This window comes from Budorcas taxicolor, chromosome 10 (genome assembly GCF_023091745.1).
Source record: "Budorcas taxicolor isolate Tak-1 chromosome 10, Takin1.1, whole genome shotgun sequence".
NCBI lineage: Eukaryota > Metazoa > Chordata > Mammalia > Artiodactyla > Bovidae > Budorcas > Budorcas taxicolor.
Window position 1 is genome coordinate 42,957,041 of NC_068919.1, and position 72,089 is coordinate 43,029,129.

The 72,089-nt window shown below is 39.3% G+C and overlaps 1 protein-coding gene across 1 annotated transcript; it reads left to right on the top strand.

Moving 5' to 3' along the window:
* The first annotated feature begins 9,140 nt into the window (after window positions 1–9,140).
* FRMD6 (FERM domain containing 6) lies at window positions 9,141–45,305 on the top strand. Its single transcript, XM_052647042.1, has 13 exons — window positions 9,141–9,239; window positions 15,194–15,284; window positions 19,139–19,218; window positions 20,191–20,267; window positions 22,644–22,830; window positions 26,101–26,256; window positions 30,130–30,195; window positions 31,084–31,152; window positions 33,748–33,922; window positions 38,051–38,386; window positions 39,114–39,245; window positions 43,412–43,503; window positions 44,892–45,305. Exons 1-13 carry the CDS (start codon window positions 9,141–9,143, stop codon window positions 45,174–45,176), a joined length of 1,845 nt encoding a protein of 614 aa, XP_052503002.1. The 3' UTR covers window positions 45,177–45,305.
* Window positions 45,306–72,089: the final 26,784 nt, after the last annotated feature.

Genomic DNA, 72,089 nt, shown 5'->3' on the forward strand with positions numbered 1-72,089 from the left:
TCCTTGCCCAAGGTCATATAGCTCATATTGTAGATTCTAGATAGGATTTAGGTTTGACTGATTGGTCTATCTCCTTAATCAGTATTCTGCCCATATTGTCTCTAAACATTTGAGGCTCAGTCATATGGGAGGAGAAGGCAATGGCACCCCACTCCAGTACTCTTGCCTGGAGAATCCCATGGATGGAGGAGCCTGGTAGGCTGCAGTCCATAGGGTCGCTAAGAGTTGGGCATGGCTGAGTGACTTCTCTGTCACTTTTTACTTTCATGCATTGGAGAAGGAAATGGCAACCCACTCCACTGTTCTTGCCTGGAGAATCCCAGGGATGGGGGAGCCTGGTGGGCTGCCGTCTATGGGGTCGCACAGAGTCGGACACAACTGAAGTGACTTAGCAGCAGCAGCAGCATTTATCTGCCAAAACAGTGGTGGGAAAGAGACAGCATCAGAGTATCTGATATTCTTTCTAGAGGGTTTGGCTCTGGATAGTTGATAAATATCAGCTACTTTCTTTTTTAGATAAAGCAGTAATTGCAAAAGAGGGCATGAAGTAGAAAATGTTCAGTTTACTTACTCTTCAAATTAAGTGAGGAAAAGAACTCTGTGATTCCAGAATGACTCTTAGAAGCAAATGACCTTACTTAAGAAGTCCTCATAATACAGAGTGTACAGACAAATTGATAATCAGGTATCATTTATTTCCAGGTCAGTTTTTATATTTCTAGGTACTGGGATTAAACTATAGGACTTTCCAACAACAAGTACCTGGTAATAACTTCTACTTACATGAGAAGTTTGGCAATACACTGCATTAAAACTTGGAAGTTTCAAGAAGGCTAAATTTCAAAACTGTTATGAAGCTAGTGGCTGCTGAAAAATTTAACTTTAAGGTTAAAGCCAGATTTCTAAGCTTGAAACTAAGTTGCTGACATTTAGTTGGCAAATGTATGTTTGGTAGGAGTTTGATTCCCTGGTGGCTCAACTGGCAAAGAACTGCCTGCAACGCGGGAGATCTGGGTTTGATCCCTGGGTTGGGAAGATCCCCTGAAGTAGGGAATGGCAGCCCACTCCAGTATTCTTGCCTGGGAAATCCCATGGACAGAGGAACCTGGTGGGCTACAGTCCATGGGGTCACAAAAGAGTCAGACATGACTGACTAACATTTTTCTTTCACTGCTTAAAAATTAACTGGATGGTAAGAACAGCCTGTTGTGACTCTATAAGGAAACTTGTTCTCAACGATTGGTTCTCAGCAATGGGTAATTTTGCCCCCAAGTTGATATTTGGCAATGTCCGGTGATATTTTGGGTTGTCACTACTGGGAGTTGAGGGGGATTCTCCCTGTATCTAGTGGGCAGAGATCAGAGATGAACATTGAACATCCTGCAGTGCACAGGACAGCCCCTGACGACACAGAGTATTTGGCCCCATAATGTCAATAGTGCCAAGGTTAAGAACCCCTGCTGTATAATCTTCCTTGTCCAAGGACATGTGTGCAGTAAACCAGTCAAGCCACTTTTAATTAGTGTATACTTATGTACCTGCCATTGAAAATTAAACATACACACACACACACACACACTCACACTCTCACAGACTAGTGATCCTGCTCTAAGAAGATCTGAATAGAGGAGCTAGACCAAAAAATAGTAAGAACAACTACAAGCTTCTGAGTTATCCACTACTGAGGCAGAACTTTGAGCATGAGCTAGTCAGAGGGCCAGCTCAGATTCAAGAGAAGAGGGAAATAGATCCTATCTACCTCTTCACTGGAAGCACGGCAAAGAGCTCTCGGTTTTCTTCAATGTACCATGAATACTTAACATCAGCATTTAGCTCAGTGGTAGAGAATCTACCTGCTGATACAGAAGAGGCAGGTTTAATCCCTGAGTCGGGAAGATCCCCTGAAGAAGGAAACGGCAACCCATTCCAGTATTCTTGCCTAGGAAATCCCATGGACAGAGGAGCCTACAGGGCTATAGTCCATGGGGCAGAAAAGAGTCAAACATGACTTAGCAACTAAGTCAACACGACAAGTATGTAGTCAATGTTAGCTATAGTTTTTACTGTTATTTTACCTTTTCTGAAGCGTCAGTGAGCCTTGGCACTTATTGTCCCCTCTATTTGGAAAAAATTTCCCTGGGTTGGATGGCGGGAAGAAGGGAGAGAGGGAAGGAAGGAAGAAAAGAAAGAAGGAAAGAAGAAAGGAAATAAATTATATCGCTCTCTTAATTCTTAAATCTGCTCAAATATCAGAAATGCTTCCCCTGAGTACCCTGTATGAAATAGCATCCACATGACCACAGTATCTTCATCAGCTCTCTCACCTACTCTGAATTTATTTTCCTTCACAGTGCATGTCACTATCTACATTATATATTGTCTGTCTCCATTAGAGTTGAATATTTGTTCTATTCATTGCTGTGTATTCAGCACTTACAACAACACCTGGCACATAGTAGCTGTATATGCTGAATGAATGAATGAATAAATGAACAACAACAACAAAGCCATTTTGATATCACTTTTAGGAGAACATTGAGTAAAAGACTATGTACTTTTTATTCCAAAGTGATGTTAGCCACAGTATTCATACACCTAATGCTGTCATCTGTTATGTCTTCCCGGAAGTGTCCATCTGAGTCTGTGTGCTCATGGGAAGGAGGGACATAATATCATCATCCTAAGCGTCCTGGCCCTGTTATATCCCTAACTTGATGGTGAATTCGTGGGAGTAGGGGGCACATCTTCCATTGTTTGTGTGTTCTGCTTTATGCCAAGTAAATACCACAATGCTGTGTATATAATTTGAGTTTCATGAATATGTAGTGATTAAATTAAAAGACAGGGCTGTCTGCCACCCAGCTTTTCAAGATACTATTTGCCTTATTTTTGTTAGGTAATAAAGATGCCTTTTTGACTGTTGAAATATGCCTACTAACCATGCTGACATTATAGTCATTTTCTTATCAAATTACCACCTAACTTTTTTTAGGGTGACAGTCTCAGAATTAAGGATCTTCCTTTGACTTCATTCAAAGTGAGACTATACCTGTTGTATGAGGAGGAAATTTCTGGTGACCTAGGGTTTTTTAAATAAACTTTTTAACTTTAGAATGCTTTTAGATATACGGGACAGTGCATTTTAGATATATGGGACAGTGTTCCTCTGTACCCATGGTACCCACTTTCCCTGTTGTTAACCTCTGGTAAGACTATGAGATCTTCATCACAACTGACAAACCAACTGATACATTATATTGAAGTAAAGTCCATACTTTTATTCCAAGGTGACACAGTTTTAAAGGCTATATCCAGTAGTTTCCTAAAACTGAAAATCAGTTTTGAATGTGCATACCACGTGTGAGCTTCCTGATTCTTGAAAAGAAATGAAGTAACTTTGTAATTAATGGGCTTATCAGGAAGTAAGAAGCTTAAAATAATGTGGGTTTAAAGTTTGAGTAGGGAAATTAACAAGTAATTTGAAACTTGGGTATTCATAAAGATGTCAGGAGAAATATTAACAACCTGAGATATGCAGATGACACCACTCTCATGGCAGAAAGTGAAAAGCAACTAAAGAGCCTCTTGATGAGGGTGAAAGAGGAGAGTGAAAAAGCTGGTTTAAAACTCAGCATTCAAAAAACAGAGATCATGGCATCCAGTCCCATCACTTCATGGCAAATAGAAGGGGAGAAAGTGGACGCAGTGACAGATTCTCTTTTCTTGGGTTCAAAAATCACTGTGGACAGTGTTTATGCAATGAAATTAGAAGACGCTTGCTTCTTGGAAAGAAAGCTGGGACAAACCTAAATAGCATATTAAAAAGCAAAGACATCACTTTGCTAACAAAGGTCTGTGTAGTCAAAGCTATGTTCTTTCCAAAAGTCATGTATGGTTGTGAGAGTTGGACCACAGAAAAGGCTGAGCACCGAAGAACTGATGCTTTCGAATTGTAGTGCTGGAGAAGACTCTTGAGAGGCCCTTGGACTGCAGGGAGATCAAATCAGTCAGTCCTAAAGGAGATCCACCCTAATTATTCATTGGAAGTACTGATGCTAAAGCTGAAGCTCCAACACTTTGGCCACCTGATATGACGAGCCAACTCATTGGAAAAGACCCTGATGCTGGGAAAGACTGAAGGCAAAATGAGAAAAGGGTGGCAGAAGATGAGATGGTTAGATAGCATCACTGACTTAACAGACATGAACTTAAGCAAACTCCTGGAGATAGTAGAGACATGGAGGCCTGATGTTCTGCAGTCCTTGGGGTCACAGAGTCAGACATGACTTAACGACTGAACAACAAAGATGGCAGGAGGGGGTTTGATCACCGTGTTAGCTGTTCTTTTGTTGTTTGGGAAATATGGGGTTATAACATGGTTTGCTCTTCATAGATAATCTATCCTTAGATTACTGAACACAAGGGCTGCCCTGGAGTAGGAAATGTGCCCCCCTGGGACGGCTTTGGGACTTAGGATGCAGAATAAGCAGCCAATGGCTCAAAGGCTAAATTCTATGGTTAAAATTGGTATACATTTAGTCTTAAGTCTTTCCCCTAGGACTGTCTAACTTTAAATTTTATACTAAAGCATATTAGAGATATGGGAATTTTGCTATTTCAGTGGAACCTTTTAATCAGCTTTAATGCAGGCTTGGGTAAAGTAAATCTTAATACTGTCTCTCTTTCAAGGCTTTGCTAGTTTGCTATCCTCAAAGCAGAAAAGCAGCAATGAAGCAGCACTGCTTCTTAACTCTGCTTTTATTAAATTTTCTTTATAATCCTCTTCTAGTCCTTTTTTATACTGTACTATTGAACCATAAGCAAACTAGTAAATAAAAATTGTACTCATGGAATTTTAAAATTGTTTTAATGAAGCTCTGGAAGCATCCCCATTTCAGAAGATATTTTTCCCTAGTTTGTTTTTTAAATTCTAGAAAGTAGGTCAGTAGAAATAAACCCCCTTTAATTGGTTTAATTAGAAATGGAAAATTATATGAGTAGCTCAATTTGAAGTGTAGATTTAAATAATTTTACTGGGATTAATATCACTTAATGATTTGAATTTAAATAAGTTGCATTTAATCATAGCTTGTAATTTCTTGAAAAGATTTTAATATCAGAAAAAGTGAAAGTCACTCAGTCGTGTCCGACTCTTTGTGACCCCATGGACTATACAGTCCATGGAATTCTCCACAAAATACTGGAGTCGGTAGACTTTCCCTTCTCCAGGGGATCTTCCCAACCCAGGGATCGAACCCTGGTCTACCACCTTGCAGGCCGCTTCTTAACCAGCTGAGCTGTAAGAGAAGCCCGAGAATACTAAAATGGGTAACCTATCCCTTCTCCAGCGGATTTTCCCAACCCAGAGATTGAACCAGGGTCTCCTACATTGCAGGTGGATTCTTGCCCAACTGATCTATCAGGGCAACTCATATTAAATATCTCATATTTAATATCAGAGAGGAGGCCTAAGTGTTGGAATATATCTATGCATAGCGAAAAATGTTTGCCATGAAATATAATATTTGACTATGAAATTATTTTAGAACTGTATTTCTCAGATAGTATGCCTGAGAATATTATTCTCAGTTCAGTTGCTCAGTTGTGTCTAACTCTTCACAACCCCATGGACTGCAGCACGCCAGGCTTCCCTGTCCATCACCAACTCCCAGAGCTTATTCAAACTCATGTCCATCAAGTCAGTGATGCCATCCAACCATCTCGTCCTCTGTCATCCCCTTCCTTCCTGCCTTCAATGTTTCCCAGCATCAGGGTCTTTTCAAATGAGTCAGTTCTTCACATCAGGTGGCCAGAGTATCGGAGTTTCAGCTTCAGCATCAGTCCTTCCAATGAATATTCAGGACTGATTTCCTTTAGGATTGACTGGTTTGATCTCCTTGCAGTCCAAGGGACTCTCAAGAGTCTTCTCCAACCACAGTTCAAAAGCATCAATTCTTCATCGCTCAGCTTTCTTTATAGTCCAACTCTCCAACTCTCACATCCATACATGACTACTGGAAAAACCATAGCTTTGACTAGACGGACCTTTGTCGACAAAGTAATGTCTCTGCTTTTTAGTATGCCATCTAGGTTGGCCATAACTTTTCTTCCAAGGAGCAACCGTCTTTTAATTTCATGGCTGCAGTCACTGTCTGCAGTGATTTTGGAGTCCCCCAAAAATTAGAGTCTCTCACTGTTTGCATTGTTTCCCCATCTATTTGCCATGAAGTGATGGGAGCTGATGCCATAGTCTTAGTTTTCTGAACATTAATTTTAAGCCAACCTCTTTATTCTCCTCTTTCACTTTCATCAAGAGGCTCTTTAGTTCTTCTTCACTTTCTGCCATAAGTTTGGTGTCATCTGCATATCTGAGGTTATTGATATTTCTCCCAGCAATCTTAATTCCAGCTTGTGCTTCATCCAGTCCAATGTTTCTCATGATGTACTCTGCATATAAGTTAAATAAGCAAGGTGACAATATACATCCTTGACATACTCCTTTCCCAATTTGGAACCAGTTTGTTCTTCCATGTCCGGTTCTAACTGTTACTTCTTGACCTGCATACAGATTTGTCAGGAGTCAGGTAAGGTGGCCTGGTATTCCCATCTCTTTCAGAATTTTCCACAGTTTGTTGTGATCCATTCAGTCAAAGGCTTTAGCTTAGTCAGGGAAGCAGAAGTAGATGTTTTCTGGAATTCCCTTGCTTTTTCTGTGATCCAACAGATGTTGGCAATTTGATCTCTGGTTCCTCTGCCTTTTGTAAATCCAGCTTGAATATCTGGAAGTTCACAGTTCAAATACTGTTGAAGCCTGGCTTGGAGAATTTTGAGCATTACTTTGCTAGTGTGTGAGATGAGTGCGATTGTGCGGTAGTTTGAACATTCTTTGCCCTGCCCTTCTTTGGAATTGAAATGAAAACGGACCTTTTCCAGTCCTGTGGCCACTGCTGAGTTTTCCAAATTTGCTGACATACTGAATGCAGGACTTTAATGCATCATCTTTTAAGACTGAAATAGCTCAGCTGGAATTCGATCACCTCCACTGGCCACGTTTGTAGTAATGCTTCCTAAGGCCCACTTGAGTTCACACTCCAGGATATCTGGCTCTAGTGAATGATCACACCATCATAGTTATCTGGGTCATTTATACCTTTTTTTGTATAGTTCTTCTGTATATTTTTGCCACCTCTTCTTAATATTTTCTGCTTCTATTAGGTCCATAATGCTGTTGTCCTTTATTGTGCCCATCTTTGCATGAAATGTTCCCTTGGTATCTCTAATTTTCTTGAAGAGATCTCTAGTCTTTCCCATTCTATTATTTTCCTCTGTTTCTTTGCATGGTTCACTTATGGCTTTCTTTGCTTTAGAATTGTTTAAAGTGTGCATTCTACAGCTGAATGGTTGGATTTGAAGTGCAGTTAGTTTGTGTTCGTAGAACACATAGGCTAACCATTCTAGCCGTCCCATACGGGAGAGAACTGTAGCACTGACCTCTGGTGACCCTGTAGGGTGATGTACTGGCTACAGCCTAATGTGAAACAATTGCCATTATGCTTTAAGAAATGTAGAATACTCCTAAGAGGCTTTTGGTCTCCTTCCGAAGGAAATACTGTATATGTTTTTACTTAGGTTTGAGTAGCTCCCTGATGGATGGTATTTTATTTATACTTTAAAAAAATAAATACTAGTTTACATTTACTTACGGTGCCATCTAAGAGTATATTCTCTCCTGTCTTCCTGCTGATAACAGATGGACATTGCACCTTAAACAAATAAGCCAAGATTCTGCCTCATTTATGGTTTGATTTGTATGAGCAGTGATAATAGCTCTTCTATTAAAACTATATGGTTATGCTTTCTGCCTGATAAAATTAATCCATATTCCTGGAAATTCCTACATATCCTACAAATGTAGCTGTAAAGGAACAATATAAATGATTACTACTGGTTTGACAGGCAAGTTGCCTTAACATACCTTGGTTGAATAGTGTTGTATTAGGAATAATATATGAAACACTAGACACATTCATTAAAAGTAGAAAATATCCACCAATGTTTTAAAATTATTCTTAAAGTCTTGCCAATGCAGTGAGACATGAGACAGAAATAAAAATTGTGGTTATTGAAAATTGGTGATTAAGTCTTTATAACTTGCAAGCAAAATTGTTTACACTGAATATCTGAGAGAATTTTAAAAGTAAAATTACATGGTTTAATAAACCGGTTAGATATGAGAAGTATCCAAAATCCACCATATAAAATAAATACAAATATTTATTATATACTATCATGTTATTTCTATGTGTTAACTGGTTGGTGAAATAACTGCATTGTCAGGTTAGAGAATGAGAAGAGAGGGCAGCATCATAAAAACTCAGGGAGAAAAAGGTTGTAAGGAGGACTTAATAGCCTCAGTAAGTGTTGTACATACTGAGGTCAATCAAAGTGAATGCTATGGTTTCTCCTCATGGTCTTGAGATCACTGGCTTCCTGTGGCAAAGCCATGTTGGTTAGAAGAAGGAAATGGAAGCCAGACCACAGTGGTTGAAGAAGGAATATAGTGTAAGATCCAAGAAATTTCTTTGAGTTTGATTGTAATGGAAGAAAAAAAGGAGAGGGATTGAGAATTGTGTTGTTATTGCTGCTTTGTCATTTTGTTCATTTATTCCAGAACCCTTCCATATGAGACTGGAAATTTCTCAAAGGCAGGCTCTGCTTTTGAAAGCCTTGCAGTACACAGTACCACCTTGAATGTAGAGACACTCATTGGCTTTATGTTAAATTCATGACTGTGAATGTAACTTTTAAAACACTTGGTAGTGGGCAAAGTACAGAGTACGTGCCCATGTGTTCTCAGTGATTAGACGAGGCCGGCCTCACTGTGAGACGCGCTGTGCCCTGTCCTGCTGCAGCTCCTCTCCCCATCTGTCTATTCACCAATCTTGCCATCTTCATTCACAACCTCCTTCCTTTTGGACTTTCTTTTCTTCACAGCTATGAAACCTACGTAGTCGAATATCACGATGCTTCTCCTGTAGGGAGTGTGATGAGGAGCAGAGTTTGGCTTTGGAGTGCTCGGAACCAGAGGAATTGCCGAGGACTCGGAGCCCAGCCCTGACCACTAGAGAGCCCACAACACAATGAACAAACTGAACTTCCATAACAACAGAGTCATGCAGGACCGCCGGAGTGTGTGTATTTTCCTTCCTAATGATGAATCTCTGAACATCATCATAAATGTGAGTAGATCCTACTTTAGAAATGTTTAAATGATGATGTTCCCACCAGTGGCCACATTCAAATTATGACTTGGCTAATGATGAGATCCTCGCAGAATGAGACTGTTAATAATGCTGGAGAATTGGGGTATTAAGGCTGTCTACACAGGTGTAAATTTGAATGATAGCTTAAGTTCAGCTGTCTTTAGCATTCTCTTGTCTGGTAAAATTAGAGAATATCTGTTACTATATTATATATAGAAAAATAAACACTTTGCTTTTTAAAAAAACTTTTATTGAAATATTTTTATGGCTATCTGAGTTTGCGTTTTAAATGCTTTTGAGTTGTCACCTACACGCATGAAATGGTAATACATAATTGCTGACTTTTTAACATGCATCTTGATCATTGTTTTGATGGTAGGCTGCAGCCTAAGTCTAGCCAATTTCAAGAATAGGCTGTGTATTTGCCCACTAAACTTGCTTATGGTTGATCAGCTGGAGTTAACTCTCTTAGTTAACCTGGACATTGAGGAATATAATACTTTTTCTCTTTTGTTTTTACTTTTAAAGTCGAGTATAATTTACTTACAGCAGAGTATAGGAATATCAAGTGTGCAGCTCTGACTTTTCCCCAGTGTGTACATCCAAGTAACCATCATTCAGCTTGAGATACAGTAGATTTCTAGTGCCTCAGAAAGATCTTTTGTGATCCCTCCTAATCAATAATCTCTACCAAAAGGTAATCTTTATTTCCACTTCTATCACATAGGGTAATTTTTTTATTTCTGAATTTCATGCAGCTAAAATTATGTGGTGTGCTCACTTTTATATCTGCCTATATTTTATATACTCAATATTTGGCCTGTGAAAGTTATCCAGGCTATTGCATGTGACAGTAATTCTTTTTTTCATTATTATATTTCATTGTATGAGTATGCCTAATTTCTTCTCCAGCTATTATTGATGGGTATTAGGTTATTTTAAGTTTTGGAGGTATTACAAATAAAACAGTCATGAACATTTTATGTATATACACATACGTATATGGGCTTCCCAGGTGGCTCAGTGGTAAAAGAATCAGCCTGCCAGTGTAGGAGACATGGGTTCAACCCGTGGGTCGGGAAGAAACCCTGGAGGAGGAAATGGCAACCCACTCCAGTATTCTTGCCTGGAGAATCCCATGGACGGGGGAGCCTCACGGGCTACTGTCCATGGAGTTGTAAGAGTCGAATGTGAGTTAGCGACTGAGCACACACACATGTATATACATGTCTGGACTTACACCTGGAAATGGACTGTGACTCATGATGTATGCATATGTTGAGCTTTGGTAGAGACTGCTGCACAGGCATGACTGATCACAGTCATGCTTAGCATTTGTCAACCCCTCCCTGTTGTCAGCTTTCATGTTCTTTCTTTGTATTCTGTTGGAATTAAGGGGAAAATTTCCTTAGTTCATCCCTTGAGTTAATTCTTCTTGCTACTGTATTTTTAACCCAATTGCCATATGAAAAGAATATTTCTAAATGTTATACTGAAGCTATATGACATTTAAATAGCTCCATTAAAAATTTAGAGGAAAAGATTCTGCTTATCATAATTATTTTGGTTTCATTCTGTCAGTCACCAGAGTTCCTTGATTTACTAATGTAGCCTTGTTTTTGCTTAAAGGAATTGTCTGAGTATCAAACCTGCCTATTGAGTGAATTTTATCAGTCTCTTAGGCAGAATTTCTATTGATTTAGCTCTTTTATACTCAGATTACCCAAAGTTGTTTTGGATGTGTGAAGTGATAAACTGTTATTATTCCAGCATTTGGTTTTTAAAACCTAGTTAAAATTGGCAACATTATCTCTCTTCTTCAGTATGGGCACTGTCAGAATATATTAAAAGATAATTTACATGTATACATGAATATGTTGTTTAAGTTCTTTGAACAGTTATATAGAGAAGGTATCAACTAAAATTTTTAAATATACATAAACATATAGTATAAGCACTTAAGAAACTTCTCTCAGTTCCATTTCTGCCTTTTCACCTGGTCAAATATGTCTAAATGTGTTCATATGTGTGCACACACATACAGTATATGGAACAAAATCTTACTGACCTCAGGTAAGCTAGAAGGAAGACTAATCTTATTTCATGAGGAATACTAGGAGCTGGCTATAATTTCCTAAGAAATTAATTTATACTGAAATCTCAGTTGAGGAAGATAGTTATGGAGAACAGACTGACAGGCAATCCGTTTGTTCCTATAGATCAGTATTTTACAACTTGATGTCTAAAAAATTATCTGGAGAGCTTGGTAAATACTCAGACTATTGGACTCCACTCCTTGGAGGTGCTGATCTAATAAGTCTAGGGTGGGACACAGGGATCTATGCTGAAATCCCTACTTCACATCTGCAACCTTGGGCAAAGTAGTTCTTGGCTTTGGTTTCCTCTTCTATAAAGTGGAAAGAGTCTGCTGTCCTCACAGGGACGTTGTGAGGATATAGAGACATAAGATGCTACATGCTTACGGCCGTGCGTGGCCTCAGTGAGTGGGCACTTAATAGAGTAGCACCTGTTCTCATTTCTTTGAGCTGTGTATGCTCGTTCTGTTAATGAAACTCAACTTCTGAACACCACGTAGACCTGTTCTTATTCCAGGGTACATGGAAAGCCCTGCCATGTCGACTCCTCATTAGCAAGCAAACTGCTGGACCAAAGGAGGGAGGAGGAGGAACTGGGTTAAGTAGCTTGGGGTCCCCTCACTGCTACAAAGCCAACCAGGGCTGCCAGAGGCCTGTCATTTTCTACAAAGTGTCATTTTTGTCTTCAGAAAATAGCAATGATGTTGGTAGAGTTGTGGTAGAACAGATTAACTATAAGAAAAACTTTCATTAATGGTCTCCTTTTTAAAAATCATTTCTAAACACTTCTTTTAAATGAAGAAAATTTATTCCCTGAGAAGTGTAATTGATAGAATATTGCCTTTCTGCATGGGGTAAATGTAGTTTTGATCATTTTTTATTTTCCATGAGTTGAAAAAATAGGGATTGTTCTAAATTATTTTAATCATCAGATAAATATTAAATACGGAAACTTGGAAATTTTTGGAAATAAAGTTATGTTAGTGTAGGAGTCACAAAATTTTTAAGTGATATAAACTGTGGCTAAGAGATATCTCTTCACTGAGACGTGAGTGAACAATTCTTTTTCTGTAGTATATTTTAGACCTTCTTGCTCAACAAGCCATTGACATTGAGAATTAGATGCTGTTTCTATTAAAAAGTTGCATACAAAGTATATTTTTAGATAATGCTTTCATTCTTATCCCTAATGCCTCATAGTCTATGGCACCTTTTAAAGTTCCTATTGCTCCTGAAGATTAAAGAACTTGAAAATTTTTAGTCAACTAAAACATAGCCTTCAAGACTCATAATATGCAAATGCAAAAAATTCAAAATTGTTTTCACAGTAGGTAAGACTTAAGAGCCACAGCCTTACTTACTTGCAGTTTTTAAATAGGAACATTGTCTTTCCTTGATAGTTGTTAAAGAGCTTTATTATGCTCCAGATACTTGATTTAAAACTAGTGGAACAATAATAATTATATAGGATGTATGGATGTATGGAGATTATTTGAACAACAGTTATACAGAGGTACAACATAGTTTATTTTGTATACAGCGTATGGTTTGGAATTTTTCTTTTAACTTTTTAATCATATTTTATCCAAAGTACTTTGTATATGACATTTTAAAATACAGTCAAAGCTAAAGATTAAAGTCCTAGACTTCTTTAAGTCTCAAATTTCTAGTATATAGTTCAGTTTTATTTAACCTTAAATACTTTTCCCATTACTTTATCATTTTCTTTGTTTAAGCTTATTTATAAAGTGTAGTTTCAGTAATACAGAACTCAAATCCAAAGTCTTTTTAGTGAATGAAGGTGACACTGATTTCCTGTTGGCAAATGTATCCCCTCAGTGGTGTTGGTGGACTGTGTATTGACACAAATTCTTGAGTGGCACAGTAGTAAATGATCTGCTCAATGGGCCAGAGTACTGTAGTCTGTAGTCATGGACCAGAAGGAAGGTAAGAAACCCACAGGAAATCAGGTCCTTGGCTTTCATTCATCAGACATTTATTGAATGCCTGCTGTATATTCTGAGTATAAAATAAGACATTGTCCCGGCTTCACGGAATTCCTGTTGCTTCTAAACAGCTGAAGCGGTGCTATTTGGCCTTACATAAATCCTTTTTGCACTTTCTAGTGGATAAGGCAGAGAAGGCAATGGCACCCCACTCCAGTACTCTTGCCTGGAAAATCCCGTGGATGGGGGAGCCTGGTAGGCTGCAGTCCATGGGTCCCTGAGAGTTGGACACAACTCAGTGACTTCACTTTCACTTTTCACTTTCATGCGTTAGAGAAGGAAATGGCAACCCACTCCCCTGTTCTTGCCTGGAGAATCCCAGGGACGGGGGAGCCTGGTGGACTGCTGTCTATTGAGTTGCACAGAGTCGGACACGACTGAAGCACCTTAGCAGCAGCAGCGGCAGTGGATAAGGCGCTTTAGATTGCCTGTGTTCTCAGTCTCTTAGTGTGTCTGACTCTTTGCAGTCCCATGGGCTGCAGCCTACTAGGCTGTTCTGTCCATGGGATTACCCGGGCAAGAACACTGGAGTGGGTTGCCATGCCCTCCCCCAGGGGATCGTCCCAACCCAGGGATTGAACTGCGCCTCCTGCATTGCAGGCAGTTTCTTTACTGCTGAGCCACTGTGAATTCACTATTCACATTAATAGTGAATGGGGAAAAGAGCCATAAACCTGTCTTTCTTACTCCAGTTGACATTGTCCCATTCTGAATTGTTTGACTTTCAGTTATTAAGAGATCTCAACATGTTTTATTTTCTGAATCTAAGTTATATATTAAAGTATGATAAAAAATCATTAATTCAAAGTTAACTAATTTAAGATTTGTAATCATTAAAACTGTAACTGGCATGATTATTGAAGAAAGAAGTTGCAAGTTACTGGTACAAATATGAGGGGAAATGTCACACATAATATAATGAACTGTTAGGTTGCACATATTTTAATAATATTTACATACAAAAATATTATAATACACAACTGAGCAAAGTTCTGAGTTACTCTCTCTGTTAATACTAACTATATGACTTCAGGCTCTCTGGGTTTTCTTTTATATGTCTGTCAAATGAAGAAATTGACCTATATGGTCTCAATGTCAATCCCAACACCGATAAGCTTTAGTGATTCTGAGTTCAACAAGGCAGACTCATTACAATTATGTGTCCCCCAAAATACTTCATTCAGTATTTGAAAAGTCAATAAAACTGTGTCTTTTAAAGACTGTTTTATCTTTCAGCATGTGACTTTTCAGAATAACTTAACCTTAACTCCATGTTCCAAATTAAGATGATTTTATTATTATAACTAGGACTCAGAAAAGAACCTGGTTTAGTACTTAAAAAATATGTCAATGAAAGTGATTGATTAAAGTAAATAAAAGCTAGGTATTCACTCATTGTGTGGTATATGAGCATTTTGTTTAAACCACCATGACGAAAACGTTCCTTGTAAAAATACTTGCCAAATTAGTAATTTTGATAATTAATAATTTCGATCATTTGATTAGATTATTTTGGTTTCCTTCTGAAATACATATTTATCGTGCACCATGGCTACAGAGTAAGGCCTTGTCCATGTGTCCTAGGATTTGTGAGTCTTGTACAAGATTGCACTGGTACTTTATCACCATGTTGTAGAAATTTCTATTGTGATCATCGTTACTGAAACAGCTGTCGTGATTTCCATAAACCAACTGTTGTTTTGCTAGTGTCAGCTTGTCCCTTCGGCATATATTTAGGATGCATTACATTGCCTGGTTGTGGCTCACTGTTTGGACTTGGCTGAATTATTAAGTTGTGTTTGTTTTATTTTTGTCTTTTTTCCCATAGGTCAAAATTCTGTGTCACCAGTTACTGGTCCAGGTGTGTGACCTACTCAGGCTAAAGGACTGTCACCTCTTTGGACTCAGTGTTATACAAAGTAAGTCTCAGGCCCATCTCTGATGGAGTTAGCCAACTGTCCCTAAGGAAATGGCATTTTATAGCTGTAATTAATTGAGCGTATTGTTATGTAATTGTGATTGTCAAAGTACTTGTAATCATGGCTTTTAATCTAGTATTCATATTTTAAACTCAACTGTTGTGTATTTCTTCTATGATTTAGAATTTTAGGTCTTGAATTTATTATCATTTGAACTCAAAAACTGGTTCCTCTTTACAAGTCTAGATTTTGTGCATTTGCTATTTTATGTTTTAATGAACCCAACTTGATTTTTGTTTCTTTGCACTATAGGAAATTACCTTGGTTATTTTTGTAATTTAATTTGTTTTGTAATTTTTGACATTAAAAGACATGTAGACATAATAAACCTGACTTTTCTCTATTCCAATTCTCTTACTGTTGAAGATATAGTATAACAAAATGATCTATTAATTTACTCTTATTTTCTTTTTTTCCTTCCTTTATCCCTTCTCTTTTTTTTCCAGTCAAAACATATAACTTGGAGATATGGGATCGGTTTCTTCTGTATACTTTACATGGAGAAGATTTTCAAGTAAAGGGCTCCATATAAGTTTTCTATGCCAGTGACACCTTAGTTAGAGTTAAGTTCCCAGAGTTTAAGTGTAGCCATTCCTTAAAACTTTTTTCTTTCAAATCATACTTTAAAATTTCTCTAATTTAGTCTTCTAGATGCCACAAAACCTTTCAGATCTTTGCTCAGTTTTTCAGGGAAACCTTTTTTGTGAAATGTAGCTGTATTTTGTGTTTGGATATGAATTATTTTCCACTACTGAAATTGATTTCAATTTAAAGGTTTATGATATCTTGATAATCTGGTTAGTACCATAAAATGCTCAGATCTCCCAAATTGGAAAGTGTATTATGATGAGCTAATCAATAAGTTCAGCTCCAAAATGTGAGCTGTTTTCATTTATCTAAAAAAACCACTCTGAAGAGGCCAGAGACCATGGAACAGGGAACACATCAAGAAGAAAGAAACCATCCGTATGTCTTTTTTGGAGAAATGTCTGTTTAGTTCTTTGGCCCATTTTTTGATTGGGTCATTTATTTTTCTGGAATTGAGCTGCAGGAGTTGCTTGTATATTTTTGAGATTAGTTCTTTGTCAGTTGCTTCATTTACAAAACCACAATGAGGTACCACTTCACACCAGTCAGAATGGCTGCTATCCAAAAGTCTACAAGCAATAAGTGCTGGAGAGGGTGTGGAGAAAAGGGAACCCTCTTACACTGCTGGTGGGAATGCATACTAGTACAGCCACTATGGAGAACAGTGTGGAGATTCCTTAAAAAACTGGAAATAGAACTGCCTTATGACCCAGCAATCCCACTGCTGGGCATACACACCGAGGAAGCCAGAATTGAAAGAGACACGTGTACCCCAATGTTCATTGCAGCACTGTTTGTAATAGCCAGGACATGGAAGCAACCTAGATGTCCATCAGCAGATGAATGGATAAGAAAGCTGTGGTACATAGACACAATGGAGTATTACTCAGCCACTAAAAAGAATACATTTGAATCAGTTCTAATGAGGTGGATGAAACTGGAGCCTATTATACAGAGTAAAGTAAGCCAGAAAGAAAAACACCAATACAGTATACTAACGCATATATATGGAATTTAGAAAGATAGTAATGATACCCCCTTATGCAAGACAGCAAAAGAGACACAGATGTAAAGAACAGTCTGTTGGACTCTGTGGGAGAGGGCGAGGGTGGGATGATTTGGGAGAATGGCATTGAAACATGTATCATATCATATAGGAAACAAATCCCCAGTCTAGGTTCGATGCAGGATACAGGATGCTTGGGGCTGGTGCACTGGGATGACCCAGAGGGATGGTATAGGGAGGGAGGTGGGAGGGGGTTCAGGATGGGGAACACATGTACACACGTGGCAGATTCATGTTGATGTATGGCAAAATCAATACAATATTGTAAAGTAATTAACCTCCAATTAAAATAAATAAATTTATATTTAAAGAAAAGAAGAAAGGAACCAACCATTTGCTCTTCAGTTTCTTCCTGTGATAGTGGAAGCAGTAAAAACACAAATGCTCAGCTCCATATTCATATTAGTACACACCTCAGTCATTCTGTCAAGGAAGAGCCTGGGGGAAATAAGATGCCCTACAGAGTTAATTCTTCTTACTTCAACTACAGGCAGACTGTTGATCTTTGCTGTTCAGCAAGTCAGTCTCATAAAATCAGTTTCCTTGGTTTTCAAAATAAGAGTTTTTGAGATGTGTTTTTTAGAAGAGAGATTGCAGGACGGTCCAAGAACTTTGGAACAGGCATCAGATGACCTGGTTCTGATTCAGGTTCTACCACTAGCTAGCTATGTGGCTTTAGACATGTCCCTTGCCTTCTCTCCATTTCAGTTTTCTCTCATGTCAAATAGAAATCACTGCTTCACCTGCTTTGCAGGACTGATGTGTGCTTGAGAAAGTATACAGCTCTGGTCAAACTGCCAGATGGAGAAACATAGTGGTAGTTTAAAAAACTATGCTTGTGCCATTATGGCGAGCAGTCTCAGTTGTATTCATTATGTTGCTTCTTCAGACAGGAACGCAAGGCAAAAACAAATCAGTTTCAACAGGAAGGTTGTCTGATCTTGTCCATTTCATGTTTAATTGGTAACATAGTAGAAATGGGAGATGATTTTAGTTCATGTGATAAATGGATTTTAGTGGCATTTTCTTATCTCTCGGACTTCTTTGCCCCTTTCATCCACACTTCGTTGACTTATTATGACATTCATTGACAAAGAGTGGCTTTACCCTTCCTATTCTAGTCAAACGTTTGACTTGTTCTGTCAAACTCCAATATTCAGTCATGAGTGACAGTGTGGGCGTGTGTTATTCTTGGAGTAGTCAAAAAGAGACACTTTTCTTCCACAACAAGTACATTTTTATGCAGGACTTTCCATGAGCATGACCCCAGGGTGATGGTGAAGGAGTTTAAAAAAAAAAATTTTGAAAACTTTGTACAAGATAGGAATACTTTTCATATGAAATCTCTCTCTTTAAAAGAGTCCATTTGGGAAATCTGAAAATTTTTACACTTTTTACCAGCTAGTTTTCACGTTTAGATCATTTTTACATGAGTTACTTAGCAGTCTTATTTTCTGCTCATCTTAAGAACATCATTCCCTTGAAGAAATATTTTGGCATCCATTCTTTTTTTACATAAGATTATTTTTTTCTTCCCACAAGATCAACCCCAAAAGCAGAGCAAGTAACGCTTTATCATTTTGTCATTCTGTGTTTTATGTGGATAGCACAGAGAAGGAATAGTATTAGAGACTTCTCTTCACAAAACACATGGGTCAAGCTCCTCACTTGGAAACAAATCGGTTATCATCAGTTTTTTTTAGTTTCTTACATAGCAATTAAGATGCTGTTTCTGCCCTTTTTTATTACTTTGCACTTATGAGATGGCTCCTCTGTGAACCAAACAAAAGCATGTTTTTCTAAGACTGAGTAATACCACAGTGTTGGAGGTTAAACTATAAGTTATAATGACCATGGGAACTAAGTAAAAGCAAGAATAGAAATCTAATATTTCTTCTAAATGTTAACATTTTCAATGATACATGTTCTGTATTGCAAAAGCAAAATAATAATGTCATTAATAGCTATCTCACAGAACCTTATATCTTTTTATGTTTTCAGTTTTCTTGGTGATATGTGTGTTTAGAGTACATTCAGAAAGCCTGAGGCTTTTTTTGAAAAACCCATTTCTTTGTATATTCTTTTCTTTAAAAAAAATCTATCCTTTATCACCTGGTCTCCTTTTTTTTTTAATGTGCAGATAATGAACACGTGTATATGGAGTTGTCACAAAAGCTTTATAAGTATTGTCCAAAAGAATGGAAGAAAGAGGCCAGCAAGGTACGACAATACGAAGTCACTTGGGTGAGATTACATTTATCAGCAAAATTATTTTGATTTTTTAAAAAGGTTTATTTTAGCTGTTATACATTAGGAAAACATCTTAACACTTTATATAGTAAAGATTTGGAAAGGGATATGAATTATAAGTTCTAAAATATCACATTAGTGAAGGATTAATAGCTTATAGCATGTAGCAAAAGATTTTTAACATCTGCTAAAATAATATTAGACAACAACTTTTCCATAACCTTGGGATAATGTTTTGAAATGAAAATCATGGGGAAAGTATTTGTTCCTCTTCTTTAGCCACATTAGTTGTCAAAACTGTCTAGAAATTATTAGTCATTTTAAAATCTGCTTTTACTATCTTTGAACTGATATTTTATTACTTTATTGAACCCTTGCCTTGCATTTGCATAGGAGAGCGTTCACTAGGAACTTACCTAGTGTTCTCAAGATCACCCTCACAAAACAGTAATAATCCCCAGTGTGTAATCCTTGATCCTCCGATTTGTATTTAAGAATTCTTGGAGTAAACTGAAGGCTACTTCAAAGCCAACTACAAAGTAAGGAACATGAATGTCTAAATAAACAAACAGCATGTTAGAATTTGGTATGTGGAATGTCAGAGGAACAGGAGAACATTGTAATGAGGAGCAAATGGTCACCACAGGGGACAGAGCTGGGAGAGGAGCTGGATCTCAGCTAGAACTTTCCTCTGGCATTTATTTTTATCTTCCCTTATGTTGTCACTGGTATTACAGTGAATGAGTATCAGATAGTGATGATGCTTTATAACTTCCTGTTTCTGCATGGACAACTTTATACCTACTGGACGCCCCTACTCATTAGAAGTAAATCAAACCTTTCCGTGTCTAAAAGGTGTCTTAAAAATGATATTTGTTGTTTTTGAAACCCACTTTTGAAGTAACTAAAAACAGCCTGATTTTTACATGTGTCTTTGTTTAGGGAATTGATCAGTTTGGACCTCCTATGATCATCCACTTCCGTGTGCAGTATTATGTGGAAAATGGCCGATTGATCAGGTATGAGGACAACGAGCAATTCCAAACCTTTCATTTTCCACAGTACTCATCTTCTAACGTATCAAATAAAGTACTTGTGTTTATTGTTGTTCTCCACCTGCTAGAATATAAAAGAGAAGGAGATTTTCTTTTTTAATTAATTTACTTGGCTGCACAGGGTCTTAGCTGCAGCACACAAGCTCTGAGTTTCAGCTTGTGGGATCTTAGTTCCCTGACTAGGGATCAAACCTGGACCTGCTGCATTGGGAGCACAGAGTCTTAACCACTGGACCATCAGGGAAGTCCCAAGAACAGGGTTTTTTTTAAAAAAAACACTTTTGCACACACATGTATCTTCAGTCCCTAAAACAGAGGTGACAGTAGACACTCAATACATACTTGTTGATGAACGAGTGGTAATGTTAGACTATCAGTGAAGCTGTTAACAGTATCACAGCTCACATTGTCTCTACTCCACATTTTCCATAACAGATCAGTCACTGAAAAGGTACTTCCTTTAAGGAAGAACTAGCACTTTTGTGAAAAGAGGAGAGGTTGGTTAATGCATTGTATTCTTTTCTGGTGGTGGGGTGAGAAAAGGGACAGCAGCGAGAACTCTGTCCTATAAAAATGCATGGGTGTTTATATCGCCTGGTTTTCTTTTCACCTTTGGGGTCTTGCTTCTGTTCTTGGCAGTATCTTTAAAGCTAAGATTACACCCAGTGGAGCTATCCTGTGAGAATCTTAGATGCAGTTCAGCAAGGGCAGGTAACATTCCTTTTCTGGAGGTGGGTGCCTGAATACTACTCTGCACATGATACAGACCCAGAAGTCACCAGTTCAGAAGCTCAGATTAACATTTTTATGCAAGGATTCAGTGCTGGAAGACTTTCAGAGGTGATTTTGTCACCTGGTAGAAATTAATAGAAATGTGAACTCTGTGTTTCACTTACTTATTTTTAAATTTTGAGAAACCCCATGTAAAAGGGACAAAGATACATTTAACTAATGAGTTGAATCTGAGATTTGCTCTTAATATTTATATTATTGCCACATGCAAATTAAAAAGTAAAAAATATGAGCCCATAAAGGATGTTTTTAAAGGCAGAGAAACCTTTTTAGTTATTCTCAGTTTGTATAAAATCTTTACTCAGTGTACTTAATTGGAATGGAATGTGCTGGAAAGAAGAAAAATATAGTATTGAGCCACTAATTAGCCCCCTGGGACTAATGAATGTTTCATTAACCCCTATACTTCTGCCCTTTTCTCCAGTGATGAGCTAGTCCAAACGCTGTGTACTCAGCATTATACAAAGAAGTGCTCTAAAAAGTACTTTGTCCCAAGGGGAAAAAATTACATAAATGCTTTATTTTTAAATTCTTTATTCTTAAACATGATCTTGGTTAAAATAAACCCGTATGTTTTTATTATCATCAACTAATGAGCTATGAATCTCAGGTAAACATTCAACCTAAAATAATAGGGAGGCAAATACTCATTAAATATATAACACAAACACACACATTTTTTTTCCCCTTGCATTTTTACTTTGATCACAGAGGTGTCCTGTTTGCCTGTGACATTTTTTGGAGCTTGGCTATGTTTTTACCCAGTCAGCACTCTTTCGTGTATTTAATGGGGACTATATTTATTTCTGACCTCAACAGATTGTAATGAGTGCACTATTACTGTTTCCGTTTGTGAGGACTATCATGATTTTGTGGCATGTACCTATAAAAGCACACCCATAAAGTAACATCTGCTTAATTTTTTTTAAAAAAAAGGATTTTAAGAGAGTTTTCAGTTCATTCATTTTTAGAGAGACAAAAACTATAGTCAAGCAAATTTTTTCTAGTAGAGCATATAAATAGAAATATTTTTTAAAGGGCCTAATGTATTTGTAATTTGCTCAAATGAAAAACAAAACGAAAAAGGACGCATGACATTAAAACCAGGATTGTCCCCAGATTTGTCCTTATTTATGTATGTGCAACATCATGGTAGCAGAGTTATTTTAATACAGACAACGAATGCCTAGATTTCTCTTCTAATACTTGTTCAACGTAGTAGTTATTTACCACATTGGAGTGGCGTGATTCAGATCTTGTTTCCATCCTCTGAATGAATCGAATGCCGCAGGCCTCAGGAAATGTTGCTTTTGCAGTCTGGGTCCTCTGGCCTGAGGTCCTGTCTCCGGAGGCCTGAGGGAAGCAGCGATCAGGCAGCAATCAGGCATTGACACAGCCTCCCCCTCTTCAGCAAGTGAGGCGGGGGAGCAGGAGGGGGCAGAGCAGAAGAGCTCCCGTCCCCAGATGGGCAGCAGGATTTGCGCTCTGTTTATATGCATTTAGATTGTTCCGTCAAAATGTGAGTTCCGCTTTCTTTTATTTTCCTAGTGACAGAGCAGCAAGATACTATTATTACTGGCACCTGAGAAAACAAGTTCTTCATTCGCAGTGTGTGCTCCGAGAGGAGGCCTACTTCCTGCTGGCAGCCTTTGCACTGCAGGCTGATCTTGGGAACTTCAAAAGGAATAAGCACTATGGAAAATACTTTGAGCCCGAGGCTTACTTCCCATCTTGGGTAGGCACTGTTTTCAGATCTAAAGCATTTTCTCTAGCACATTTCTAGTTCATTGTTCTAGTTCGATAGAGACATATCGACCCCTAAAATGTCTACCCTCTATGTTAGATACATTGTGAGGCGCAATGGCAATGACAAAGAAACCAGTAGCGACCAGAAATAGTCAAGCTACTCATGCAGCTTCAAGAACTGGGAAGCTAGGTGTTTGATGGCCCACACACCCTCCATGACACCCGGGTACACTTTCCACACTTGAGAGCGTGGCACACACAGTCTCTCCACCAACTCGACCTGTACATAGGTAATGAGGAAGAGGATGGCTGTCCATCCTAAAGATGCTGGAACTGGGAATTTGTCAGCCTTCTTTTGAGATTTACTCAGCCTTGACTTTCTTATTTACTCTCAATTCAAGCAGCATTTTTCCCCTCAGAAGGAGAAAAACACTATTCTTTAAAAAGTGACGTCATTCACAACTTTTCCTGTGCTGAGAAAACAAATATAAGTGAACAGCTAGTGTTGACCACCATCTCCTTCACCATCAAAAGAGGAGCCACCCCCTTCCTTCAGCAAGAAAATGTAGGTTATTTGAGCACTGACTGTCTCAGCCACCCTTCCTCCACCGTACTCTGCTGACATCACTTCCCGTTCTTCCTCCAGGTCTCTGCTGAGGCATCTCTCTCTTCTATATCTTCAGCCTCTACTCGAACTAACTCCTCTTAAGTTAGAACATACTTCAGTTCACACCTTCCTATCTTCAGGGGAGGAAGGAGGGAGGGAAAGAAGAGCTACCAATCTCTCCTTCCCTTCTCAGTAAAGCTTCTTGAAAAAGTGATGTAAATTTGATATTTTAGCATCTTTACTTCGACACGTACTCCTCAAGCATCATCTCTCTGCCGTCTTTCCTCACCAGCCCCTCCACTCATGGCATTGTCCTTAAGGCCACCAGTGACCTGTAAGTTGCCAAGTCCAGTGGACACTTTTCACATCTTTTCCTGGGTTTCTCTGCTGTGATTGACACTTAGTCACTCCTATCCCAGGAGATCTCCAAATTGATGCTTTTTACAACCACTTATGTGCTGGCACCTCCCGAATCTTTTCTCTCCCTTATGTCTGTAGGTCAGATGTTTACCCATAGGCACCTCAAATTCGCAGTGCCCCAGGTCAGATGATCTGCTTCCACCTCAGTTCTGTGTGCTCCTAGCTCCATGTTCACAACCTCAGCCAGTGGCCCTGGTCACCTAGAAACTTAAGACTCATTCAGGCTCTTCCTTAACACTCTTCTTTTACCTTGCCCCATCTGATCAGGAGAACATCCTCTAATACAAACCCTTGATTCCCCATCCCTCAACTTAGGAAATAAAATTCTCTTGTATTTTTGTTGCTGTTAACTTCCTAAACATTACTGCATCCCCACCCCAACCCAGATCATGATTCCTCCCATTTCCCAGGTGCCAGCTCTCGTCAGCACTCACCAGTGGACACTTGTCGCTGCTCCAGGCTTTACTTCACAGCTTGCAGAGAAGTCAATTTTGCTTCTGATTTAAACCTTCACCTGCAGAGTGAAACCCTGAGTGCCAAACATGACCTAGGAACTTCTCAGCTCATGGTCCCTGCCAGATTTTGCACCTTCCTCCCTGGCTGTCCTGCACCTCGTGTGTTGTGCTCCGGCAGCACTCAGCACTATTGTGTCTCCACAACTCCTGTCTTTGTGCACTTTGGGCCTTTCTGCCTGCAGCTTCTTTAGCTAGTGAGGCACCCTCCCTGTTTTACCTGGCTACTCCTGCTCATCGGCCCAGATGTGTTCTCTGGATGGACTATCTAGGTGCCTAGGGCCCTTCCTCTGGGCTCAATAAGACCCTGAACAAAAGTATTTTATTTTCAAATATTCTGCTTATCTCTTGCACCCAGTAATCTGAGTGTTTCTTAAGATATCCTAAAGAACAGGTGTAAACCTTTTCTGTTTCTTCGGCATTTCACATCGTGGTACTCAATACAAGCTTTTTTTCATGGACTGACTGTGTTTCAGTTGTTGAAGAAAAACCACAGAGGGCATCAAGCTATTACATAGCAGTGCCTGTGGGACCAAAAGTAGCCAGTATTTCCATTCTCTAGTTATTGTCAGGTTCTCATGGACTCTTGGTCTTTAAGGCAGAGCTTCCCAATTAGTGTGCCATGGCGCCCAGGGTGCCGAGAGACCAGCTTCCTTGACCCTTGTGATCACCAGAACCACCTATTATATATACTTCACTGCCCTTTTAAATACTATTTTCTATGGGTTCTTTGACCTGAAAAAGGTTGGTAAGTACTGATTTAAATGATCTTCATGTAAAAAGAATCTAGAAAGAAAAAATCTTTAACGAGTTATCAGCAAAACTTGATTATTGGGCAATAATTCATCATGTTTAATTCTCCTTAAAATATTCATAGGAAGAAAAATATGTCAATAACTATATAAAAACTGATAAAACTAAAAATTCTCTAATTTTTAAATTCTGATCATTTTGAGCACTAAAAATACTTTTTGTTCACTTTGCATACTTCTTTCCATCTCTTATAATCTTCATGAAATCAGCTAAGACTTATAACTTATCAACACCTTTTTTTTGAGCCTGTAGCTACTGGACCCTATATTTTTGAAATCTGAAAGCTTAGGCTACTGCCTGATGAAAGCTGAAGTTGCAGTAAATTGAAATGAATATTTGAGTGAAATTGTTTTCTCCTAAGCATTTGAGTAGAGTGTTCATATCAGCCTCTTATGCAGAAACCAGAAATGTTTCTAAGAATTCCTTGCAGTCCTCTGCCTTCTTTGGATTAACATTGAGAGCCTCCCACTTTGTGGCTGTAATTTTAGGAGAGTTAAGTAGGATCCAGAACCTGAAGATGTGCTAACAGTAGCTGTATTTCATAGTACCAATAATTCTGCAAGTATAAACAATGATGTGGACAAAATTGTGCAAGTTTGCATGGTTTTTCTTTGTTAGTGATTTTAAAGCCAAGAGAACATATTTTTCCCATTTCTTATGATTTTTCTTCTTAGATATGAAGTACTGCAGCTAAACTGGCTCTGTACCTTCTACTATTAGCTTGTTCAGCCTAGTAACGTCACAGATGGTCAAAAGAGAATCAGTGTGAGAATTTCCTAGTGGAAATCAGCCAGTTTCAAGGGCCTATTTTCGGTTCTCGGCCTTTCATCATTTGTGGGGTGAGGGTCGTGTTATACTTGAATCCTTCCAACAAATGTTGCATTGCGCTCCCCTTGTATCCCAACAGGTTGTTTCCAAGAGAGGGAAGGACTACATCCTGAAGCACATTCCAAACATGCACAAAGATCAGTTTGCACTGACAGCTTCTGAGGCTCATCTTAAATATATCAAAGAGGCTGTCCGACTGGATGACGTCGCTGTTCACTACTACAGACTGTATAAGGTACAAAACTGCAGTAAGTCTGCAGCTGTATCTTCTTGATCGGGAGACGTTTTTTTTTTTTTTAAGTTTTGGTTGTTTTTAAAAGAACTTTTATTTGAACTGCTGTTTGTCGTCATAAGTCAGTCTTGGAGTCAGTGATGTTTTTCTCTGGGCCTGGAAGCAGGAGTGAGTCTTTTTCATGGTTCTGATATTGAGATGACAAGTGGCTGTAATTGTGCTTTTGATTTTTCAGTGATTATGAAATAGTTATTCTCCTCCTTCCCAAATCTGCATTTCTGCCTTGGGGAGTAATGTTTACTACTTCTTTGAACAGTGATTATTTAATAAGTGAAGCCACACCTGCATTGTATCCATTAGTAATAAGAGCACCACCACAGCAGCTAATGTTTATTGAGTTTTGTATTTATGGGAACACTTCATATCTATCCTTTCTTAAAAAATACTCATAACTCTATAAAATAGGACTGTAATCTTCATTTTATAATCAGGGATACATACCAAAGATCACAAAACTAGTAAACGGCAGGAGTCAACCCATGTCTGTTTACAAGAACCTTTGTGCCTGAATCACTGACTTCCTTGCTTCTCTTACTCTGGTTTGTTCCTTCTTTTGTCCTGTGTCCTCGTGTTCTGTGTTCTTGTGTCTCTAGCCTCATTTTTCCATTCTGAGTCAGAGGTCACACATCCAAATAATAACTGGGGCGGGTCTCGCAGAGAATCACTGGCAAAACTGTTCACCACATTCTGTCTTCTCTCCCTCTTCTCAGCCACACTCCTCTCACTTTTCCACAAGTATCACTTCCATGGTAAGAACCCCTAGGTTCCCACCTGAGTATCCAAAGGCATGTTTATTCTCCTACCAAACAGGATGAGGTGGTTCAGAGTGTGGTCTCTTGTATCCAGCTTGCTGGGATTAAATCCCAGCTTCAGCCCTTACTGGGTAACCTTAGGCATGTTACTGTGCTTTGGTTTCCCCACAGATAAATGGAGATGGTAACAAACCCAATAAATTCTGAGGTTTATTAAAGACTAAAGGAATTAGTGGGTGAAAAGTGCACACATTAAGTATGATGTTAAACGTGTTTCTGTTACCACCATCTTTGTTATTGTTAGGTTTGTTATCTCTGCTACACCCTTGTGGTAAGATAAGCATAATTAGGCCATTAGAAACTGGACCATAGATCAGTTATATTGCTGGGTAATTTTCTTGGCTGGTTCAAAACACTTAAAAAGAGAGCAAAGGATGTTATTTTTTCCCCTTTCATGCCAAAGAGATGCTTTGTTAATGCCCTGTCATCTTTGAAAGGCAAAGACTTCCACAAGATCTCCTCAGTTAAATTCCTAAAAGACTGAGTTCTTGTTTTTCTTTTAAGAGAGTTCATTGTGACACCTCAACTTATAAGAGAAAATGAAAATTAAATGACAGTTTTGACAATAAGTTTATATTTTAAAGTGTATCAGAAGTATGAATGATACATTGGAGAGAGTATGGCTTTAGAATCAGATCATCAGTTAGAAATGCTCCGCTGGCACTCACTCTTGCTGGGATCCTGGGGGACTGTCGCTGCAGTACTGGGCATCTCTTCAGTGGAAATTATCTTATACATGTCACAGGTCAGGAAGGATTCAACAAGACGATGAATCTGAAATGGCCAGATGGCCTACCTGGCACATTAGTGAGTGCTCAGTAAATATTGGTTGCTTTCTGTTTGCTAGGAAAGCTTTGATATTTTAAAGAATCCTATTAAGAATCCTTTAGTAGATAAAGTAGATAGCTCTAATGTATCTTTCATGTAAAAATTAATTTCTCAAGCTGCTCAAAGTGTGCTACTTTTACATGGCATAAAAATCACTCTGGCCTCCTTAAAACAAGATAATGCTAATGAATGACTGAGGTGGAAAAATAGATATTTTTTTCCTTATGGAGAGAATTTTCATTATTTAAAGAAATTAAGTGACTGCCATTAAAAGTGCTTCATTTCAGACCTGTTTATAAAATGGAGACAGGAGATAGGAAATTTAAAACAACAACAACAAACTTCTGTCCCTCTTGCCCAGTGATACATACCTCATACACACACAACCAGCATTTTTATGAACACAGTCTTATTTCTGGAAGCAATCAGAACAGCCTTGAAAGGGATATTGGCCTAAATTCATAGAGATGAATTGGTTTCTCCTGTTAAACCTATACTGTATGTGCCTTTCTTGATGTAAAGAATATTAGTGGCGGGAAAAAAACCAGCCCCAGTAGTGAATATAGGCTCTATCTACTATGCCAGCTGAGGATACATTTTCTAAAAATACTTCTTTCCATGCTCATGCAAAAACTGGCACTGAACATAATAAAGAGCTGTACATACTCATTTTTTTAATTGAGAAATCTCATACTGAAAATAGTGACTTAGCAATTTTATTTTCTATTTTGAACTTTACATCATACAACCACTTGTTACAGATGAGTGCTTAAAAAATGTGGCTAAGTACAGTATTTTTCCCTTATACTTGTTGTGGTGTATTTTTTTTTTTCCAGTTTATGGTTTAGCTGGTTGAATGTATATCATATTGGCAGGTGATAATTGAACTTCTTAAAAATAAGTGCTTTTTCCAAACTAACATAATGTAAAGCTTTATAGCTTTCAACTGTCTTCATGAGAGAGCATTAACTATTCACTTCAGTTCAGTTCAGTCCGACTCTGCGACCCCATGAACTGCAGCACTCCAGGCCTCCCTGTCCATCACCAACTCCTGGAGCTTACTCAAACTCATGTCCATTGAGTCACTGATGCCATCCAACCATCTTATCCTCTGTCGTCCCCTTCTCCTCCTGCCTTCAATCTTTCCTAGCATTAGAGTCTTTTCCAGTGAGTCAGTTCTGTGCATCAGGTGGCCAAAGTTTTGGACCTTCAGCTTCAGCATCAGTCCTTCCAATGAATATTCAGGACTGATCTCCTTTAGGATGGACTGGTTGGATCTCCTTGCAGTCCAATGACTCTCAAGAGTCTTCTCCAACACCACAGTTCAAAAGCATCAATTCTTCAGCACTCAGCTTTCTTTATAGTCCAACTCCCACATCTGTACATGACTACTGGAAAAACCATAGCTTTGACTAGATGGACCTTTGTTGGCAAAGTAATGTCTCTGTGCTTTAGTATGCTGTCTAAGTAGGGAAGCCCATTAACTATTCAGGCTTGCCTCTAACTTTTGTTTCCGAGTTGGGAGATTTAACCAGTTTTAAATACACAAAATCTACTGCACCTCAGAATATAACTAAGACATTATATTCAAGATTCTAACATCTGAGAAAAGATGTTAGATAGAAGGTTAAAAGGGGCTTCCCAGGCAGCGCTAGTGATAAAGAACCCACCTGCCAATGTGGGAGATATAAGAGACACTGGCTCAATCCCTGGGTAGGCAAAATCCTCTGGAGAAGGGCATGGCAACCCACTATGGTGTTCTTGCCTGGAGAATCCTGGGCTACAGTCCATAGGGTCACAAAGAGTCAGATATGACTGAAGTGACTTAGCATAGCATAGAAGGTTTAAAAAAAATTGATGTAAAAGTAGCAAATAGTCTTACCAGAGTTCTCAGTAACACACGAATTTAAAATATTGTCAGATATGAAAGTGTTTACAATATAGTAAAAACATTAAAACTCTGAAGTCTCAAAGACTTAAAAAGTAGAAAATATCATTATTGATTTAATATGTACCCATGATTTTCTTGTATCTTACAGGTAAAGGGGGATGCAGAAAGGCAAAGCTATTTTAAGTAAAAAGCTTTCTAATACTGAAATTTATCTTTCATTCTTTGGTGCTGAATTATTTCTTACAGAAGAAAGATACACTTTTTCATATAATTTTATTCCTACAGGATAAAAGGGAAATTGAAGCTTCTCTGACCCTTGGATTGACCATGCGGGGAATACAGATTTTTCAGGTTAGTTAATGGGGAATAGGTGTCAAATGGTATCCACTATGTCTTAACTCTGACAGTGTGCCTGCCTGGTCTGTGCTATGATACTGTTCACTGGTCCTATTTCCAGCCATTGATTGGTTACTACTTCTTATTTGTCCAGCACAGACGTGGATAATGTGGGATAGACAAAGTGAAACAGTCTGATCCTTGACATCAGTAAGTTCTCTAGAACAGAAAATAGCAAACCAAAGATTGGCCCACATTTATCACTCATAGATCATTAATATCCAGACATTTTTCTTTGTATGTCATTAATTTTTAGCATTCTTTTTTTTATCATCTGGTGCATCTGTAACTATGGAAAGAAAAATGACTTTGTGATAAAGTATCTGACCCAGACGTTTTAATTTCCGTTACAATTTTCCGATAAAACTCATCTGTTGAATAAGCAGTTCCTGTCATCCTTCTGCAGGTGGGATGGTGTTATCATCCCACCATCAACAGGGGAAAGAGGAGGTCTGTGAGACCTGGGAGAACATGAGGGTGCCTTATCTTTGGTATAGGCAAAATGCCCAGTTATGAAAGTCTGAGTGCCTTATCTCATCTCTCGAATGCCTGAGTCTTCTGGACTTTTTATTTAAATTTAGAGATGGGCCAAAAGGGAAAAGATAACCTTGAAAGGCAACGTAGTCACTGAGGAACCCAAAGTGGCAGAATTGTATCATTTATCTCTTAATTACTGTCTGCATGTCTCTAAAGAGAGTTGGGGACCTCTTTCAGATTTTAATTACTGTATTTTAGTTTTCTGGGAAAGAAGTTAGAGCTATTTTAGAGTATCTGTCAGTTTCCTCGGTAACTCTATGTGCATAACTTATACGAATTATAAGTAACTCATCATTCTTTCCACAGAATTTAGACGAAGAGAAACAATTACTTTATGATTTCCCTTGGACCAATGTTGGAAAGTTGGTGTTTGTGGTAAGTTTAAAATAACTGACTAAAATACTCATCTGTTTGTTTTTGTGGACTTTTGTTTTTTAAACAAAATATTGTTTCAGGCACAAAACTTGATGTGTTCTCAAAATTGAAGATGAAAATAGTTAGCTTTCTTAGATTCTTACACATGTGGTGTAATTATAATCCTTGCCACTTTTCAGTAGTGAACCTGAAATCACAGAGTCTTACAGAGAAAGAAATCACCAATTTTAATTTGTGTGTCTGGTCCCTACCACTCTACCCTAGTTGCAGAAAAAAATGTGATGGGAAAAGTTCAAGATGAATTCATCAAACAGAATTATTTTTTAAAATGTACAGCAGAGGGATTAGAAAACAGAAAGCTGTAATCAGAGGGTAAATTGTTCTTAGCTTGGGGGTTGGCCCGTTCTTTTGGAAGTTAACTTCTCTTGAATAGAGAATAAAGAGTGATATAAAAAGATGTTTCTATTAATATCTGTCTGTTGCAAATCATCATTATAAGGAAAGGGCTACAACTCTTAACAGGAAAAGTACTTTTGTTTTTAGATTATTGAGAACAATACACTTTCTTTTGTCAGAGCAAATTCTTGTTTTTCCCAGCTGTTTCACTCTTTTGCCAGCTGTATCCATTTTGGGGAAGAGTTCAAAGAATTACAGTTAATTATATGTCTTTCTAGTGGTCATTAAAATTCATAATTTTGCTTTGTTCCTAAATTACTGGAAGAAATACACAGAGAGAGGAGGAAGATAAGGATTAAGACACATGCTTCTTTCCAGCAGGAAGATGGCCTACATAAATAAAGAGCTGTATTGCCAGATTGCATTTGGGCACTGATCCCACACTGCCCTGTGAGTTAAAAGACCTGTTTCTGACTTTAATTCAGATTGGGCACAGTTCAATCTGATTTCACTTTACTCATACATTAAATGGGGCCTGACCTGCCTCCTCCTCACTGGCTATTTCTCCTTCGAGCTTTTTGTGAAAGGAGTGGAGCTATTTGTAAATGAGAAAATTATTAACCCTCTTGCCCCCTTCATGTCTCCAATTAAGTAATAATAAAATATATTTATAGAAATTGAATTTTTAAGGGTCCTGCACCAAGTGGTTCCTGAATCTAGTTGTGCATCACCTTCATCTGAGGAGCTTATTCAGATTTCTGGGCCTCACCCAAGAGATTTTTGATTCAGCAAGTCTGGGGCAGAGACTAGGAATCTGTTTTGGCAAACTTCCCAGATGATTCTTCTTTCAGCCAGCCCAGCCCTGCCTAGTTGTATGACTCTGGGCATATCACTTAACATTTCTGTGCCTTGGTTTCTTCCTTACAAAATGGGGATAATGGACCACCCCCTTGGGCTTCCTTAGTGGCTTAGACGGTAAAGAATCTGCCTACAGTGCAGGAGACCTGGGTGCTATCCCTGGGTCAGGAAGATCCCCTAGAGAAGGGAATGGGTACCCACTTCACTGTTCTTGTCTGGAGAATTCCGTGGACAGAGGAGCCTGGTGGGCTGCAGTCAGTGGGGTTGCAAAGAGTCGGACATGACTGAGTGACGAACACTTTCACTGGCCGTAGACTTGTGAGGACTGAGTAAGTTAATACATGTTTAGTGCTCATGAAGTGTAAGTTACAAGCATTCTATCATAGCATTGAGATCCGGTGGTGGTTCCTTTTAAAATGGAAAGTCAAGGGGTAAGAAATTCCATCCATGTCTGAATTGCTTTGTGCTGACTTTCAGTGTGTAGTAAAATACACCTCCTTCTTTGCTTTACCTTTCGTCTCCAGCTGGGAATCACTGTGTCTGGAAGACTTCTTTCTGTAGTCCTGCTATCCTATTCATTGTCAAAAAAGTTAAAGGAATTTATAATATTGTGTAACTGGAAGGAACTTTGCCACACCCTCTCCCTCAATTAAGAACTTCAGGTTAATGATCCCAAACCTGGTGAATGAGGTTCCTCCACTGACAGAGAGATACTTACGTACCACTTGCATATCTTATTTCTCCTTCCTGTCTCATCCCTCCAGCTATCCATCTGGCTTCCAGTTCCCTCTTTTATCTGACTGAAGAGTTTCTCATTTTGTATTTCCACCCCATAGTTTATCATAGGCTGTAGTTACTTGATGTATTTATTCATCATCTCTACCCCAGAATGTCGCAACAGGAGGGTAGGGACTTGGTCATATGACTGTTGTTTTCTCAGCATAGAAAAGTGTTTGCCGTCTTGTCAGCGCCCAACAAATATTTGAATGCATTACTCTTCTAGGGCTTGTGGTCTTGTTTACTGAGTTAGGGTGCTGGGATTACATTTGAGAATGCTTTCATGATGGGCCCTTCTCTTCTCCATTGCGTAAATAGCCTGGCCAGCCAGAGAAACCACAGATGGAACCAGAAGACCCTGGCTTGGCACTTCCCTGAATTTTTGGTAATCCTCTATCCTGTGACATTTTTGAAAGGGAAGACAGTAATGTACTCCTCAGGGAACTTTGGATGGAGCCTTAAGCATCTATTTCTGAGTCTGTAGTTTTCCTTACTTACCAGGAAAGAAAATGGACCTTGACACATCAGAGACTTGTCTTCCTGACTTGTTCTTTCCCTCCACAGGGTAAGAAGTTTGAGATTCTCCCAGATGGCTTGCCTTCTGCCAGGAAGCTCATCTACTACACGGGGTGCCCCATGCGCTCCAGACACCTTCTGCAGCTCCTGAGCAACAGTCATCGCCTCTACATGAACCTGCAGCCCGTTCTGCGCCACATCCGGAAGCTGGAGGAAAACGAAGGTATCGCAAGATCTTGGGTGGGAAGCAGGTGGTACTTTCGGCACCCATGGCCCCTTACTCTACAGCTGCCAAGAACTGGGGCTTTAGTCTCCTGAAGAGTGGGACCTGGGGACCCCCAGCCTCTCCAGGTTCCCAGCAGCATTGCTTTTTCCATCTCGGCAGTCCTGGAAAGCCCACCCACAGCCTGGTCAGCATATCTGAGATTATCCCTGCTATTTAACTGTCCTAGCAAACAGTCTCTTTAAAGTTTCCCTGCACTCAACTTGAAAGTCTAGAAAGCCACTACGTGGAAGCACAGGCTAAGGTTTATCTGCTTACCAGCTTCTATCTGCATCTCAGGGTTTTGTTTATATACTGGTCCACCTTGGGGCTGTTATGTACAGCTCTCTGAAATTCCTTGCAGTGTGATTATTCCTTCTGTTAGAGTGACAGTAAAGGTGGACCACAGAATATCTCTAGCCTCTGTTGACAGCTAGGAAGCCCCTTGTCTGGCTCAGCAAGAAAGACCAACAAAGGAGAGAAAATTTTACAATTGAGGATCTTGTTAGCCTGTCCTACTGGGGAGCAGGGGCTGTTTGCTGAGACACAGAACAGAGCAGTGCATTTGGGGCTTTAGAGTTCTGAGCCATGAGAAGGGCAAGTCTTGGTGAGGAGAGGAAGATGAGGTAGAGGCTTCTAACAATAGACTTCAACTTCACAGTATTAACCTGATGGTTCGCTCTTTATCTCCTGTGGTTACTCTGTACAGCACACTCCAGTTTCACACCCAAAAATGCTACTTTGCATATTTGGTCTTTCAGTGTCTTCAATTTTTTTGAAAACTCATGTTATAGTAATTGTTGGTAATTTTATTGGATTTGATTTGTGGTATTTGCATGAATTAGGATTTAGATGCATATTAACTTAGGTCCATGTCGGAAACACATTTTGACCTCTCAGACCACACTTTTCCTATAGAAACAAGACAAGTACCTGTCCTCTCTTAACAAACAAAAGTCCTTATAGAGGTTTAAACACAATCTGATGGATGTTTCTCAAAAGCTGCCTCTCAGTTTAAATGAGGCCCAGTTTGGAGATGCCATTGTAATTTAAGTAGCAATTAGAACATGAATCATTTTCCACTGTCTGCCACCAAACTGCATTTGTCTTTGGAGAGAATTAGTCTCACTGTCTAGTGTATTGGCTTCCCCTGCTGCCAGACTGCCAGTTCTTCCCCATGATGACTCATCAGTATAACAAATGTATGTATCTGTCTGACGCTGACATGAAGGTTAGGAATTTAAATGGGCAGAAGCACCAGGAAAGCTTGTGAGAATAGGTGACTTAGGTGCAGAGCCCATCATTTGCCAAGTTGGCTTCATTCCTGAATGGCCAACTCGCAACTTTAGGAAATTCATTTATTCCAGCAGCTCTCTGCCCACAGCATTTTAGTAAATTCTTATTTAGGTGACTGTAATGTGAGCCCCTTGTACCCTGAAAGAATTAATGAACCTCCTCTATAGGTTCTAAAGAAAAATTACAAAGAATGTTAAGTTCTTAAGAGGGGAGGGCTTTGTTATCAAGTGTAGTACCAAGTGCATGTGAGGGCAGATTGGATCTTTGATGTGGGTATGTGTAGATACATTTTGCAGATATGGCTTTTTTTTTTAATTCCACATCTTTACATTCTTCTGCTTAGAAATCCCTGCAGATCTGAAGAAAACCTGAAACTAAGTTCTTTTGGATTAACGTTGGCCTGAATTCAGTTATTTCACCCACACTTAAGGACTGCAACATTCAAAAAAAAAAAAAAGCTATTAACATTAGCCAAAATCACAGCATGAAAAGAATCTTTATTTTTTTTAATTAGATTTCGTCTAGTGTCACCTTGTCTGAAACACTATTTTTGCATTTTATAATAAAAATGATCACAAGAATCCTATTGTTTTAAAAGAGATGGATACAAAAACGCTTTCTGTCATTAAAATCTTCAACTCAGTTTTACTCAATAGCTAGGGCTTATTCTCAGGTTTTATGTCAAGAGAGTGCATTGACTTGCATTATGGTCCAAAATAACACGAGAAGTTTGGTGTTCTGTGGGCTTTTACAACAGATGATTTGCATTGTTGACACCAGTGATTGCTAGAGGGTGAGCGGTTGCATTTTGTATTTCTTAGAATAAATTTCAAAATTATTTCAACGTTTCCCTCATTTTGTAACTGATTGGTGTGAAACTTCTTAAATGTTTGCAGAAGGTCCAAGAGATGAAAAGCACAATGACAGGAGTAGAAGCCAGCACGTGGAACACCAAGGCTGTGCTGACATGTTGACAGGAAGTAATTCAGGCTAGGCTCTTATTAGCTAGAGGACAAGTTGGCAAAGTACTTGTTTTCTAGTGAGTATGTGTGTGAGTATAGAATAACTAGTTGACTCCAAATCTGTCAGAAATTTGGGAGTAAAAGGACTATTTTTAAAGATATAGAAAAGTTTTTTTTAATAGAGCCACTGTTATCAGTTGTCTTAGGGCTTAAGACTTTTTTTTTTTTTTCACTTCTTACCCTTCCAAGGGCCATGTGCCTATTGTACTGAAACTACAACAAATAGAAAGCATATGGGAATTTTGCAAACCCCTTTTAGCTCTTCATCTCAACTCCTGCTGCCTTAGAAAATAGGACTCATTAGAACCCAGCCTAGCCCTAAAAAGATGGGCTGTAGATGGATGTACTTTTGTAGCAGTGATGTGTGGTTAGGCCCTGATGTCTGGTTCCATTCTGCCTCACTGTGAGTATTGCTACACCTCTTTGCTTCAGCTTGAGTCCTTAGAAGTAACATGAATAGGCTGGAGCCCAGAAATGTACACACCATCATCTCCAAGCATTGTTGCCATTTTGCATCCTGGAGTGCATATCTTCTCTTTCTGTTGATGTTCCTTTCTTCCCCTGAGAAGCCTGTGGTGATTACACTTCAGGCTGGATTCAGACACCTAAAGTACAAGTATTTTTACTTAACCAAGAGACAAGATAAATCCATTAGCAGACCCTTGAGAACCCAAATAGTCTGGTTTAGTTAGCAGTTTCTAAAATAGTATCAATTCAACATTCCCCAAGTGCACTCTTCCTTTTTAACATTGTTCTGATGTGTTATTTCTCATCAGTATTAAAAATACTCATCATCAGTATTAAAACAAAGGCTCTTTCTTTGTTTTAAATTTCTGACCTCAAGCACAAAAATAGTATGTTTGTATCAGTTGTATACCTGTAGCCCAGTTGTAAATTTGTGCCTTTATGTAATGGTTAGTCTAGCATTTGATAAAAGGGACTTTCCGATATTGTGTCTTTGTTTGCATTAAAGATCTGCACCAACTTGTTAAATAACAGTTTTATCAGTCAGAGGCTATGTGGGTATAAATCATCAAACCAGAGTGATTACTATGTTTTCTTAATAGATCATGAAGTCTCATTAGTTCAGCCTAAATGGAGAAAATCAATCTTAACCCGTGAAAATCTCAGTTCTGGAATTTTTTGAAAGAAATTCTCAGAAAAATAAATAGTTTTATTTTAAATTGTCTTCAACAGTTAGAGCTAAGTTAACAATGGACCAAACTGAACAGATGAACAAATCAAATGAAAGGCAGTTAGCATAAGTGTACTTATGAAACCATTTCTGTAGCAGAGTTTCTGAAATTATCTGTGGGGAAGGACCAGATTTTTTAAAACTTCTAATCCACCATGCACTGATACTTTTGCAAAGTTCAAAGTCTCATTAGTGGATGTGCTGGCAATATCAGATCGCTCTGTAAGTTTCTAAATGTTTATTCTCAATTCCTAAACTTAATCCATTGTGGACAAATAACAGTTTTCAGACAAGAAGTGGTCTTATCATCCACATTGAGTAGCATTCTTCTGCAGTGTTTGAAACTTTAAAGCTTTTCGAATAGTCAAATGCCTGCCTCAGATCTCTTGTACTGGGATTTATTCATTTTGCAGTCTTCTTACATAGAGTTCCTATCAGAATTATCAGCACTTTCCAGTCATTTACTTCTAAATGTGAAACTGTGCTTGTTCGTGGCCTGATGACTGCCCTGGGCTAACCAGCCATTCCTCCTGCCTTGGTTGACTGTAATGACGAGCTGTGTTCCTCACCTCACAGAGAAGAAGCAGTACCGGGAGTCTTACATCAGCGACAACCTGGACCTTGACATGGACCAGCTGGAGAAGCGGTCGCGGGCCAGCGGGAGCAGCGCCGGCAGCATGAAGCACAAGCGCCTGTCCCGTCACTCGACCGCCAGCCACAGCAGCTCCCACACCTCGGGCATTGAGGCCGACACCAAGGCCCGGGATGCAGGCCCCGAGGACGCCTACCCTGGCAGTGCCATCCACCGCAAGCTGAAAACCTGCAGCTCCATGACCAGCCACGGCAGCTCCCACACCTCTGGGGTGGAGAGTGGCGGCAAGGACCGGCTGGAGGAGGATTCGCAGGATGATGGTAACCTGCCCCCCAGGCCCTCCAAGCTAACGGTGCTGACCCATTGTCAGGGCCCCGTCTGCTTTTTCTCTCCCAGTGCTTTCCCCAGTGTTGGTTCCATAGGATTAAGGTTGTAATAGAGAAGAGGCAACACAGCATTGGCTGCTTCACCCTGGGTTAAGGAAATAAGATGAGATCTATAGCCTGTATCAGCATTTGGGTGCATCTTTTTTATTGTTTTTCTGTTTCAAATAATTGCTGTAGCATTCAGGTTTGGGGAAAAGATATACTGACTCCATTGAGGAAAACTGAAAAACATATGTGTGCTTACTATGGAATTCATGTGGATCTCAAATCTCGTTGTTAAATGCTCCAAGAGATGGCACATGTGGGAGACGGAGAGCTTCATGCACTATTCATTCTGTCTTTGTCAACAGTCTGCTTTGGCATGAGCCAAACGACCCATCAGCCTCAGCTGGCCCTTTGTCGTCACAGCATGCTAGTACAGTTTTTCTTAAAGAGAAAGAATAATTGATAATCACATCATAGCATTAGCAGACATGTAGATAACACAACAGTCCTGAGAAAAAGAGAAGCAGGATCTAGTCAAGAATTGTCACTGGAATTTCCTATTGTGGAGTCTCATTAGCAAATTTATTTTTACATGTAAATAATTGCATAACCTTCCTCAAGGTGTGGCTATGAATGGTGACCATTTCCTGTCACTAAATGTCTTTCCCTTCTTCAGAAATAGAGATGTTGGTTGATGACCCCAGAGACCTGGAGCAGATGAATGAAGAGTCCTTGGAAGTCAGCCCAGATATGTGCATCTACATCACAGAGGACATGCTCCTGTCACGGAAGCTGAACGGACACTCTGGTGAGCTCCCACGGAAGGGATCTCCTTACCCAGGGCGTGGTCCTGGACTGGGGAGCAGGCGGCCAGGAAAATAGAAGGAGTGGGTTGGGGGCTCCAGGTCAGTGTCACAGACTGTGCGATCGAGTGCCTTCTGTGGAGGAAAAGGAAAGGGAAGCTGGAGAAGCACTCAGCATTGGAATTAGCATCCTCTACCTCATGCTTTGGATAGAGCTGTGTAATTGGCTTTTATCTTTCTTTCTTTGCTCTTTTAAATGATAATCCGAGAGTTATGTGATATATCTGTTAAGAGGCTTGGAAGCCCTTCAAACTGGCCTCCTCCTTTGCATAGACAAGAAAACCCATGGATTAGAGAGGACAAATGCTGTGTGGAGAAAAACAGCAGCCAGGTCTCCAGGTTTACTTTGTTTTGTTTTCCCCCATGCTATATTATATGGACTTCCCAGGTGGCACAGTTGGTAAAGAATGTGCCTGCCGGTGCAGGAGACGTAAGAGCTGTGGGTCCCATCCATGGGTCAGGAAGATCCCCTGGAAGAGGAAATAGCAACACACTCCATTACTCTTACCTGGAAAATCTCATGGACAGAGGAGCCTGGTGGGCTTCAGTCCAAGGGGGTCACAAAAGAGTTGGACACAACTGAGCATGCACACACACACACACACTATATCATATAGGGTGTAGGAACCTGGAGAAAAAGTGTTAAAAAAGGTTGGCGTAAAAAAACTCTTAAATCCTATATTTGATGACATCTTCAAATGTATTCACTATAACCCTTTTATAGAGTTATATAATAATATATATATTTCTCTCAAATGAAAGTTGGCATCTTAGAAAAACAAAAGTAGTTTTTTTTAAAAAAACCTCAGACTTGTAATTGCTTTTGTCACATGTCATGAATTAGTCTCTGTTCTTTACAGAAAATGCCTTAGGCGCCAGCTGTCGAAATGACTTCAGTGCTAAGTGTCTTGGTACTGAAAGCACTGCTTGAGTGAGAGATCCTCCTTCGACTGGAGTGACCTGGCATTGCCCTGTCATGACCCACAACCTCTGATTGTGATCCTCTGCCATGCATCAGGGGCAGAGAATTAGTGATGAAAAGGTTAACAGACACAGTCTTTGTCATTCTGGCAGTTCTCTAAAGAGTAGGAGGAACCTTTGATGACAGAATTCCACTTGCTAACCTAGCAGAACCATGGCCTTCAGAAGCTTAGCCAGAAACAGACCTGCGCATGATTGCTGAGAATCACTCTGAGCAACAAAGACCCAAGAGGCTGATTGCGCTAGTCTTGTACCAGACATTGCCCCTTTTTGTCCATTTACTTTATTATGTTGATTTTTTTCCTTACAAATATGTTTTAATATATATACATACATTATAACTGTATAGAGAACATGTCATCACTCCCTGTGTGTGTGTGTTTGTGTAAAGAAAATTGTCTAAAGTGGGCCTCTAGGAAGGGGAGATGAGGCAAGCAGACTTTTACTTTCTATTTTTTTTTATTTCTGTTTGATTTTTATAAATTAATTTTGTAATTTTAAATAGCAATTAAATTTGTTTAAAATTTAAACAAATAAGATGGCTTTTGAAAAGATTTATATATAAAAAATGTGTATTTAAATGTCAAATATAATAGCAGAAAGAAAAAAGAAACTAAAGTTTAACAATGAGTAAAGTTATGTTCTGTTCATTAAAGTAGAATATTATATAGCCATTCAATGATGAGATTTTCTTTCAGAGGATACTTAATAATATAAGAAACATAGGTAAGACAAACAGTATAAATTGTTTAAATAGCATGATCTCAAATTATAAAAATGTTTATACACCTATGATAAAAATATTAGTAGCCTTTTTGCTGGGTGATGGGGTTATCGCTATTTTAATTTTCTTCCTTGCATCATCCTAGTTTGCCAAAGTCTCTATAGTCTGAGCCTTTACACATTGTTTTAAAAACACAGAGCTAAGGTTGAGTGGTGATGCAGTGTACCGCTCCATCCTTCATTCTTGTGGAAGTTGGCAGGAGTGGGTTCAATGTTCTGATCATCAGGCTTGATGCTGAGTTTTCTAGTGCTGGTTCTGGGTTTCAGAGCAGGTGATTTACAGGCAACCAGGGCACATTTGGGCTCCCCTCATGGCTCAAACAGTAAAGAATCCACCTGTTTATGCAGGAGACCTGTGTTCAGGAAGATCCTGCATTAGGAAGATCCCCTGGAGAAGGAAATGGCTACCTATTCCAGTATTCTTGCCTGGAGAATTCCATGGACAGAGGAACCTAGCAGGCTATAGTGCATGGGGTCGCAAAGAGTCAGACACGACTGAGCGACTAACACACACAGATGGGCACATTTACAAGGAAATCCAAAAGGAACCATACCAAGTGCCAGCCGGTACCCTAGTCCACATCTTCTTCCTGTGAAGATTCACTCGAAAGTTTAATGCTGGGACTTCCCAGGTGGTCCAGTGGTTAAGAACCTGCCGATTGACATGAGTTATATCCCTGGTCTGGGAACTGAGAGCCCACATGCCGCAGGGCAGCTAAGCCTGTGCACCCTAGAGCCCATTCTGTGCAACAGGAGAAACAAACCACTGCAGTGAGAAGCCCACACACCACAACTTGACAGTAGCCCCCTCTCGACACAATTAGAGACACCCTGCACAAAATAGCAAAAACCCAGCACAGCCAAAAATAAATAATTTTTTTTTAAGTTTAATGCTTTTTAAAAGATTATGAGCTTTCTAGAGAAAGATCTTCTGCTCAGGCAGTTGGTACCAGCTCCAAAAACATGAGTGTCACCTGAGAATAAACTGTCTACATATAAGCCAAGGAATGTATGTATATCATTTTTTAATTGAACTAATCATCAAACACTTAATACATGCCAGACACTGAATTATCATGAGACCTTTTTAAAGAGACAGAATACAAAAAGTCTTTTCTATGGATTACTAGCAGTGGCTGAATAAAAATCATATTGCTTACTCAAGGTTCTTTTGTTTATCAGGTGGAAATGTACTTAAGCCATTTAGCCTTAAGGCTCTGGGGCTTGACCTTCACTTGCTCCATCTGTTTGCAAGAAACATGAGTGGTCTTCACTTACATCGCCAGTTCTTGTTGACAGTTTTACCTCCTTAAATATTTTTTCTAGATGCTTTATTCCTATGCCACAGTCCCTTAGGAAAGTTTTATCCCTGGATTTCTGTTTCTAAAATACCATCAGGCCCCGTGAGCCCTCAGTGACAAGGGGCTCTGGTGATCTCAGAGGTCCAGAGCTGACTTCTCACTGTAGCCTCCCATTTTTGGTGTCAGGCCAGTAAAACCTGATGCAGGAGGCCTGTGCCATGGCCCTGTCCTCCCAGAGGAACGTCTGGAACGGAGTGTGTTCCATATGCAGGCCCTGAACCTTGCCGTTTGTGGGCATTTGCTCTTCAGTTGGATGGGTGCTGTGCTCAGCCCCATTTGTAAGAGGACACTGGCCAGGACACACAGGTCCTTACTTGCCTGGACCCAGTTCCCACCCATTTACCCACTGCTCATTTAAGTAGAACCAAAACTAGAGGCTGTGTCACTGTTCAGAGAGTTATATTCAAAGTCAGTGTTGTATGGAGAGTAGGGGAGCTTTAGTGATACAGTAAAGAAATGACTTTCACCTTCAGCCTTTGTTTTTGTTTCTAACTGCATCCTAAACAGCTTAATTAGAAGTTTGTTTTAGAGAATGCAGTTTTTAACCTCCGTGCTATGCTCTAACCCCTCATGGATCTCACCACTCTCTGCAACACAAGGAGTGATTGTGATCCATGCCTGTTGTCAGCCACCAAAGGGCCACATGGAGATTCATCAGCACTGGCTAATATTTGCACTTTAGTTCTTGGTAGTAGGGTCGCTCAGCGGTAAGGAATCTGCCTACATTGCAGAAGACACGGAAGACCCGTTTCAACTTCTGGGTCGGGAAGATCCCCTGGAGAAGGGCACGGCAACCCACTCCAGTGTTCTTGCCTGCAGAATCCCCATGGACAGAGGAGCCTGGCAGGCTACAGTCCATAGGGTCACAGAGTCAGACATGACTGAAGTGGCTGAGCACAAGCACACAGTAGTTCATGTCAGATGCGTGTCAAGAAGGATAAATAATCTGAGGTCTTCACTGGTTTTTCCTCTGTGTTTTACTTTAGGATTGATTGTGAAAGAAATCGGTTCTTCCACCTCCAGCTCCTCAGAAACGGTAGTCAAACTGCGTGGCCAGAGCACCGATTCTCTTCCACAGGTACGGGAGGAGTTGAAAAACTTAAATCAGGAGCTGAAGTTATAGACAGTTTCAAATAGGGACTTACATTTATAATTATGTAAATGAGCAGAAATTTAAAACCTTCAGGAAATGATTCCTAGTAGATACATACTTTCTAGTTTTAGTCTGAATTTATTTCCATTTATTTGCTAGTTCCATTTCCCTTTGAGTGAGATTTTTATTTGGATGAACTGTGTACTTTGTTTCATACTTCATATGAGAAGCCTCTGGTCTTTAGGTTTCAGGTTAATTCTGTGTGTGTGTGTGTGTTGATCTCAACAACTGAGAGAGTAATTTTCTTGTCAGGTATGTTGTGACAGAAGCGTTTCCACACTCTTAATTATTCCATTCAGCTTGAATTTTCAAACTGTGCTAAGCTAGTGTATTTGATTACCCGTAATCACTGGTTAGACGATTAAGCGATCAGAAGATACAGACAAATTAAAATACTCCGAAACTCACTGTTGCAGGATTTGGATGGAATCTACAACTGATACTCACCTCTGACTTCTGAGCACTCTCTTTCTCTCTCTTTATATGCCGTCTGTCTCGGGTGCTCTGTAGGTTAGAGCTGTAATGGCTCATTTCCATAAGTAACCCATTGAGGATTTTCTATTCATGTAATTATTGGAACCATTTTTTAACCTGCTTATATTTCCAGCTGGTACCACCTCTTGGGATAATGAGTTTGGAAAGTCTGTAACCTGTTGTGTACAGCATTTGGTAGAGTAGAGTACAGCCTCTTGGACTGTTTAGGAGCCATCTCTTCATCCTGGAGCTGCCTCCCAAACTTTTCTACACCAAGAACACTTCATGTTATTTTTCTACCCACGAATTCTAGCTTTTTAAAAAAATAGTGTTTTAAATTGTGTTTCTTGTGTAATAATTGGTTTGTTTTCCCATGTTGTATTAAAAGAATAATAGACCTCAGCACAAGAGTGTTGCTATGCTGAATTGCCCTATCCTCATGGAAAAGCAAAGAAACAGTACCTTTACCTGTGCAACCTGATTTTAGGAGAACTGCTTGGTTTCTGAGATGCTGGAGACAGTTGGATTCATGTTGCATTGACTTCTCTGAGCCTTGGGTTATTCTTCTAGGGAGTGGGTGGGGAAGATCATTGAGTTCCTAGGGCCTAGCACATAATAATGGCTCAGGAAATGTAAGCTACTATTATTGGTGGTGGTAGCATGTTTTCCTCACAGGGCTTCAGGGCCCAGAAACCACAGATTGGAAGCCACCCTCTAACAGCTAAGGATTCCTTAACATTTTCTGATTTGGCAGCTTTTCTCTGTGCAGGGCACAGAGTGCTGAACTTTCACACTAGTCTACACTCTTAAAGTCGTTTCAACCTTCCCTTGTCTTGTAGACTATATGTCGAAAACCAAAGACCTCTACCGATCGACATAGCTTGAGCCTTGATGACATCAGACTGTACCAGAAGGACTTCTTGCGCATTGCAGGACTGTGTCAGGACACTGCTCAGAGTTACACCTTTGGGTGTGGCCATGAACTGGATGAGGAAGGCCTCTACTGCAGCAGCTGCTTGGCTCAGCAGTGTGTCAACATCCAAGATGCTTTTCCAGTCAAAAGAACCAGCAAATACTTCTCTCTGGATCTCACCCACGATGAAGTTCCGGAGTTTGTTGTTTAAAGGACCTCTGCTTGCAGCTGTCCAGACAGCCTGCTGCTTGCTAGAGGCTGTGAAAGCCATGGGTTCTTTCTTTACCTATTACTTGTGCCATATTTTCTTCACCCCAGACATATCTCTTTCTTTATAATAGTTGTGATGGAAATAAAAGCCGTGGGACAGTTGCACTTTAAGTATTACACAGGAGGGAAAGGACTACAGAGAATGTACAGGAAGACAAGTGCCCGGAAGTTCACTGATCCTTTGAAAGGAAATGTGCTTTACTGGTTACCAGACCTTCAGGATATCAGACTGCGGTGTGTGTGTTCATTGTTTTGTTTTCCAGTTCAATTACGTGTAACATCACTTTTTTTTTTTTTAATCATGTGAACGATGTTGTTGTGTTTCTTTGTTTGCTTGTATGTTTTTTTTCTACCACCCCCTCATGAAATGCTGGTGGTTTGAGGGAGGAGAGAGAGAAGAAGCTCTCATCTTTTTAAAAGAGAGACTGTTGCCCAGTCGTAGCCATTGCCACCCCGCTGGGGCTGTCCCAAACTGAACAGGAATGAAGCGGTTGAATCAAGTGGTTCCAGCACGCCAAAGATGCGTCATCACAGAAGTGCAGCCCAAGGTCAACAAGATGTGAATCAAGCAATAACCAAAAGGTGGTGCGGTGAGGCCTTTGACTGCTTCACGCTGATCAGTGCCATGTCCTTCTCCTGCTCTTCCAGAAAGCTCTAGGATTCAGCCAAGTCCCTTGTCCAAGTAACAGATCGGTTGTGTTCATGCCATAATGAATTTTGTGGAGTTTCTAAAACCAGTTTCTGTTAAAACTGTAGAAATGTCTTAGAATATGTTTATACTTGGTGGTTTGTTTTTTTAAATCAAGAATAAATTATGGTAATGTTGGTTTCTGCTTAACCAAAATACCCCAACTATACGTATATGTTATACATATATAAATACATAAGATTGTGTGTTTATGTGTGTCTGAAGCTTACCACATTTTCATCTATGAAAGTCAGCTCCCATGTCTATCTTACATACATGGTCTTTCTTGTCTGGTGCAGAGGATAATGATGTTTGGTGTCACTGAATGGATGATGCCTACAGACAATCAGTTGATAGATACACAGTTAAGAACAGTTGTTTGCTCATGTGTCTTTTGCCGTAGTTCTCAGCCCTGGTTGCATCATGGAATTATCTGGGGAGCTTTGAAAAAACTAACAGTGTCTGGGTACCACCTCAGATGAATTAAATCAGTGTCTTGTGGTGAGACCCAGGTGAAAATTGCCTTTTCTTTTGAAGTTTCCAGATGGAGCTAGTATGTAACAGGATTGAAAACCACCAATCCCAAGGATGTCTTATTCGTTAACTTTGACGTATATAGAAAGTGTTAGTGTTTGAAAAAAGGCCATTTTTAGGACAGTTGCTGCCACTGGTATTAGGATGTATAATAAAATCAAGTCAGGAGAGTGAACTTACTCACCTTCAGATGTACAGTAACAGTGTTGCTCGCACTTCAGGAAAGTACTTTAGCACAATGTCTTTCTACGAGATGTTTTTAATGATTTCATATATTTACATTTGTTTACCATATTTTGATATACCATTTTTTCTATCTACCAAGTTTTATTAAAAAAACTATATTATTTTCTAAAGAAACTCATATTTTTATACAAAATTAAGTTTTCAGGTAACAAAGAAATAGTCTTAGGGTACAGCAGAACCTACAGTGTTCCCCGTGGATGGGGGTCAGTATTATAAACACGTGGAGGATGAGAACAAGCTCTACCTGTGTTGCCCCTCACATTTCCGCCCCCACTGTGGATATGAAAGGGTAGTGGGTACACACAGGCCTGGTCAACTTGGTTTAACTTGACACTTTAAAAGGAAACAAAATTCTAGAGTGCTGTAGTCAGGAAATTATTTTGCTTTTATCAAATGTTTGAAAGAACCAAAGTTTCAGATATCAGAATGTATTAAAGTATCTCAGTCTTTGTATATAAAAGGATGAAAGTATGAAAGGATCATCTAATGACTGTTACTAAGTCATTAAATAATCCATCATTTCTTATAGATGCTTAAGAGACAAATTCTGATGAAGTTTGACCCTAAAAAGCCCAGATCATAAATGTGGTATATTTCCTTAGCTCTTAGTGTTTCTTGCTTAAACATCAAAAAATATATATTTAATTAAGTACATAATGCTTTATACTTTTATTTTCTCTCTACTTCAAACAGAATCAGGTCTTTAGGGTTTTGCCAGCATTGTTAGTGGTTTTGCACGCCATCTTTCTAATTGGATTTATGAATAGTCTTGTGGGTTTTCAAAAATGAGACATGCTAAGGACATATTTTTGCTTTTTGATCCACTGCGGCAGAATTATATATATGTATATGAAAATCCATTTTGAATATCTACATTTTTGTATTTGGAAATTGTTTTAAAAAATAAAAGTATAAACCTGATATTTATTCTGCATTTGTTAATATCCATTGCTAGTCAGTATACCAGTTTGGTATATATTGCCTCTACATGTCTGCATTTGTATTTGCAACAATGAACTTTATATCTGCATAAATTGTAAATAATCCTTTCTGTGAAAGGATCATCATGTTAAGATGATACCAAAAGTGTGTTTTAAAAAACTGCATTATTTTGTAATTATTCTTATAAGGATTTCATGGTAAGATTAGCAGTCAATAAAGTTACTTTTTATTTGTCTTTGAAGTGCCTTTTTAAAAATTATTATTAGAGTTCTCCATGATGCAAGAGTGACTGTTCTCTTTATGTTCTTCTTTCCTATAATAGAGCACGTTTAAGGACAACCTGATAGAATTCTGACCAAAGTAGCCCTTGTGTTGATGCTAATAGCTGATGCCAAGCCCTGCCGTGTGCCAGAGCCTGCTCCACGTGTGTCAGAAGCTCATGTGTTAACTATTGAATCCTCATTCCCATAAGGCAGGTACTGTTATTCTTTTCAAGTTAGAGATGAAGGAAACAAGGCTCTGAGAGCCTCAAGGGTGTGGCAGCCAGCCACTATTCAGTCCCCAAAGTGTGGGGCATAAAGGTCTCTACTTATTTTCATTTTTTTTTAATAACTACTTTAACTTTTGCCCATTCAGCAGTCATTATTGGAGTGTTCTAGTTTCAGAAAAATGAGTGGTTGCATTTAAAAGCAGGCATTCACAGATCGAATGTGAGGGTAGCATGGCATAAAGCATAGAGCCCAGAGCTTAGAGTCAATAGATAGGATTCTGTGAAGCCTGGCTCACCTCCTAAAGGAGAATCCAGTGTCTTGTCTTTGCTCCAGCTTTCTTGGCCATAAAACAGGAATAATTCAAAGGATTGTTGTGGATTAAGTCCAGTAATGGGTATAATATACCCCTGATGACTAGGGTGGGATGACTCAAATCTTCTAACAAACATTTAATTTCTGTAGAATTGAGCCACTTGATCATTTTGAAGCAAACAGTACAAAAACAAACTTTCCAGTGGGGTGTCATTCATGAACTTTGCAGCATAGCTGGTAAAATGTAAGTTGGAGGCAAGGGGAAAAAATATATGGGCACTGTCTGAGTGTCTGATGTTACACATATATCTAATCCTCACAACCCTTCAAGGTGTTGTCACCCACATTTTGCAGCTGAGGAAATGGTTCAATTTGCCCAAGATCCTGTAGCTAGTAAGTGATAGAGCAAAGTTTTCAACCTAAATTTGTCTCCAAAAGCTTTTCCTTTTTTTTTTTTTTTTTTTAACTGCATACACCATGTTACCAACTTAGAGAAAACCCAGAATCTAATAGGAAGGACAAAATGACAATTTTGATAATGTGATAAATGGAATTTGTTCACAAACTTTTTTTTTTTTTTTTGAGCACCCACTGTCTGCCAAATATACATAAGGCTTAATCAGACATTGCTTGGCATAGACAGTGAAGACCTCGGAGATGGGAGTGGGAGGTGGGAAGAGCAGAGAAGATTTATTCAGAAGATCCCTGAATGGAGACTTCTGGCAGAATGGGTGAGGTGCAAGCTGTCCAGGCAGGGGCTTAGAAGCTGGAGATAGCAGTGCTCATTCAGGGACCTGCAAGGGACCCTTTAACTCAAATAATGACCCCTCAGCCTACTTGAGAGAGGCTTTGGATGCCCAGATGAAGACACTTGAGTGTTTGCACAGCAGGGAGCCACTGGAGGGGGTTATAAGAAGAAAGAGACAAATGTCTGGAGTTTGAGAGAATTAATGGAAACAGTGCAGGCAGAAGTGGAGACTAGGGAGAAGATAAGGATTTGAATTAAGAATGTGGCAACAGGCAGGAAAAAGATTCAAAAGCTGTGTAGGAAGCAGAATAGCTGAATTTTCTCTCTGTGTGTCCCTCTCTCACACAGAGTTGTCACCTCCAAAGCTAAAAACTGGAGAAACAGGCAATTTTGCCATACTTGGCAATAATCTTGAGAGGACTGTAGAGTTAATTACTGCTTTACATGATGAACTAAAATCTACTCTGCATGAATACTTTGAAAATTGGCACAATGGCTTCAACTACTCTAGTCTCCAGCAGTGGTTTTCAGCCTTGATTGCACATTAGAATGACCTGGAGAACAATGCCTGGGGCCCAAACCAGAGCTGCTGATTGATTTGCTCTGGGGTGGGCATGGTGCTGCTAAAAGTTCTGCAAGTGATGCTAACGTGCATCAGGGTTGCAGCCCAGTGGTCTATAGATAAGCCCAAGCAATATGGACCAGCCAGCTATCTGCTCCTGAACTGTGATCCCCACTTGGGATGGGTTAAGTCTCCAGTGTATCCAGGTGTGTTGCATTTTGTGAGAGCCGACATTGATTTCTTTTTGCCAACATAGCTGTCAAGGAGTGAACCTGTGTTGAGTGAAGTACTGAACCCGTTTCAGAAAGTCTGAATGCACTCACATTCTAGAGCCCTGGGTGTTATATACGTATGACTGTCTGACTAAGTATGAGGGTGGAGGTTATACAAATACCAGGAGGTGTAATGAAAATAGTAAGCTAAATTCCACCCAACCCTTTGATTCTTACATCATATATTTTGATTAATGGAGCAGCCTGTGCTCTGAAACATCCTGCTTAGATGCTAAGAGCCAATGTAGGTGATGGAGTTATATATGCTCAAGAGATTAATCAAGGGTCTATAAACATGGCACGGCTATAATGAACCAACTCATTATTTAGGATGGGTGTTTACCCATCTGGTGTCAGCTGTAGTCAGTTAAGGTCTGTTCAGTTTATTACTGTCATTATGGCAAGAGGTGGATTTCATAGGAGATAGTTCCTAACTTAGGAATGAATTACATTCCAAGTTTGCTCCTAAATTTGTTGTTTGATATTTAGAATAAACATCCTCAACTTCCATAGTTAGCCCGCAAATGCCTATTTATCCTAGAAGTATTACTAGAGATGATTTATTTTCTGTGCATAAGGAACCATCTATCAAAGGAGAGGCCCAGTGTATAAATAAGGCAGTTGGAGTGACCCCACAACCAGATAGAGATGATAGCACCCCCAGTAGACCAAAAGTTCAATCCTTAGGTTCTTCTCAGAGTACATTCATGCCCAACTATACATAAAAGTAGAAGCAAGCTTCAGGCAAACCATGCCAAAATGGAGCAACTCTAAGCAAGTTTCTCCCTTGGGTTGCATAAGGCATGATTTTAGTGTTTTCTCATGCATACCCCAGGCTCCATTCTCAAGCTGCTCAACCCTTACCTGCCATCATGAAAGAGTCAGCTGGATTGAGGCCAACTCTTAAGATCAGGTCACAGGCTCTCTTCTGATCTACAGGCATGGGATGAAGTGGGTCATTGTAGGAGCTTCTTTGCAAAGCAGAAGCCCCTGGTCTTCTTAGACTCTATCCCTTATTTGCTACAGGATATTAATAAGGTGCTATAAGAGAGAAGTCAGGGAGTCTATACTGGGACCTTTAAATGCAACATCAGTATAAATGTGGAAGACCATAAAATCCACTGGAGAAATTAAAAGAAGGCCTAAATAAATTAATATATCATGTTCCTAAAAGGAAAGACTCAATAATCTGTGTTGATTTTTCCCATCAATTCCAATCAAATCCCAAGTGAAACATTTTAACCATAGTGGAATAATTGGAACCAGTTTTACCCTCTTAACTTAAACAGATAAAAATCCACCAAAGGCATGTAAATGTTTTTTAAACATTCAACATTAGATAATGCAGTAGAATAAAGCCCCCAAAGGAGAAACAGATGAACCCGATCACTGCCCCAGCTTACTGCCTGGAGAGCATTTCCGAGCCACAGTGAGGGAGGAGGGGTCTCCCTGAGAAGGCAGAGTGGAAAATTTGGGAATGCTAAGGTAACTAGAATTACTCTGGACAGAGTGAGAGAGAAGAGAGAGCAGTACAGAGCAGGGTCGGGGAGGAGAGAGAGTGTGCTCTAGAGATTTGCAGAGGGGTCCCCTCCAGTTTTCAGCTGAGCACTGATCAGCATGTACGTGTGAGGGAAGCTCTGTGGGAAAGGGACTAAACCATCTCCTTATATAGGACCAGAAATAGTGTGTGTTCCCACCAGCTAGAGTGAAAAAACCTTGCAATATGTGGGGCATCTTATCAAGTACTCAGAAGGGTATTTCCCAAGACTAAAGGTTGTTCTGGCCCTCCTAACGAAGCATAAAAAGCAAGTCCTTTTCAATTTTGAAAGAAAAGTACCATCAACTTGGAAGTCTATACCCAGCAAAAGTCTCTTTCGAAGATGAAACTAAAACTTTTTCAGGCTTACAGATGATGAAAAAATTCAATACCAGCAGATCTGCACAAAAAATGTTAATAGAAGTCTTTGGGGCAAAAAGAATATATCAGATGAATAATTTTATCTGCACAAAGAATGAAGAGCCCCAGAAATGGTAAATATGTGGTTAAATATAAAACACAATTTTTCACATTTAGATCTAAAAAGATAATTTAAAATAATTGATAATTGAAAAATGTTAAAATCATTGATGATTTAAAGCAAAAGTAAAAATGATGTAGTGTGGTGTTTAAAACACATATTAAAAGTAAATTGTATGGCCATAATAGTAAAAAAGACCAGGCAGGGAAGAAAAATGAAAGCATACTGTTATAAGTTTCTTATACTATACTGTACTTGAAGTGATACAGTATTATTTAAAGGTGGATTATGATAGCCTAAAGGCATATCATATAAACTCTAAAACAACCACTAAAAAAAAAAAAAGCACAAGAGATAAAATAGAAAAATAAAAATTACTAAACCCAAAAGAAGACAAGAAAAAAAGAGACCAAGAACTACTAGGACAAGTAAAAAAAGCAAATAGAAAGTTGGTAGACTTAAACCCAACCATATCAATAATCAATTAAATGTAAAATTCACCCAAACACATTTGTAAGGAATAGCCAAGAATTTTTCAAAATACAGACCCAGTGAGAAGATCCAGCTGCAAAATACACAATAGAGGCCCTGTTATTGATAACACTGATGCAAGGATTGACTCTTTTTTTTTGTAAAAGACCAAATAAATATTTTAGGCTTTGTGGGCCAAATGATCTGTGTTGCAATTAGTCAACTCTTCTATTGTTATGTGAAAGCAGCCATAGAAAATATGTAAAAAAAATGAGCTTGGCTGTGTTCCAATAAAACTTTATTTACAAAACAGACAGCAGGCTGGAGTTAGCCCACAGACTGTGGCTTGCCAATCCCTGATTTAGAACAGAGAGGCCAGAAGTAGGCCAATCTGTAAAAAGGAACTTAGTGTATAAAATAGGTGGCAACTCAAATCATAGGATACTGAAGGATACTCAGTAGCTAGTGTCAGAAAAATTTGCTATTTCTTTTGAATCATTCACAAAAACAATTAAGAGGTAAGCATTAAGTGAAAGTATTAGTCACTCGGTTGTGTCTGACTCATTGCGATCCCATGGACTGTAGGCCACCAGGCTACTCTGTCCATGGAATTCTCCAGGCAAGAATACTGGAGTGGGTTGCCTTTGCCTTCTCTAGCATTAAAAAAAAAAACAACTATAAAAGTAGAGAGTGGAGAAAAATCTATTTATTCACTCGGGGTAGGAGAAGCATTCCTAAAGTAAACACAATAGTCACAAGTCACAAAAAAGAGTTGATAAATTTGAATACAAGAAATATTTTTAAAAAAGAAATATTTTTAGACTTTTCTGTAAAGTCTAAAGGTAGGAGAGACAAAAGGAGAAAATATCTGCAACTTTTTTAAAACAAACAAATAATTGGCATTTATAGTATAAAAAGGCTTCTATAAATCAATAAGAAATTGCAACAGTAGAAATATGGGGGAATTATTATTGGGAAATTCATAGAAGGAGAAATGTTTAAAAACAGCCTATATAAATACATGAAAAATTGTTCAACCTTACCAATAACAAAGTAACCCAACCTTAATTAATATACTTTTAGTCTTTTTTTTTTTTTTTTTTTTTGGCTATTGGCAAATTGGCTGACCAAATTGGCAAAAATTAAAACAATTGATAATATCCAATATTTGTAAGACTGTGAAGAAATAGATCCTTTCATAATTTTTTACAGGAGTATAAACTAGCATTCTAGGACAACCCTAGGACATTAACTTACAACCCAGCCACTTATTTCTAGATATTTATCCTATAGAAATAAAACATATTTTAAAATAAGACTTAACAGTTTTGATCTGAAAAGAGAAACACATAATGTGATCTGAATGTCAATTAAATATTGGCACAATCTTATTTTAATGTAGTTTATAATAATAAATAGTTAAGATGTACAGACATTAAAAGATTTTCAGCATATGTTAAGTATGAAAACAAAGGCACAATGCAGCACGTTAGTGTAGCATGAAAAAGGCAAGGTATGTAATGATATGTACATGTTTAAATTAACTAAGCACATGAAAAATGACCTTGAAAAACATCTACAAACTAAACTATGGGTAATTCTGAAGAGGAGAGTGATTAAAGACAAGGTAGGAACGGGGAGCCTTTTTTGTTTAAGTCCATACTCTTAGAAAACAAACAGAGATACTGCAGGGATTTTGTTTTTCTGGAAAAAAAGCAATGTATTGTTAGTATTCTCAGAGAGGGAGAAAATATTGCACTCAGAAAATTGGAAAAAACTATGAAAATAGACATAGAATTGTTAAGAGCTCTTTGAAATATGATAGCCAAAATAAGTGTTCCCATGAGAGGGAGCTGGAACATAAAGTAAATCTCTCAGCAGAATAAAAACATCCATTCATAGATGTTAACATACTTGCATACATATGAATAGATAGCTTATGTACATACGTGAAGAACAATTAAAAGAAAAATTGTCAGAACCAAACATGCATTTCCAAACTGGAAAAAAAAAATGCAAGGAATGCCCATAAAATAAGTAATAAAGACCAATCCAGGACATACCATAAAATCTTGAATACCAGGGATAAAGAAAAGATCCTAAAAGTATCCATACATTCCCTCCCTCACCCATGTTTGACTTTATTGGGGTGGGGGGGGGGGGAGTTTTAGGTTAACAGCAAAATTGAGTGGAAAGTACAGAGATTTCCCATATACCCTCTGCCCCCACACATTATAATTTTTTTTTTTTTTTTTTTTTTTTTTTAGGAGAAAAGGAAGGCAAGGAGGAGGAAGAAAGGGAGGGGAAGAAAGAGGGGGACAGGGGAAGGAGAGAACACGAGAAGGGAGAAAAAGACTGAGAGAAAAAGAAGATAGTCATATGTAAAGAATCCAGATACATAATGAAATTAGTGTTTTGAACAGGAACACAGCAAACTGGAAGCTAATGAACAATGCTTTAAAAATTGAGGGAAGACTTCCCTGCTTGTCCATTGGCTAAAACTCTGCGCTCCCAATTCAGGGGGCCTGGGTTCGATCCCTGGTCAGGGAATTAGATTCCACATGCCACAACTAAAGGTCCTGTGTCTTGCAACTAAGACCCAGAGCAGACAAATAAATAAAAATAAATATTAAAAACTGAGGGAAATGTTTTCAACCTAGAATTGTAAAATAAGTGTAGAAGTACAATAAAGACATTGAAGTCTTTTAAAATTTATATTCCATAACTTCATACCTAGAAAGCTACTGCAGGATATACTCCCACAGGATGGGGAAGTGAGTCAATTAGGAGGCAGATAGATGAGAGATCTGGGAAACATGAAACCAGTACAGGAGAGAAGCAAAGGGAAGGTGTAGACTGTCAGCCATGCAGCAGACTCAGGGAGCAGCTAATCCACATAGAAACAGGAAAGTGGCATGTTCTAGAAGCTTCTCCAAGGAGGAAAAGAAACTGACAGCTGACTCAGTGACCAAGTAGAACCAAGTACAACAGGCTATTTTCTTAAAGAAGTAAAACTGTTTTTATTCACAAAAGGCATGAGTCTTATATATAGAAAATCTGAAAGAATTCACTGAAAAAACTTAGAATAAACAAGTTCAGCAAGATCATAGGATACAAGAGCAACATACAAAATCAATTATATTTATATACATTAGCAACAAATGATACAACAATGAAATTAAGAAAACAATTCCAGGAGAACAAGATGGCGGAGGAGTAGGTGGATGTGCAATGCAGTACATCTCCCTCCATGGAAACATCAGGAATACACCTTCAGGCACAGAAGTGCCTGCAGAACACCAGCTGAGAGTGGACAGGAGTACCTGACCAGCAGTGAAGAATACATAGAAACACGCAAAACTCGGTAGGACGCAGGAACTAGGGGAGAAACAGGAGTGTTAGTAGGATTGGACCTGCCCTCAGTGGGTGGGGGAACTGAAGCAGGGGTCCCATCCCCACATCAGGGCAATTGTCTGAGTCAGAGGAGAGATATTTAAGGCTGAAAGTAAAACAGCTGATCTGTGGCAGCCTAATTGGAATGAGAATCAGACAGTCCTTGCTGCAGCCGTACATACCCCGGATGGGGACACAAGTCCCCTGGAAAGTGCAGCGGCTGGGACATGGAATTTAGGGATTGTGGAGCAATCCCAGGACAAGGGCTGCTGTTGACTGTGGAGAGATGGATTGAGGGGATGTGAAGGAGGAGACTGTGGTAGGAAATGCCTGTGGAGGAAAGCTGGGAAGCATGGAAGCAAGGCCATGGCACTGAGTCATGTGTAGAGGGTGGAGCCATCATCATAACCTCTCTCTCCCACACTGTCAGCATCAGTAGCTGAACAATAGAGAGGCTGGCCCATCAAATACCTGACCTGCCAATCTACAGAGTAGGACCCCAGCCAGGGGAGCTCCTCTATGTGCCTGAGGTGCTGAGCAACAGAGAAGGACCTCAGGCAAGGGAGCCCTCTAAGTTCCTGAACTAGCAGAGCTATGGAGAAAGACTGACCAAAGAGGCCTTCTGATCGCCAGCTACAAGAGGCTCAAAAAAAGACTCTGATAGGGTCATAACTTCTGCAATGGAGGCAGTCAGTGTCCCTGTACGCTTGGCACCGCCACGGTCCCCACAAGCCAAGCAGCTGCACCACCTTCACACTCAACTCTCACTGGGGCAGAGCTGCCACAGGCAAAAAATGTTTTGCATCTATGCATGCAGGGTCGCTTCAGTAGTGTCTTGTTTGCGACCTTATAGACTGTGGCCTGCCAGGCATCTGTGTCAAGGAAGGGGGTTCTCCAGGCAAGAATACTGGAGCATATTGGTCAATATTTGTTCCCATACCCTTCTAGAGCACTATATTTCCTGCTGCCCTAGCTGCCAACTCCCCTGAGTACCTGGTGCTGCAAAAACCCCTGCAACCCAAGCAGCTTCACCACCTCCAGACCTGTCCCTCACAGGGGCAAACCCTAGTCCTCCAGGGCAGCCTCAGGAGCAAACCCCAGTGGACGACCCACATACAGAAGTGGAAATAAAACCACAATTGAAACTCAGGCAATGTGGAAGAAAGAAGAAGACCCAAAACCTTCCCACCAGCTGTATAAGCTGCAGATTAAATCCACATGATCAACCAGGCAGACTCTGTGTCTATGGAATGTATAAAAGGTCATTGAGAGGTCCCACAAAAGAAAACACACTACTTCTGATAGTTATAGACATTTGGAGGCAAGAATACACAGGAGTAGGACCAGGTTAGAATCTGAGCTGCCCCCACAGGAGGTCCAGAGATCAACACAGTGTTGGAGGGCATCCTACAGAGGTGAGGTGGACTGTGAGTCCCAGCGAGGGAAAGGACTCCGACAGCAGTGACTGAAGAAAAACATTTTTTTATTCTTATGTTTTGACTTGTTCTGTAGATTCTTTTGGATTTTTTTCTTTTCCTTTCCCCCCACCCTCTGTTGTAGTTGTCGATTTTATTGGCACTATGAAATATAATTAAGCTTTTGATCTTTTTTTTTTTCCTCAGTCACATTTTTGTATTGTTGTTATAAACCTCTGCCTTACGTTGGGCTTTTGCAGTTCTGATGAGTTTTCCTCTTTTTTTCTCTTTTTTAAATTTAAATTTTTAATTTTTAAACCTATTATTATTTTTCTACATTTATTCCTTTGTTTGCCTTTCCTACTGTTCATTTCCCCTTGCAGTTAATCTTTAATGTATATAAATCTTCTTCATCTACCTCTATTTAACTTTGCATATTCTTTCTTTCCTTTCTTTCTTTCCTTTTCTCTCAACATATTTGTTAGTTTTGTTTTCATTGCTTTATTTCCCACTTGGCACCTTGCTTAACTTTGTTTTCCTGTATGTGCTTTAGTTAGTTTTGTTCTTAACTGGTAAATATAATTTTTTATTTCCATTGTTCACCAGGTCAATCTACTGTACTTTATTTTTTGCTGGACTGTTTTGTCTTTGCTCATGGGTGTATATGTGTATATTCCATTATTTTAATAATTATTTGCCTGATTTTATAACTGCCATTTGTCTTGGGTTCATCTTTGGTTTCTTGTTTTTGGATATTTGTTTTAATCTCATTTAATGCCATAACATAACAAACCACTGGTGGAATCTTCGTTCCTGACCAGAGATCAAGCCCTGAGCCTTTGGAGTGGGAGCACTGATTCCCAAGACCCTAGACTATCAGAGAACTAACCCGAGGGAGTATCAAATAGTGAGAACTCACACAAAGGAAACCACTTGAATACAAGCCCTGGCATCACACAACCACCAGTAGCACCCTGTGCAGGATGCCTCAGCTAAGCATCAACAACAACAACAAAAAATACAAACCCAGTCATCAGCAGACAGGATTACCACCCCACTCAGCCTTGACCATCAGAGGAATAACAAACAAACACAAACTCAGCACAAATCTCACCCTATAGGAAGCTTACACAAACCACTGGACCAACCTTAGGAAGGCAGAAACCAAAAGGAAGAAAGAATTCAGCCTTGAAGCCTGGGAAAAGGAGACCTCAATCACAATAAGTTAAAAAATAATAATAATGAAAAGGCAGAGATATACTACACAAATGAAGGAACAAACTAGAAACACAGAAGTCCAAATAAATGAAGAAGAAATAGGCAAACTACCTGAAAAATAATTCAGAATAATGATAGTAAAGATGATCAAAAACCTTGATAACAAAATGGAGATAATGCAAGAATCAATTAACAAAGACCTAAAAGAATTAAAGAATAAACAAACAGAGACAAACAACGCAATTACTGAAATTAAAAATACTCTAGAAGGAATCAACAGCAGAATATCTGAAGCAGAAGAATGAATCAGTGAGCTGGAAGACAAAATGGTAGAAATAACTTCTGAAGAGCAGAATAAAGTAAAAAGAATGAAAAGAACTGAGGATAGTCTCAGAGACCTCTGGGACAATATCAAACACACCAACATTTGAACTATAGGGGTCCCAGAAAAAGAGAAAAAGAAAGGGTGTGAGAAAATTTTTGAAGAGATTATAGCTGAAAATTTCCCCAACATGAAAAAGGAAATAGTCAATCAAGTCCAAGAGGCACAAGAAGTCCCATACAGGATAAACCCAAGGAGAAACACGCCAAGACACCTACTAATCAAACTAATGAAGACTAAACACAAAGAAAGAATATTAAAAGCAGCAAGGGAAAAGCAACAAGTAAAATACAAGGGAAACCCCATATGCTTAACAGCTGATTTTTTAGCAGAATCTCTGCAGGCAGGCCAGAAGGGAAAGACAGGATATATTTAAAGTACTGAAAGGGAAAAATCTACAACCAAGCAAGGATCTCATCCAAAATTGATGGAGAAATAAAAAGCTTTTCAGACAAGCAAAAGTTAATAGAATTCAGTACCACTAACCCAGCTTTATAATAAATGATAAGGGACTTACATAGTCAAGAAATACAAGAGAAGGAGAAAGATCTACAAAATCAACCCCCAAGCAATTAATAAAGAGGCTATAGGAACATACATATCAATAATTACTTTAAATGTAAATGGATTAAATGCTTCAACCAAAAGACACAGACTGGCTGAATGGATACAAAAACAAGACCCATATACATATGCTGTCTACAAGAAACCCACTTCAGACCTAAAGATACATACAGACTGAAAGAGAGAGGATGGAAAAATATATTCCATTCAAATGGAAAGCAAAAGAAAGCTGGAGTAGTAATCCTCATATCAGACAAATAGACCTTAAAATAAAGATGACTACAAGAGATAAGGAAGGACACTACATAATGATCAAGGGATCAATCCAAGAGGAAGACATAATAATTGTAAATATCTATGCACCTAACATAGGAGCACTTCAATACACAAAACAAACACCAACAGACATAAAAGGAGAAATTAATAGTAACACAATAATAGTAGACTTTAACACCCCATTCACACCAATGACAGGTCATCAAACAGAAAATTAATAAGGAAACACAAGTCTTAAATGATACATTAGATGAGATGGATCTCGTTGATATCTTCAGGACATTCCATACAATTGCAGAATATACTTTCTTCTCAAGTGCATATGGAACATTCTCCAGAATAGACCACATTTTGGGTCACAAATCAAACCTCAGTAAATTTAAGAAAATTGAAACCATATCAAGCATCTTCTCTGACCACAATGCTATGAGACCGGAAATCAATTACAAGAAAAAAACTGTAAGAAACACAAACACCTGGAGATTAAACAGCATGTTTCTAAATAACCAACAGGTTACTGAAGAAATCAAAAGGGAAATCAAAAATTTTCTAGAAACAAATGACAATGAAAACACAACAACTCAAAACCTATGGGAACAGCAAAAGCAGTTCAAAGAGGGAAGTTTATAGCAATATTATCCTACCTCAAGAAACAGGAAAAACATTGAATAGACAACCTAACTTTACACCTAAAACAACTGGAAAAAGAAGAACAAAAAAACCCAAAATTATTAGAAGGAAAGAAATCATAAATATCCAAGCAGATAAATGAAAAAGAAATGAAAGAAACAATAGTAACGATTAATAAAACTAAAACCTGGTTCTTTGAGAAGATAAACAAAATTGACAAAACCTTTTAGCCAGACTCATTAAGAAAAAAAAGAATCAAATCAACAAAATTAAAAATGAAAAAAGCTTACAACAGACAATGCAAAAATACAAAGGATTATAACAGACTATTATGAACAACTCTATGGCAATAAAATGGATAACCTGGAAGAAATGGACAGATTCTTAGAAAAGTTTAATGTTCCAAGACTGAACCAGGAAGAAATAGAAATTATGAATAACCCAATTACAAGCACTGAAATTGGAAACTCTGATCAAAAATCTCCCCAAAAAACAAAATTCCAGGACCAGAAGTCTTCACAGGAGAATTCTATCAAACATTTTGAGAAGAGCTAACACCTATTGTTCTAACACTCTTTCAAAAAATTGCAGAGGAAGGAACACTTCCAAACTCATTCTACAAGGTCACCATCACCCTGATACCAAAACCAGCCAAAGACAACACAAAAAAATAAAACTACGGGCCAATATCTCTGATGGACATAGATGCAAAAATCCTCAACAAAATTTTAGCAAACAGCATTCAGCAACACATCAAAAAGCTCATACACCATGATCAAGTTGGGTATATTCCAGGAATGCAAGGATTCTTTAATATAGGCAAATCAATCAATGTGATACAACATATTAACAAATTGAAAGATAAAAACCATATGATCATCTCAATACATGAAGAAAAAGCTTTTGACAAAATTCATGATTAAAGCTCTTCAAAAAATGGGCATAGAAGGAACCTACTTCAACATAGTAAGAGCCATATATGATAAGCCTATAACAAACATTATTCTCAATGGTGAAAAACTGAAAGCATTCTCTCTAAGATCAGGAACAACACAAGGGTGTCCACTTTCACCACTATTATTCAACATAGTTTGGGAAGTCCTAGCTACAGCAGAGAAGAAAAAGAAATAAAAGGAATCCAGATCTGAAAAGAAGAAGTAAAGTGCTCACTGTTTGCAGATGACATGATATTGTACACAGGAAACCCAAAAGACAGTATCAGAAAATTAGTAGAGCTAATCAGTGAATTTAGCAAAGTGTCAGAATACAATCTCAATACACAGAAATCACTTGCATTTCTATATACTAACAATGAAAAATCAGAAAGAGAAATTAAAAAATCAATCCCATTCACCGTTACAACAAAAAGAATTAAATATTTAGGAATAAACTTACCTAAATACATCATGAGAAACGCTGGGCTGGAAGAAGCACAAGCTGGGATCAAGATTGCTGGGAGAAATATCAATAACCTCAGATATGCAGATGACACCACCCTTATGGCAGAAAGTGAAGAGGAACTAAAAAGCCTCTTGATGAAAGTGAAAGTGGAGAGTGAAAAATTTGGCTTAAAGCTCAACATTCAGAAAAGTAAGATCATGGCATCCAGTCCCATCACTTCATGGGAAATAGATGGGGAAACAGTGGAAACAGTGGCTGACTTTATTTTTGGGGACTCCAAAATCACTGCAGACGGCGATTGCAGCCATGAAATAAGAAACACTTACTCCTTGGAAGGAAAGTTATGACCAACCTAGATAGCATATTCAAAGCAAAGACATTACTTTACCAACAAAGGTCCATCTAGTCAAGGCTATGGTTTTTCCAGTGGTTGTGTATGGATGTGAGAGTTGGACCGTGAAGAAAGCTGAGTGCAGAAGAATTGATGCTTTTGAACTGTGGTGTTGGAGAAAACTCTTGAGAGTCCCTTGGACTGCAAGGAGATCCAACCAGTCCATTCTTAAGGAGATCAGTCCTGGGTGTTCATTGGAAGGATTGATGCTAAAGCTGAAACTCCAATACTTTGGCCACCTCATGTGAAGAATTGACTCATTGGAAAAGACCCTGATACTGGGAGGGATTGAGGGCAGGAGGAGAAGGGGACAACAGAGGATAGGATGGTTAGATGGCATCACTGACTCGATGGACATGAGTTTGAGTAAACTCTGGGAGTTGGCGATAGACAGGGAGGCCTGGAGTGCTGCGGTTCATGGGGTCACAAAGAGTCAGACACAACTGAGCAACTGAACTGAACTGAACTGAACTGAAGGAGACAAAAGAACTGTACACAGAAAATTGTAAGACACGAATGAAAGAAATCAAAGATGACATAAACAGATGGAGAGATATTCCATGTTCCTGGTAGGAAGAATTAATATTGTGAAAATGACTACACTACCAAATGCAATCTACAGATTTCATGTGATCCCTATCAAATTACCAGTGGCATTTTTCACAGAACTAGAACAAAAAATTTCACAATTCATATAGAAACACAAAAGACTATGAATAGCCAAAGTAGTCTTGAGAAAGAAGAATGGAGCTAGAGAAATCAACCTTCCTGACTTCAGATTATACTACAAAGCTACAGTCATCAAGACAGTATGGTACTGACACAAAACCAGAAATATAGACCAATGGAACAAGACAGAAAGTCCAGAAATAAACCCACGTACCTATGGGTACCTTAAATTTGACAAAGGTGGCAAAAATATGCAATGGGGCAAAGACAGTCTATTCAATAAATGGTGCTGGGAAAACTGGACAGCTACATGTAAAAAAATTAAATTAGAACACTTCCTAACACCATATACAAAGATAAACTCAAAATGAATTAAAGACCTAAATGTAAGACCAGAAACTATAAAACTCATAGAGGAAAACATAGGCAGAATACTCAATGGCATAAATCAAAGCAAGATCCTCAATGGCCCCCCTCCTAGAGTAATGGAAATAAAAACCAAAGTAAACAAGTGGGACCTGATTAAGCTTAAAAGCTTTTGCATAGCAAAGGAAAATATAAGCAAGGTGAAAAGACAACCCCCAGAATGGGAGAAAATAATAGCAAATGAAGCAACTGACAAAGGATTAATTTCTAAAATATACAAGCAGCTCATAAACTCAAAGCCAGAAAAGCAAACAACCCAATCAAAAAGTGGGAAAGAGACCTAAAGAGACATTTCTCCAAAGAAGACATACAGGTGGCTAACAAACACATGAAAAGATGCTCAACATCGCTCATTATTAGAGAAATGCAAATCAAAACTACAATGAGATATCACCTCACACAGAATGGCCCTCATCTAAAAGTCTACAAACAATAAATACTGGAGAGGATGTGGAGAAAAGGGAATGCTCTTGCACTGTTGGTAGTAATGTAAGTTGATACAGCCACTATGGAAGACGGTATAGAGATTCCTTAACAAACTAGGAATAAAACCAACATATGACCCAGCATCCCACTCCTAGGCATATACCCTGAGGAAACCAAAATTGAAGCAGACACATGTATCCCATTGTTCATTGCAGCAGTATTTACAATAGCTAGAACATGGAAGCAAACTAGATGTCCAATCACAGATCAATGGATAGAGAAGTTGTGGTACATATACACAATGGAATATTACTCAGCCATAAAAAGGAATGCATTTGAGTCAATCCTGATGAGGTGGATGAACCTAGAACCTATTATACAGAGTGAAGTGTGTCAGAAAGAGAGAGAAAAATATAATATTCTAACACATATATATGGAATCTAGAAAAATGGTACTGAAGAACTTATTTACAGGGCAACAACTGAGAAACAGACATAGAGAATAGACTTATGGACATGGGGAGAGGCGAGGAGAGGGTGAGATATATGGAAAGAGTAACATGGAAACTAACTTTACCATATGTAAAATAGATAGGCAACAGGAATTGCTATATGGCTCAGGAAACTCAAAAAGGGGCTCTGTATCAACCTACAGGGGTGGGATGGGGAGGGAGATGCGAAGGAGGTTCAAAAAGGAGGGGATATATGTATACCTATGGCTGATTCAAGGGACTAGATCTGATAGATAGAGTGCCTGATGAACTATGGACGGAGGTTCATGACGTTGTACAGGAGACAGGGATCAAGACCATCCCCATGATAAAGAAATGCAAAAAAGCAAAATGGCTGTCTGGGGAGGACTTACAAATAGCTATGAAAAGAAGAGGAGTGAAAAGCAAAGGAGAAAAGGAAAGATATAAGCATCTGAATGCAGAGTTCCAAAGAATAGCAAGGAGAGATAAGAAAGCCTTCCCCAGTGATCAGTGCAAAGAAATAGAGGAAACCAACAGAAGGGGAAAGACTAGAGATCTCTTCAAGAAAATTAGAGGTACCAAGGGAATATTTCATGCAAAGGTGGGCTCAAAAAAGGACAGAAATGGTATGGACCTAACAGAAGCAGAAGATATTAAGAAGAGGTGGCAAGAATACACAGAAGAACTGTACAAAAAATATCTTCATGACTGAGATAATCACGATGGTGTGATCACTCACCTAGAGCCAGACATCCTGGAATGTGACGTCAAGTGGGCCTTAGAAAGCATCACTATGAACAAAGCTAGTGGAGGTGATAGAATTCCAGTTGAGCTATTTCAAATCCTGGAAGATGATGCTGTGAAAGTGCTGCACTCAGTATGCCAACAAATTTGGAAAACTCAGAAGTGGCCACAGGACTGGAAAAGGTCAGTTTTCATTCCAATCCCAAAGAAAGGCAATGCCAAAGAATGCTCAAACTACCACACAATTGCACTCATCTCACATGCTAGTAAAGTAATGCTCAAAATTCTCCAAGCCAGGCTTCAGCAATACATGAACTGTGAACTTCCAGATGATCAAGCTGACTTTAGAAAAGGCAGAGGAACCAGAGATCAAATTTCCAACATCCACTGGATCATGGAAAAAGCAAGAGAGTTCCAGAAGAACATCTATTTCTGCTTTATTGACTACGCCAGAGCCTTTGACTGTGTGGATCACAATAAGCTGTGGAAAATTCTGAAAGAGATGGGAATACCAGACCACCTGACCTGCCTCTTGAGAAACATATATGCAGGTCAGGAAGCAACAGTTAGAATTGGACATGGAACAACAGACTGGTTCCAAATAGAAAAAGGAATACATCAAGGCTGTATATCGTCACCCTGCATATTTAACTTCTATGCAGAGTACATCATGAGAAACGCTGGGCTGGAAGAGGCACAAGCTGGGATCAAGATTGCTGGGAGAAATATCAATAACCTCAGATATGCAGATGACACCACCCTTATGGCAGAAAGTGAAGAGGAACTAAAAAGCCTCTTGATGAATGTGAAAGAGGAAAGTAAAAACGTTGGCTTGAGGCTCAACATTCAGAAAAGTAAGATCATGGCATCCAGTCCCATCACTTTATGGGAAATAGATGGGGAAACAGTGGAAACAGTGTCAGACTCTATTTTTTTGGGCTCCAAAATCACTGCAGATGGTGACTGCAGCCATGAAATTAAAAGACCCTTACTCCTTGGAAGGAAAGTTATGACCAACCTAGATAGCATATTCAAAAGCAAAGACATTACTTTACCAACAAAGGTCCATCTAGTCAAGGCTATGGTGTTTCCAGTGGTCGTGTATGGATGTGAGAGTGGGACTGTGAAGAAAGCTGAGTGCAGAAGAATTGATGCTTTTGAACTGTGGTGTTGGAGAAAACTCTTGAGAGTCCCTTGGACTGCAAGGAGATCCAACCAGTCCATTCTAAAGGAGATCAGTCCTGGGTGTTCATTGGAAGAATTGATGCTAAAGCTGAAACTCCAATACTTGGGCCACCTCATGCGAAGAGTTGACTCATTGGAAAAGACTCTGATACTGGGAGGGATTAGAGGCAGGAGGAGAAAGGGACAACAGAGGATGAGATGGCTGGATGGCATCACTGACTCGATGGACATGAGTTTGAGTGAACTCTGGGAGTTGGTGATGGACAGGGAGGCCTGGCATGCTGCAATTCATGGGCTCGCAAAGAGTCAGATACAACTGAGCAACTGAACTGACTGGTGGCTGATTCATGTTAAGGTTTGATGGAAAACAACAAAATTCTGTAAAGCAATTATCCTTCAATAAAAAAATAAATTTAAAAAAATCCATTCTCAATAGCACAAAAGAGCAATTAGGAAAGAATTAAACCAAAAAAGTGCAATACTTGGAGGCTGAAAATCATAAAACATTGTTGAAGAAAATTTTGAGAGGTTTAAATAAATGGAAAGATACCCTGCATTCATAGATTGAAAGATTTAATATTGTTGTGATGGCAATACTCTCTAAATTGATCTATAGATTCAAAGCAATAACTGTCAGAACATACCAGCTTTTTTTTTTTTTTACAAAGGTTAACCAGCTGATCCAGCTGTTTTTGTGTGAAAACACACAAAAAATTCAAAAGCCAAAACAATTTTGAAAGAAGAACAAAGCTGCTGCAAAGCTACTATAATTAGGACAGTGGTACTGGCATAAGGACTATATAGAGCAATGAAGTAGAATTGAGTCTAGAAGTAGACCCAGACATCTGTGGCCAACTGACTTTTACGAAAGGTAACAGACCATTCAGTGGGAAAACGATCGTCATTTTAGTAAATGGTGCTGGAACAAATGAATATCCATATGCCAGATGATGAATTTGGATGTTTACCTCACAACATACATGAAAATTAACTCAAAATGGATTACAAATCTAAATTTAAGAGCTAAAATTATAGAATTCTTAGAAAACATAGGAATAAATCTTGGGGACCTTGAACTGAGCAATGATTTCTTAGATACAACCCTGAAAGCACAAGAAAGAGAAGAAAAAAATCTGAAAAATTAGGCTTCATCAAAATTAAAAGTAAATTTCAAAAATAAATTTATTATTTTTTTGAAATAATTGTTTTCAAAAATAAATGAGTCCATTTTGATATTTGTAGTTCAAAGTTCATGTTACAGAGTTTCTACTTACTTGGTTTTATAATTGTGAATCTTTTCTCTTACTGAAAATCTTGGTCTCTAACATTGTTATAATTACATATATTTTATGTTACTATGAATAGTGATGAAATAACAATACCAATATTATTAATAATAAGATAACTGATTGCAATTTAAGATTCCTTTGATGCTCATCTTTTCCTAGGATATAGCACATTGATGATATATACAGTCAAAATACAAGGATTTAGAGATACTAAAAATAATTCTTTGTGTGATCATGGCCCAAACATAATATAGTTAGGTTCATCTGTTTTCAGTTTTAAGGGTTTTTTTTTCATCTTTTTGATCTCATTTTGTTTCATAATTATATTAAACATTTAAATGGTTCCAAACTATAAACCACGAGCATTCAGATAAGTCCTAACTTTTATTCCTGTACCCTCTCTACCCAGCTGGTTCCCTTCATTCCATTAGCAATAACTTTTACTAGTTTTTGGTTTATCTTTCCATTATTTTTTGAAAACGTAAAGAAATACACAAATATGTTCACAACCTCATTCCTTCCATAAAAGGTAGCATACTGTGTACGCTCTGTCCTCGTCTTGCTCTTTCACATACTCTATCCTAGAGATAACTCCAGGCAATATCAGCGATCTTCCTCAAACCCTTTTGTGATTACATAGTAGTAATTCACTGGGCAGCTATACCATAATTTATTCAACCAATCCCTCCTAATGAGCATTTGGATTGTTTTTAGTCTTGCCATTACAAATACTGTTGAAATAAATAGCCTCATTCCTGCTTTATTTTGTACTTTTGCTAGTGAATTTTGAGGATAGAGTCATGAAAGTAGGATTGCTGGTCAAAGGGTAAATCGCACATCATTTTGCTAGGTATTGCTAACTTCCCCATGAGGTTGTAACATTTCTGACAACCTTTTACCTATTTTCCCTTTTCACTCTTGTCCACCTACAACTCTCTCTCTGCTGTGTCTTATAAAATCTTGTAAGATACAAATTGGGTCATATGACTTTTCTGCTTAAAACTTCAGTGGCTCCCCACTGCATTTAGAATAAAACCCAATCTCTTCACAGTACCGATAAAAACTTAGATGATATGGATGCTTCCTCTCTGTATCAGTTAGAGTTAGGTCTGGACTATGAGCAAGAGAACCAAAGAAACAACAGCTTAAATAAGACAGAAATTTACATCTCTGATACGTAAGTCTGAAGGAAGACCAAACAAGGCTGGTGCTGGAGTTCAGCTTCAAGAAACCCTCAGAGGGACTTCCCTGGTGGCTCAGTGGTGAAGAACCTGCCTTCTAATACTGGGGGTGCAGGTTCCCTGGTTGAGGACCTAAGATCCCACGTGCAGCAGGGTAACTGTACCCACACATCACAACTAGAGAAGCCTGTTCTCTGCAACGAAGACCCCATGTGCCACAAGGAACGACCAGCAAAGAAAAAAAAAAAACAACCAAGAAGTCCTCAAGGCACAAACTCCTTCCAGGCCACACTCTGCCTTCCCTAGGACCTGACCCCAGTGACCTAAACAAGCAGCCAGAGAACCAGTCATTATGTGCATTCCAAGCAGCAGAGTTGGAAGAAGAGTTACAAAAAGGACAAGGGGTCCATGCCTACTGTTTATTAAGAAGATTCTTTGAAGATCTATATGACACTTGCATTTTTATGCATGGGTCAGAACTTAGTCATATGACTATGACTATTATCTACCTATAAGAAAAACTAGAAAATGTCATCTTTTTCCTGGGCAGCCACATGCCCAGTCAAAACCTGGAAGATAAAACACCATGGTAGAAGTCTCTGCTGCACCGTCTCTTTAGTTTCATCTCATACATACTACTCCACCCTTACTTGCCATGCTCCAGCCACTCAGACTTCCTTTGTTTTGTTCAAAGAAGCCAGGCTCTCTCCTGTCTCAAGGCCTTGGCTCTTGCAGTTTCACCTGCCTAGCACACACTTCCTCAGATCTTCCTACAGCTGGTTCCCCCTCATTATTCAGGACTCAGTTCAAATGTCACCTCCTCAGAGAGAACAGGACATTGAGAGGGGCTTTATAGTTCCGTGAGGAATATGGGAAATTTTATTGCTCTACATACAGAACAACTGAGCAGACAAAAAAGAAAATTAACTCCAAGAAAAACAATGAAAGACAAACGTATCGTAATATTTTACAATTGGCCCAACAACACTTGCATAAGCATAAAATAAATATTGTATAATATTGATTTAACAAAAACTATGATGTCACTATCGGAGAAGGCAATGGCAACCCACTCCAGTACTCTTGCCTGGAAAATCCTATGGATGGAGGAGCCTGGTAGGCTGCAGTCCATGGGGTCGCTGGGAGTCAGACACGACTGAGCGACTTCACTTTCACTTTTCACTTTCATGCACTGGAGAAGGAAATGGCAACCCACTCCAGTGTTCTTGCCTGGAGAATCCCAGGGACGGGGAACCTGGTGGGCTGCCGTCCATGGGGTCGCGCAGAGTCGGACATGACTGAAGTGACTTAGCAGCAGCAGCAGATGATGTCACTATAGGGAGGAGAGAGTGGTGGGACAGGGTGAATGTAAAAGCACTTTCTCCTCATCTTCCATGATAGGAAGTTGACAAAATATTCCTGATTGGAAAAGCAGTATACACATATTATAAGGATGTTATGTAGAAATATGAAGGTAAACACTTTTCTTCTTAAACCACCTTAAGAATTGAAAGTGTTAATTTAGCATTTAGGGAGGGAAAGAAAAGGTTTTTGTTTACTAGAAGCTTTAAATAGTACATTCTACTGTCAAATTATGTAAATGTATATTACTTAAAATTTTTTTTAAATTCTTTTAAAGATGATAAAACTAATTTCAGTCACCAGTGTAGAACCCTGGGTTCCTAGACACCCTAAAGAGTACAGGGACTGTTCATTTTGAGGACTGGTTTGTAAATTTGAAGAGAGTAATTGGTGCTGAGCCCAGGAGGCAGAAGAGGAGAGGGAAAGCGAAGCTCTTGTTCTGTGGACGTGGGCTTTTCTTGACAAGGCTCGCAGGCTATTCTGGAGCTCGAGGGAGGCACATGGGAATCGTTTGCAGTGAAGGCACCAGAAGGTGGGGTGGACCTCCCCTCCTCCCACACTCACGCTGGCAAATGTGGGGCTGATGCCCAGTGAAAGTGATCTGGCCCCCGTTTCCTTGGTGAGGACAGCCAGCAGATGGGTGTCTGGTAACTAAATGCCTTCATTGAACAGGCCCGAGTCAATTACTCCACCTGGCCTGGTGCTGACTCAGGTTTCAGCCCCTGGGGCCTAAAGACAGAGAGTGGGGCGGAGGGAGACTGACCCTGAGGGAGCCGGGAGACACAGAGGATGTCAGGATGGAAGGAGAGCTAACTAGGGGACTATTGATCAGTCTGTCCCCTAATTCAAGGGTTCACAAACCTGAGTGACTTTCAGAAAGACTCACAAAAGCCTTGTGGAAGGATTCATGTATTTCCAGGCCTCACATCACACTTGATCAGAACCTCTAGGGGCAGAGCCCAGGATGCGGGTGCACACGTTCATCCCCCTCACCGGTCGTGGGAGCCCTGGGGCAAGCTCGTTCCAGACCAGCCCTGCCCATGAGGCCAAGGCAGTCCTCACTGTATTTGAGTTGTTCCTCTCCTTTCTTTCTTACGAGCAGTTCAGATGTGAAAGGAAATCTCTGAAACCCAGGAGGGGATGTCAGCTTTTTGCAGGGGGTTGGCAGCATCTGTCAGGTATGAATTTGTGCTGTAGGAGAAGCAGCTGCTTCCTGGGACGTGCAGGAGCAAAGTTCTCCTTTACACTGTTTCCAACTTTATTCCCATCATTCATCTTCAGTGAGAACCTCTGAAAGGCGACTGAGAGATTCAGAAACAAATATTTCTTTCCCTGTGACAGCCCCCAAGGTCTGAGAAGTGCGGCCAGAGGGCCTCAGGGGCTGTGTTTCTGCTCGGCACCAGGAGGGGGCACCAAAGATGATGATACGTGAATGGACCAAATTCAGTTCCAGAAGATGTGAGCTGTCTTTGGAACAGTCTCTTCTCACCCAGATCTCACAGTCTGGGATGATATGAGGAGAACGCTGAGAGCAAAGGGCCACAATTGGGTAGGGAATGGTGGGGATTTTTTTTTTTCAGAGCCCCCACCTGCAGTATTCAGGCTCTTGCAGGTTTTACCATTGGGTCCTAGTGTTTGTGGTCATAAAGTCCTCCCCGTCAAAGCCATCCTAGTCCACAATCTGAAATATATATCTTGTGATGAAGAAGATAAACGGTAAGTGTAGGAATAGAGGGCCAGCTGAACTTTATCTTTAGAAGTTGCACCTGGTTGTAAACTTCTTGAGGGTGGAAACCATGTCTTTCTTGCTCACAACTGCATCCTGAGGGACCAGCATCCCCTGGCATAGAAAAAGGTGCTCAGTAAATGCTGAGCTTAGCAAAGAATGAAACGTCTGCGGCCATGGGCCAAGGTGCCAGACGGGCTTTGTAGAAACCACATGAAAGTCCTCTCCACCGAGAAAGCTCTTCCTCTGGGTTTTCTCCTTGTAACAGTCTCAGTTCCATGCTGTTGTTGCTCAGTTGCTCAGTTGTGTCTGGCTCTTTGGGATGCTGTGGACTGCAGCACGCCAGGCTTCTCTGTCCTTCACCATCTCCCGGAGCTCGCTCAAACTCATGTCTGTCGAGTTGATGATGCCATCCAACC

What these genes read in the sequence shown, in the direction of transcription:
- FRMD6 (XM_052647042.1), top strand. Translation starts at nt 9,141, where the DNA reads ATGAACAAACTGAACTTCCATAACAACAGAGTCATGCAGGACCGCCGG. An exon ending in TGGACTCAGTGTTATACAAA is followed by an intron (nt 15,285 to 19,138) that starts GTAAGTCTCAGG and finishes TTTAATGTGCAG; the next exon opens with ATAATGAACACGTGTATATG. An exon ending in GAAGCTGAACGGACACTCTG is followed by an intron (nt 39,246 to 43,411) that starts GTGAGCTCCCAC and finishes GTTTTACTTTAG; the next exon opens with GATTGATTGTGAAAGAAATC.